Source organism: Eulemur rufifrons, chromosome 21 (genome assembly GCF_041146395.1).
Source record: "Eulemur rufifrons isolate Redbay chromosome 21, OSU_ERuf_1, whole genome shotgun sequence".
Classification (NCBI taxonomy): domain Eukaryota; kingdom Metazoa; phylum Chordata; class Mammalia; order Primates; family Lemuridae; genus Eulemur; species Eulemur rufifrons.
This window is the reverse complement of record NC_091003.1, coordinates 16,993,423-17,055,311: the sequence shown is the minus strand read 5'-3', so window position 1 is coordinate 17,055,311 and position 61,889 is coordinate 16,993,423. Positions and strand designations below refer to the sequence as shown.

Here is a 61,889-nt window from a genome sequence, read left to right as displayed (position 1 = left end):
ACAGGACGAGCTACGTGATTTGCAAAAATACTGGGCCTCTTGTTCAAAAACAATTAAGAATTTCAAGACAGCAACAACGGAGCATTAAACAAGCACAAGGACCTTCTACATGCAGGCCCTGGGCGGCTGCCCAGGTTGCGCACACACGAAGTCAGCCTTGCAGTGGAGAGCTAGGCTGTGGTCCACAAGGAGGAGATGTCCTACTCTGTTGGCAGCAGGGCAGGAACTTCGAAGGCTTTGGAAGGGAGGAGGTGGTTTAATCAGACTGGAAGCCTCGAGGCAGGGCCGTGAGTCCGAAGGCTGTGGCCGCAGCGCAGGAGACAAGTGGCAGGACTGTGGCAGGGGTGCAGAGAGGAGGGGGTGGCCTCGGGCCACGTAGAGGCTGGTCTGGACACATTGGGCACAGGTGGCACAGTAAGCGTTGGAAGCGTATGGTGCGTGTACTAGTGTCCTGGGGCTGCCATAACACGTTACCAGAACCTGGGTGACTTAAAACAATAGACGTTTATTCCCTCATGGTTCTGGGAGCCAGAAGTCCCAAATCAAGGTGTCCTCAGGGCCACAACCCCTCCAGAAGATCTAGGGGGCCCCTTCCTTGCCTCTTCTGGTTTCTGGTGGCCCCAGGTGTTCTTGGCTTGTGGCTGCATCACTCTAGTCTCTGCATCTGCTTTCTCCTCCTCTCTCCTTATGTGTCTCTTATACGGACGCTTGTCATTGGTGTTAAGGCTGACCCAGAAATCCAGTGTGATCTCTGGATTTCTTCGAGATCCATAACTGGATTACATCTGCAAAGATTCTTGTTCCAAATCAGGTCACACACAGGTTCTAGGGACTAGAACTTGGCCATATCTTTTTTTTTTTTGGTGGGGGGGATGCCACTGTTCAGCCCACTGCAGCAGGCGATGCAGGTGACAGCCCCCGTCTGAGGGGGCACCAGGACAGCAGGCAGAGGAGGGTGCCGAGTTCTGCAGCCACGGGCTGCCGTACAGGCCCTTGCCTGTGGCACGCTTCTCATCTGCAAAGAACGGACCTTCTGGGGAGCTGGGAGGGTTCCAGCTGGCCTGCCGGGCCCCCCAAGGGGTGGGAGGACAGCGCCCGCTGACAGGTAGAGCCATTCCCGGCTTTGATTCATTGACTGTCTAGGCAGGAGCTGGACTGAGCCATTAGGAATTACAAAAATGCCTCGCACATACTTTCCTCTGGCTGGTGGTTTTGTGCTTGGCTAACCCCTGTTGGCCACCCCGAATCCCACTGCTGTCTGTGGCTCTCCCCCTGCATCCCCTGGCTCCCCACCCCAGACACCCTCTCTTCACACACCCTCCCCTCGCCCCCAGCCACTGGCGTGCAGCTGGAGTAGGCAGGGCTTGACCACGTCCTCATAATTGAAATTTTTGTCCCCTGAAGTGAGTCCAAAGCAGGGAAGTGCTTCCCCCAAGTCAAAGGGATGGATCTGAGCTGGGGCCTCTGCCGGGGCAGGAGGAAGCTCCGGAAGTGTCCTGGATGCCGGAGCCAGTGACCAATAAAAGGCTTTCTGTCTGGGTCCCAGAGGACCCATGTGGCCTTGGAACAAGGCAGAGACTCAAGGCCACCGATCTCCAAATCCCTGCCCTGGTCATGGTGCCTTCCGTCCCGCCCCCTCCTCACAGCATTGCTCATGGACCAGCGGGTGTCCCTCCGGCATTCACCGGCTCTTCCAGGAGGGAGGAAGCCCCTCACCAATAAAAAGGTTTCTAAAATCCCAGGGACAGGGTGGAAGCTTCTGAGGCATATTCAGCCCCTGCCCCACCTTCAAAAGTCCACCCTTAGGTTGGGTGGACAGAGCCCCAGTTTGTGCCTGTGTCATCCTGGCCCCTTGTAGAATCCCCTTGATTGGACTGTATTTTAGTCTGTTTTCTGTTATTCTAGCAGAATATTACAGACTGGGTAACTTACAAAGAAAAGAAGTTGATTCAGCTCCTGGTTCTAGAGGCTGGGAAGTCCAAGAGCATGGCGCCAGGATCTGGTGAGGACCTTCCTGCTGCATGGTGACACAGGGGAAGGCATCACATGGTGAGAGACAGGGAGTAAGTGTGTCAGCTCAAGTCTCCCTTCCTCTTCTTATAAAGCCACCAGTCCCATCATGGGGGCCCCACCCTGATGACCTTATCGAATCCTACTTACCTCCCAAGGGCCCAACTGCCCAGCAACATGAACTTGGGGGTTAAGTTTCCAAAACATGGAATTTGAGGGACACATTCAAACTACAACAGGCTGCCTTGGGCGTTAGGCAGCAGCTTTTGCAAAGGCGGCTGCAGAAACAGCACCCCAGGAATCCACACACCTGCACAGAGGTGGGGCCCCTCATGGCACCCACTGCCACCCACCGTGGGTCTCCAGGGAGAAATTCCCTTTGCAACCCACTCCCAGGACAGACTCTGCTTTCCCTGAGACTCCTCTTTTCTGATCGTGAGAATCACGTAACAAGATCACATTTCCCTCTTTCCTTGAGCTGCCAGGAAGTTTCAGACCCAACTTTGAAGCTCAGCTATGGTGATTACAGCCGCGGCCCCTTGGGATCTGAAACGTTTATTTTCTTTCTTTCTGTATTAGTTTCTTTCTCTGTTAGTTTTCTCTCTCTGTTTATATTTTCTCTGATCCTGTTTATCAGTATTTTTATTACTAATCTGTGCCTTGTGTTGTGAGCTGTTTTATAGGCTGTTTACAAAAAGAGGACTATTAATAGGGAAATAAATACATCGTGGTTCTATTATGACGTTACTATTTATTGCTGAAAATGTGCTTGTTTAGCATAATAAATGGATCCCCCTTCTGCCCCGTATTTGGATTTAGAGCAGAGGTTACCTGGGAGACTCCTCCTTCTACCGGTAACTAACCCTTGAGCTCCTGGCGCACAGAGGCCCTTACCAGGTCAGCAGACGTGTGATGTCCACGGAGCTGTGCAAACACCAAGAGCATCTCTCACAAGCTGGAGGATGCCGGGGTGGTCCCTTGGCCTCCCTGGGCCTCAGTTTCCACATCTGTGAAATGGAGAGAGTAACCCAGCCCCAGCTCACAGAACAGCTGGAAGGTTCTCACGATGGGCGGGAAAACGCTTTGTGAACTGTGAAGTGTGGGGGCGTCACAGAGCCCGTGGGCTTGGGTATCCTGCGGGATGGGTGCTGGTGATTGTCCCCTTGGGGTTTGGAGGGGTCCCCTGTCCTGTTGAGCTCCTCGGAGCCAGGAAGGGAGAAGTTTCCACGGGGGGGGGGGTATCTGGAATTTCCAATTGACTCTCCATATGCCTGAGGTCAGGGGCCCTCTCTGTCCTCAGTTCCTCCGGGCCTGGGACTCAAGGTACCATCAGGATGAATCAGCCGGGACATTTGTCCACCCTGCTCGCACCCTCCCCATCAACCTGGCAGTGGCCTTGGACTCAGGGCTGTCAGAATCCTCCCTTCTGCGTTCACGGGGGTTGGGGAGCGCGACCCCCTTTCCCCTGCAACGAGGGAGCCACGTGTCTGAGATTCCTTCTGCTTTGCCCGTCTGCACCGGTGCGTGGCAGGGCCGGCCCCGAGTCACAGGACATTTCTGTCTCCCTACTTGTTGGCTCCTTCGAGCAACCCTGTGAAGCGGACAGGATGGCGTTCATCACTGACTATTGCAATTTCGCAGATAAGAGTGCTGAGCTCAGAGAGGGTCACAGGACCGCACGTGGTACGGCCCGGCCACAGCCAGGCGAGGACCCCGGCGTCAGGGGCAGGGCCTTCCCGGCAGAGCAAGTGCCTCCCTTCCTCCCACCAAGGGATTGTTTTTGCCTCTTATTTGGAGAGTGACCCAATAACCAATTAACAGCCCTTTGTCCTCTGTGGCCGGGGCAGGGCCCTCTCCCAGACTGGAGAATTCCCCAGAGGGAGGCAGGGAGAGCCCCCTAGGCCCTGCCCAGCCCCAACGCCACTGGGCCCCAGTTAGGATCTGACACCCCCGTAATTCCCTCCCTTTCTGCACTTTGCCATTTGTTTTGTTTCACTCTAGTTTCCCAGTAAAGGTCTCTTTCTGAAAGGCTTCGACTCCGTCTCCCCTGAGTGCAAGGGAGGGATGTTTCCAGCCCTGGGCAGCTGGGACGGGAGGAGATGGCGGGGTGTGGCCGATGGCCCCAGCCAGCCTGGAGGGGCGGGAGACGCTGGAAGCTGCGCTTCAGGGGGGCCGACTCAGAAACAGCTGTGGGCCTGACCGCCTTGGCGATCTGTACTTGGCGATCTGCACTTGGCCGTGGCCTCATGAGGAATGAGAGATGAAAGCGCAGGGTGGCTGTTCTCCAACTTTAGTGAGCGCACAGATCGCCTGGGATCTTGTTAATGGGAAGAGTCTGGGGACGGGGGTGAGGCCAAGATTCTACATGTCTAATCTGCTCCCAGGCGAGGCCAATGTCGTGGGTCCAGGCCCTTCATTGCACAGAGCAGAGGGGACCACAGTCCAACCCCCCCGTGACTCCCAGAGCTGTGCTCCCCCCACCCGACCTCGATCTCACCACCTTCTGTGCACCTGGTCCGTCACACACATCCTCCCCGCTCGGAGTTATTGATTGTCCCTACCAGCCTGTGAGCTTCTGGAAGGTTTGGGCCATGTCCCATTCATCTTTGGAATCTGGCGCAGAACCTGACATTTATAAACACCCATGAATGAACAAGTGGGTGACTCTCAGAAACACTGCCCAGATCCCCAAAAGGAATCTCGGCTGGGGGAGCCCCAGCCCCAGACCCCAGAGCAAAGCACAGGCGACACTTGGGGCCACTCCGGAGCCTGTGGCTTCCCAGTTCTGACCTCGAGTTCCCCAAGGAAGAGGTCCCAGCAGGCTGGGAAGAAGGTTACAGTGGAAGGAGGTCCCCAAGGGTGAAGCAGGAGGAGGGACGGCAGTGTCCTCTCTGGGAGAACTACTCGGGGCCAGAAAAGCCCCACAGAAAAGCCATCAGGGTGAGCAGAGTGAGCTTCAGTTCTGGCCCCAGCGTCCTGTGTGGTTCTGGGCAGGACCCTTGTCCTTCCTGCTCTGGAGTCATTCAGGCCTGTCCTGTTATGTCCCTCTGGACAGGGACACTATCAGTGGACCACTCCTGGGTGACAGAGACCTAGGCAGCTTGTATCTTCCAGGTCCCTGAAGTTCCAGGTAGGGAAAGAGCATGAGACTTGGAGGTTAAAGGGGTGGCCCTAAACATTTCAGGTGACCGTGGGCGTGTGGTTTCCTCTCTCAGAGCCTCAGTTTCCTCCTCTGGGAAGTGGGGATGGTTCTGTGGGAGGCAGGGGAGGGGCTGGGATGAGTGAGCTAAGACATCAGGCAACACCCTCCCCACCCTCCCCACTTCCGAGCAATCCACCCCTTTCTTTGTTGCACCCCCTGATCTGGGCACACCACCCACTTTGTTCCGCCTGGGCCAAAATTCTGCCCACCCACCCCCGCCCTGCCTCGCCCCCTCCTCCTCCCTCCAGCCCTGTGCTGAGCCGAGCTCCACGCGGCCAGTGCCCAGGACGGGGACAGTCCCACACGCTCCAGCCCATCTCCCCACATCAGCGCACTCTGCAGAGCCAGCCAAGAGCAGATTCTTTATTCATTTCTCTTTTTCTTAAAAAAAAAAAAAAAAAAAAGTATTCCTTCGGTATAAAAAATAAATATTTTAAATATGACATTGAATAAATAAAAATAATCTGTCGGTATGAAACATCCCCACAGGGTACATTCATCAAAGAGGAAATTGTTACCCAAGGCCAAGTCCTTTTCAGCAGAAAGGCCGGAGGGAAACGTCTAAGGCCACACGGTGGGGCCACTGGGCCAGCACGTGGTACCGGGGTCGGGTGGGGACTGGAGACAGGTGTAAGGTAGGAGCATCTGTACCGTCCGAAGGGAAATTGCTACCTCGATGGATTCGGGGCTCCAGCCCGCCTTGCTACGTCGTCTCTGCAGAGCCGGCAAAGCGGAGCTGGACTGCTTGGGCCAGGGTGGACGTCCCCCGGCCGGGGACAAAGGAGGACGAGGAGGACAGAGAGGAGAGATGAGTAAACTAGCAGTGCTTTTTCATTTCAATTTTTAAATAATAAATAAGGGCCCCCGTACTTCTCTCTTGATAAATTACAAAGTGATTGTCCTGCCCTGTCCTCTGCCAATGGGCCTCCCTCCTCCTCTGGCCCAGGGACAGGTGTGGCCAGCAAGAGCAGATGAAAAGGAACAGAAGTGCAGCTCCCAGCCCGCGAGGCTGTGTCGCGCGAAGGCTCCGCGATTCAGAGGCGCTGTGCGGCCCGGCTGGGTCTAGACAGAGCCGAGGTTGCGCCGAACGGCTGAGTCCAGGCTGGGCAGGAGGGCGTCACGGAGCCAGCGGCTGTGTGGACAGTGAGGAGACGCTCTGCTTCCTGAGCCCTTGGAGGCCACCAGGCGGGCCCCGCACAGCATCCGCGTCCGCAGGGAGGCACGGGGACAGGAGGACAGGCAGGCCCTGATTTCAGACACGTGTGTCTTTCTGGAAGCCCAGCTTGGGGAAGCACAGCTCGCTCCATGCCAAGCCTCTGCGACCCTGGACAAGGGTCAGGTGACCACGTTTAAACAGCCACATCTTAGTGTTGCTGTTGGAATGGACAACCCCTACCCTGCCACGCCCACCCCGGGCCTCAGGACCTGCCCACCCGCCGTCCAGGTAAAGTGCTTAGAGAACAACAGAGAAAGGTGCAAAGTGAGCGTGAAGTACCCTAACTAGTACCACAATCTTGTCGCTGAACTTGAAGGACCGCCCTGCTCTGGGATCAGACGCTTGCTCTGAGCAGCGATGTCCCTCCCCTGCTCTCAGACTAGAGGGCGTTTCTCTGCTTGCCTGGCCCCAGCGAAAGGAAGGGATCGGGTTCCCTGCCTGGGAGCCCAGACATGGGTGGGAGTGGGAGGGAGGTGGGGCAGGAGGGACCACAGCTTCCTGGTCCGAGTCCCAGCCGTCTCAGGCCTCGCTCGCCTCCTCCCCGCAGGAGGGAGCAGCTGCTCCCCCACCACTGCCCCGACTTCCCGGGGTGCAGCCAGGCCCCCACGCCCTCCGTGGGTGTTCGGGCCACCGGAGGAGCTTCCCCGCCGCGTGGGAGCATGCTGGGTGCTGCGGATTGCTCCAGGGCCCCTGACTGCTAGTTCAGAGGCAGCCTGGGGGACAAGGGGACAGCGACAGCGACAGGGCAGGCCACCAGGGCCGCCTTGCCCACTGCTGGGGGTGTCCTTTCAATCAGGAATGGTGCTCCTTGTGGCACAAAGCCAGGGGGAGCCAGAGAACAGGGTGAACCAGCCCCCTGCAGCCAAGAAAATCCAGCATCTGGCCCAGCCCCTGCAGCCTGGACCCTGACACCACCAAAGGGAGTCACAGTGGGGCTGGGGGGACGCAGTCGGGTCCCCCACCCCCACCCGGGCCTCGAGTTCTCTCAAATCCTGACACTTCTCTGAGCTTCACCGTGTTCCACTTGTAACATCACCGACTGCCAGACCAGGCCCTGCCAAGCCCCGGCCCTGGGTCCCGTGTAAGGAGCCGACACAATATTTTTGTTGAGTAAGGAGCAGGGAAGGGGAATTAACTTTGCCACTGAAAGCACCAATAAGTTAATATAAATAGGACATCATAATAAATAGAAATCACGCTGGGTCAGACACAGCACTCTTGGACCTCAGGCTTCCCTGAGACCCTGACCTCAAGTTCTACTGTCCCCTTGCACTAGGGACCAGAGACAGCCTCTGGTCCCCCTCCAGTACCTTTGTGTGACCTCACAGGGCCTCCCTGGGCCTTGGGTGGGAGCTGCTGCTCTGAGCCACCCCAGCCCTTCCCCTATAGACCCTGCCCAGAAGGAAGATGCTGGGTCTCCCCAGAAGCTTCACAACCTGCCCTGCCCTGCCCACCTGCACAAACCCCACCCCCGGCTGACCGCCAGATCCTGGCCGGCCCAGGCTGCAGGAAAGACCGCAGGGAAGAGAAGATGAGCCCGCCAAGCCTTCCGGGGTCTCTCCTCTTTCCCAGGCCTGAAGGTGGTTTTTCTGCCTCCCTGAAAGCCTGCACACCAGTGACCTTCCAGAACCTTCCACCTGACAGTCCCTAGGCCTGAGCTCACGAGAAGACAGCATCCCACCCCAGGGACGCTTCTCTGTCTTCCACTCACCAAACTTCTAGAGGACAAGGAATCCTCTGGGATCCCAGCCCCTCTGGCCCACCCGAGGGCCCCCTGAGCCTTCTGAAGTCTACCCAAGGGGCAGCAAAGGCACAGTGGTGGTCGTTAGCTGGGGCCGGCAACCCCCTGAGCCCTGCTGTCTCGCCCTGTGGCCAGGGCTGCTGGAGACAACTTGTGCGGTTTGCTCACTACACAGAGTGAGCAACAGGCCGAGGGGACAAGAAGGGGCAGAAGTCCAGCCCACACCCCCCTTGCCAGTCCGACACCGCGGTTGTATCTCCCAGAGGAAGGGGCACCTTCTTTGAGTCGGTGCTGGCGATAGGCCCTGCCCATGGAAGTGACGACCCTGCTCGGTTCCAGCACAGCCCACCCGGTGCGCAGCGGACCAGCCAGGACCCCCGTGGGGTCTGCCAGCAGCCCCCATTTGGGTTTAGCGTGTCCCCCGGCCACCCTTTGAGAGCCCCCCACATCTGGATCCCGCTCCCGAAATCCCTTGGTTCACGGCGCACTTCGAGGCCTCCTGCCTAGAAGGCCTGGGCCACCACTGCGATGACCTGCTTGTACTTCCCCAGGAGCTGACAGCCCAGCTTCTTCTTCTGGAAGACGTCCTTGCCCGAGGTGTCGGGGCCGTAGGTCACGTCCACGTGGGCCACGTGGTACTTGCTGCACAGGCGGCACAGCACGTTGCTGAGGAGGCCCCGCATGACGTCTGCGGTGGCGTTGAGCTTGCTGTGGAGGCTGAGGGCGTTGGGGTTAAGGAGCTTCTGGTCCCGGGTGATGTTGCCCAGGGAGGCGCCCAGGTACGCGATGACGCGGTACAGCTCCACCAGCTTGGCCTTCTCCGTGCCGTTGGCGTGGAAGGGCGGGAAGTCCGTCACGTTGGGGCCACACAGCTTGTCCAGGTTGTTGGGGAACGGCTCCCCCTGGGCTGTGTACTGAGGAGCAGAGGGGCAGAGGAGAAGTGTCAGGGGTCAGCGTCCCAGCCCTGCCACCAACCCTCTGGGCAAGCTCTTGGGCCTCCGTTTCCCCACCTGTGACATGGGGACCCAGCCCCTTGCTCTATAGGCATCTAGAATAGTCATGAGAGCCAGGAGTCATCCTAGTGTGAACGCCCTTGCTGGAAAGTAAGACCTAGACCATGCAAGCGGTCATCATTGTCACCATCGTGACCATACGGGAACAGAAGGGAAAACGCAGCGTCTCGCCCCAGCTGGTGCACCACGTGCACGCTTGCTTTACCGGCCACGCTCACACTCTTCCTGGGGACTCCTCCACATCCAGCGCCCCCAGCGCACTGTCTCCCAGCACACGGTGCCTGAGATCCCTGCTTCCCCTCTCACTCCACACAGCGGAGCGGTCACAAGACTAGAAGTGCTGGGGCCCCCTTTGCACCCCAGCTCTGCCCTCACTGACTGGGCACCCCAGGAAAGCACAAGGAGGAACCCCCCTCCCCACTCTCTCCTTCTAGCTCCAAAAGGGTCCCCTCGGCCCGGGTCAGGGCAGCCCCTGCTGACATGTGCAAGCCCCCTCCGTGCACCCCACTCGGTGTCCCAGGGCAACTCACATAGAGAATGAAGAGGGCGTTGGCGCTGCCGTTGAGCTGCGCCAGTTGGTTCCTGATCTGGCTCATGAGGTTGCTGTGACATGGGTGGCGTGTGGCACAGGTGGCGTTGACAGGGGTGATGGGGAGGGGGCTCCCTGCCCCGTGTTTCCAGTGCAGAACCAGCAGCAGGGGCACAACTCCTGGGAACAGGCAGGAAGGAGCCATGAGCAGAAAGGCGGGAAAGAGTGGCCTGGGGACAGGCAGGGCGCTCGTGGGAGAGGACGCCTGTCCCCTCTCGCCACCTGCAGCTGTCTTCCCCAGGCCTAGCTTTCCCTCCATGGCAGCATCTGTTGCTCTGTCTCCCTCTCCACCTTCCTGTCCCTCCCTGCTCTCTTCTGGGGTGAAGGGACAAGGGGCAGGACATCAGCTGTTCCGACCAGGGGAAGTGGGGTCCGGGGGGATCCCAACCACCCAGTCTTTCCCTCAGGAAGGCAAAAGCCCCGCGGCCTCATGGCCTCCGGCTGGAAGGCCCCACTTGCCCTGCCCAGTGGGTGCAGGAGAAAGGAGGCCCCTCTCCCCACCTCCCACGACGGACCAGATTCCTAAGCACGGCGTCCTGCTCACTGGCCCACTGCAGCCCAAGTCTCCCAAACCGAGTGTCCATGGGGGCCACAGTGGGGTGAGGGTCTTCCACGGACCCACTTTTCCCTCCCAGCCTGCCACTGGATTCTGGCTTCCTGGGCCAGCTTCCTCCTCACTCTTCCACCCTCCCCCCTCTCTGCCCTTCCCTGGTGTGGCCACGCCCCCCGTGTAAGACCCTCAGCTTCACCCCATTTCTGCAGGTCTGTCCCCACTCTCCATCCCAAACCGTCATTCGAAACTTCCTGCCCCACCAGCTCTGGGCAGCCCCCGACCACGAGCTCACCCCTCTTGCCTAGGGTTCCTTGCCCGGGGACTGGGTCCTACATGCCGCCCTCCTCCACCCAGCCTTGGGAGGAAGAGGAAATGGTGCACGAGGAAAGACAAAGGGGAAAAGGTCACACTGGCAGCCAGGTGGGCGGGTAGGAAGGAAAGTGAAGGTGACAGGGAGCTGGGAGCTGCACGGGCCTGTCCCAGATCACCCCTCCCCCCACCCAGGGCAACTGGGGTGGGGGCGGGGGTGCTTCCCCGGACCCGGGCTCCCCGAGACCAGCCCTTCCAGGGCTCAGCTGGAGGCACCTGAGGGTAGCAGGGACTGGGGGCAGTGACCCGCTGGGCTGGAGACCTCTAGCCAGGATCCCCCTGCTGGGACAGGAGGGATGGTGGCAGCCTCAAGCCACTTCTTCTGGATCCCCTGTTCAAGTCAGCATCCCCAGGCAGTGCTCAGGCCCCGGGATGGCTGGGGGGCCCCCACACCCCCATCTCACCTAGCGCTGACCGCAGCTATCCAGGCACGAGCAGACGCAGGCGGCACCTGCTCCCGTCCCAGGCCGGAGTTTGCAAGCTGCTCAGCCGCCCGCGCCCCTCCCAGGGAGCAGCCCGGGACGCGGTTGCAAAAGAGAAAGCGGAAAGAAAGAAAGAAAAAGAAAGAGACAGGGTGAATCCAGGAGGAAGCAGAGAGGGAAGAGCAGCACGGGACAGTGGCGGGAGTGAGGAGGAGGACGAGGAAAAGGAGGAAGGCTGAGGCGGCCCCCCTCGCGGGCTGCCAACCTGCTGGCCACGGGCTGGGCGCGCGGTGCCCGGGACCATGTGCCTGCGCTCGCTCCGGCCGCCACCCAGCGCCTCCGGCGGCCCGGGCGCTGCGCGGGCGCCCCAAGCGTCCGTGTCTGCAGCGGGTGGGTGTCCCGATCGCGCTCGCCAAGTGCCCCAAGTTGCCGCCGCCCGCAGCGGGGACGCGGACGCCGGCGCGGGGCGGGTGGATTTACCTGCCGCCAAGACCTTCATTATGGGCTGGACTCCAGAGGGCCTTGGAGGAAACCTCAGATGCCGGCAGTTTTCAGAGGTTCATGCTCAAATGGGGAATTTGCCTGATTTATATACTGGAGCCTGTGTTGTAAGACAGAGAAACAGCTATATTTAGCAGGGATCCCCACTCCAGGAAGTCGCTTGAGGTGCATCATAGGAAATTATGAATGGAAGCAAGTGAGAGTGAAAGAGGGGGGAGGGGACGAGTGAGGTGGGAGGGTGAGGAGAGTAGACTTTTTCCCTCTTCTAAGAATCTGATTGATAAAATTATACTGAAGCCTGCGACAAAACGCCCTGCGGTTTTCCTGAGCGGCTTGCCCTGGGACTGTTTGAAGATGGGGATGTCGGGGAGGAGGCCCCAGGCCGATTCAGCGGGGTTCCCAGCAGTGGGCGCCCTGACTCACCTGGGTCTGGGGAGGTGGCGAGACACTGGACAAGAGATGGATGCTGGCACCTGTGGCCCCCTGGTTGGGTGGCTTGGGGGGCAGTGGGAGCCGGCGGGCTGGGGCTTGGCTGAGAAGGAGGCTCCAGGAAGAGGGGCTGAGGCCCGGCTTGGACTTTAGACAGTCATAAAGTGGAACTGAACGTGGGCGCTGGAAGCCACCCCAGAGGTAGCCTCTTCCAACCTGCCCATTGCCACTGGGCCAAGAGGGGCTCCAGGGGGAGCTTGTCACCCAGGGCCCCAGAGGGCCAGGCCTTCTGAGCGCCATCAGTGTACCTGCTCTACTGACCACTGGTCCCCAGGCTAGGAAGACATGGGGGTGGGCTGGCTGTGACCCAGTTCTGTTCTTTGGGGACGGTCTGCAAGATAGCTTCCGAAAAGGTGGTCCAGCATCCCCATTCTGAAAGGGACACCCACAGCAAAGACCAAGGGAGGCTTGGCAAAGTCGGACCCCAGCTTCCTCCCCAGGATGCTGAGGGGGGCGGAGAGAGCCCCCCTGCCTGGGAAGCCCCTTGGAGCTCAGCCTGGGAGAAGGATGGCGGCCCCAGCAGGTGCTTCTGGAGTCACAAGCTCTGGTGTCCGCCAGCGCCAGGCAGGTTCCAGAATGAGGAGGGTGGGCAGCAAGGAACGGTGGTGAGCAGGGCAAAGTAAGCACAGCGACTCCTCCTCCGTGAAAGGCAGTAAACAGTAAAACCAAAACACTCCATGAGGTGTGGGGCACTGGCCGGATAACATGTCATACATGCGGGGCCATGCTGTCCCCGAAGCTGCTAGCCCCCACCCCCACCCGGTACCAGGTGATGTCTCATCCCCTGGGGACCCCACACTCCAGCCCTCCCGCCTGACCCTGACCTGAGATCAAGGTGGAAGAGTCAGGTTTTCAAGGCCAGGGAGCTCCTGCAGCCTTGCCCTGACGCTACCCCTGCGACCCTGTTGGCCACCTTCCATGACCCCAGCTCCTGCCTCTTGCCACATCCCGGACCTGCCCAGCCATGCGATCCTCCCTCATCGTGCCAGGACGAGCCCTTGTGCCTGCTGCCACGCCCCCCCCACGCCCTGTCCTATCCAGGCTCTTGCACCCCATGCTCTCTCGGCAGGGCCCCACATGTGGGGTGATAAAACTGTCCCAGCTGGCATTTCCCAGCAGGAAGAAGGCCAGTAGAGCCCAGACTGGCCCTCCTTCCTCCTTCCTGCCTCCCCCATATCTTGTCTTTTCCCTGGGGGGCCATGGAGGGCCCGCCTGGCACTTACTGCTCCCACATCTGTTCTCGGGTCAGTGTGCACCCCCAGGAGGCCCACCGGCCCCGGCCTGGCTCGGGACACCCCAGCTCACCCCGCCCTTTCTCCCCTCCCTGCAGTGGCTCCTGCACGTGAGCTCTGCATCAGCCTCCGGTTCCACTTCCACACCGCCCAGAGCCCTGTCACCTGACCTGGCCTGACCTGGACCCTAAATCCATGTGACCAGGGCCCTGTCGTGGCCCCATCTATCAATCCCCTGTCCCCCCGCCTGAGTCTCTCACTAGGTGCTCCAGTTCTCCTGGAGGCCACTGCCCTGTCCACTGTCCCGCCCCGTCTGTCCCCTGTGCCACCCTTCCGAGTGGACTTCCAGGGCCTCGCACCGCCTCTGGCTCCCCAGACCCCACACTGGCCATATAATCCACCCCCAGTGGCCATTTAATCTCGGCCCCACCCCACAGGAAATAGGAAGTGAGGACAGGATCCAGAAGGCACTGACACTAGGGCCACTTAACCCCAGCCCTGACCAGCCCCTCCCGTGCCTCAGTTTCCCCTCTCTCGGTACCTGGCTTGGTTCGTGCTCCCCAACTGCTCTGGGCCCAGCCTCCCCCTCCTGTCCATGTCCAGGCACCACCTGCGCTGGGCCTCTGGGAGGAAGGCCGGGCAGGGGCTCGGAGCGCGAGTCTGGGAGCCGCCTGCAACGTGGCCGCGGCCCCCCAGGAATCGGCCGCCCAGGCTGCGCTCCAGGCCAGCTTTGGTCTCTGGGAGTTTGTTTTCTTCCCTCCCTCTCTATGCTGCTGTGTGTGTGTGTCCCCCCCTCCCCGGCTCCCTCACGGAAGGCATCCTCCCTTCTTGGCTGCCTGCTCCCAGGGTCGTGACCCCAGGCCCCACCCTGGAGTGGCAGCCCCAGCCCAGCCCCTTCCAGCTGTGACTTCATCCTCAGCCCGTCCCAGGCTCCTGCAGATGGGCCTGCGGGGGATTTGACCGGCCTCAGGGAGAGGGGAACAGTGGAGGCCCACATGGGCACCCCCACCAGGGCTCGGCAGGGGCTGCCAGGCGAGGGCCAGCAGTGCTGCCTCCACGGTCGCTCATCTTCCCTGCCCAGGAAGTGAGCGCGTGGGCTGGCCCGGGCCTCTGCAGGGCCCCTAGGTGCTCTCTCTCTCGCACACTTTGGCACAGACAGCCGCCCAGCCCCTCTATTCCTGCCGACTTTTACCTGCCATCCACAAGCCTCTTCTAGAATGTCACAGCAGCTTATTTTTCAGATGGGGAAACTGAGGCTGGGAGCAATAAAGACACTTGCCCAGGGCCACATACAGAGTTGACAGTGGAACCGAGTGTGGAGCCCAGGCCTCTGGCTTGCAGGGCACAGCGGTCCCCACACCTGGTGCGGTTCCCTGCTCGGAGGGGAGCCAGGGACACGGCAGGGACACGGCAGGGGCACATAGGCCGGCTTCTTCCAGGAAGCATCCCTGCCCCCCACCCGCTCTGGTCTGCCTTGTCCTCCCTGCTGTTGTTTCAAGCGGGGACAAGTCTCGTTCCCTGATCTTTGAGGGCTCGGAAGGGGTCTGACACTCATTTGTACTCTGGTTACACCCACAGTCGATGCTAAGTAGTTTTTGAAAGCATTTTACAATTTCCAAACCTATCTGTGCCAGATCTCTCATGGAGAGGAGACGGGGAGGTCTGGTGGCTTGAAGGATGCCCTCTGGCCTCGTTCAGAGCCAGGCTGGAGCTTGGGCTCTGTCAGGTAGGAGCTGGCTGCCTTTGGGGAAGTGACCGCTTCCTGGCCTCAGTCTCTTCATCCGAGCAACGGGAATAATGGCACCTACGTAGTGGGTTTGCCGGGAGGGCCCAGGGCTCAGCGTGGTTCTGGGCACCCCACAAGCCCTCTCTCTCCATGTCAGCACTGATTGTGTTGACGTCCCTGTGAAGTAGGGGTTCGTGTCCCCATTTGACAGATGACACTCTGGCACACTCCAGGGCTGAGGGCAGAGGAGCAGGGCAAGGGAGGGACCTCTCAACCTCCTGCTGACGGGAAATGGAGGCAGGACCCCCTCAGGGCCTCCAGCGTCAGGGGTGCCCCGGAAAGATCAGGCGGGTTGGGGGGCTGGCATGGCAGTGTGCTCACTGTCCCCACGGCCCAGCCTGGCCCCTCACCACCCCCACCCCAGGCCTGAGCTGAGGACAGCAGCTGACCCGGCCTCACCGCCCCCAGAGGCTGATTCACCCCCAGGCCCCATCTGAGAAGGAAGGAGACACAGCTCTGCTCAGAGGGGCTTGAATCACCAGACACCCCCTGCGGAGCCCCCGTGGGGGACGAGGGGGCGGGGGCCAGCCCCCTGCCTGTCTGTCTGTTTCTTTCCTGGGCCCCGGGGCTCTCGGGAGAGAGGGCAGCATGGCAGTGGCCATCGGCAGGGGTGGGGGGAGGTCCCCTCTCAGCCAGGCGTCCTGTGTGGGCAGCCGGCAGCCGTTACTCACCAGGTAAGCAGCTCTCCGGGCATCGGGAATTCCCCAAGACCAGTGACCCAGAAACTGAGCGCTCCGGGCACCCCCGCCCCCACTGCCCAGGCCAGCCCCCCTCCTTCCTTCACCACCCCCTCCCTGTCCCCAGCTAGGAACTCGCTTCTCTGAAAACCCCACCGGCAGCAGCTCTCAGCCCCCCGCCTTGTGGCTCCCACCGGGGAAATGGGCACAGAGCCATCCGGTGGGCCCGGGGAGGGGGCTGGAGGATGACTCCCAAGGGTGGCCAGAGGAGACAGGCATAGCCCAGGCACTCGAATGTCCTGTCCCAAAAGGCAAAGGCCCCTCCATCCTTGAGCAGTGAGGGTGCAGCTACGCCAGCGGCCTCCTCTGCGGTGGGTTTACAAGTCAGCTTTGGGCCGCCTGGAGCCAGATTGCTGGTGGCACCAGGTGGGTAAGGGTGTGGGCCTTAGAGCCAGCAGACCTGGATTCGAATCTGCCCACACCGAGTACTGGCTCCGTGGCCTGGGACAACTCAACTTCCTCCCTCTGAGCCTCGATTTCCCCTCTGAAAATGGGGGTGCTGTAGCAGCAGCCCCGTGAGGCTGTCTTGGGGATGGGGAGTGGAAAATGCAGATAAAATGCAGATGAAGTGCTCGACATGTGATAGCCCTTCTAACTAGAGCTCCACGTGGCCCCAGAAAGGGCTCGAACCCCAGCCCTGGGCCTACAGCCTGCCCCACCTCACCTGCACCGCAGCCCATCCCTGCAGGGACCGGCAATCCCCCCTAGGGCCAAGGAGAAGCCAGAAGCCACCCTGGCTTCCTGCCAACTGCCCCCATTGTCACCCTGGCATGTCCCCAATTATTCTGCATCAGGAATCGAAATCAAATCCCCCTGGATGTGAATCAGAGTGACTATATTTTTTTTTCTTCATTTCTGATAAAAATTGCCAGGGAAGCGGCGATTCACCATGCCCTGATCACCGTCAGGGCCAGAGGCCTGGCTGTGTCCTTGCTCAAGGCTCGTCCCCCTCGGGGTTCTGCCTTCGGCCTCGCCACCTGTAGAATGGGTTGCTGCCACCCTGCTCATCCACATCCGGTGGGTGTGACGTTTTAGACTCTGCAGGCACTTTGACCCCCTCCAGGCTCTCTGAATCTCTAGCCCGAGACTGTCACAGGCAGATGCGAGAGCAATGTTTTCACAGTGCGGGGTCCCAGCCTCTTCGTGGGTCGTGGATTGGGTTTAGACGGCTGCCGCCAGCACTTCCAGAAAGGAAATGGAACAGCAGCGTCACCTGGCCGTGCCCAGGTCGAGGGCGAGTGTCGCTCCCCGGAACATTTCTCCCGTGGTCTGTACGTGTTGGTGACCGCATCGCCTCCTGCTTGCAAGGTGCAGTGTGTTTCTTACTGCGGGTTGCGGTCAAAAACGTTTGTGAGCCACTGGTATCGATGACGCAGGCCAGGCCCAGAGGGGCAGAGGAGTGGACTTGCCCAGGGTCACTCGGCTGCGGGCAGATGGGGCTGCACACTTCCACTCGGGCTCCGGAGTGGGCCAGAGGTGCCGCGGGGCTGGGCGGGGTGGAGCAGGTGCTCACCGTGGGGGGGCGGGCGGGGCTGGTGCCACCCTGTGCCATGACAAAGGCCCTCCCAGAGCCCAGCCTCTCACTGTCCACTCCCTTCCGCAGCCTCAGACCCCTGGGCTCTGTGCCCTGCCCTGTCCCACCTGGGCGGGGCCCGGGATAGTCACAGGCCTTTCCTCCCTCTTGCCACCGCAGCCCTTCATCCTCGCCGCGCGTGCGGGCGGAGGAAGTGGCCACAGCCCCCCTTCCCAGGGCAGCCCGAGGCCGGGAGGCCCAGCCCGTGGTGGGACACACACCCTGTGGGGCTGGGGACATGGCTGGGTCTGTCTGTCTGAGACTGAGTGGGCATTGGCCTGTGCGTGCGTGTGCGTGTGCGTGTGTGTGTGTGTAATGAGCGCCTTTGTGAGTCTGTGCACGCCTGAGTGCCGCTGTGTCTGGCCCTGTGTGTGTGCACGTGTGTGTGCGTGGACCTGCTTGCACTGTTTGCTTTGTGTGGCTGGGAGAGAGCTAGACCGCGGCTGACGCTGGGAGTCCTCTGCATGGCCGTGTGTGTGTGTGTGTGTGTGTGTGTGTGTGACACCACGGGCGTGAATCCTGTGCGAGCGTGTGTCTGACTTCGTGTCCCTGTGAATCTGTGTGGGACAGAGGGTCTCTGGGCATGACGGCCCGGTGAGTGGGAGGCGTGACCCTGTCCATGCATGTGCCCCAGTGTGTGTCGCCAACAATCCCTGCTCCTCACCCTCCAGCCCCCGCCCCTGGGAACCATGTGGCAGCCTCACGTCACAGGGGCCACCAGCAGCTGGTTTCCTCCTCCCCCTGCCCCGTCTCCCCCCGCCGCCCCCCGCCCTGGCCACCCTGGCTCTTGGCACAGGGACAAAGCTGATGTCAGAGCCAAGCTGACAGCTTCCTTCTCCCACTGGATTTTCCAAAAGAGAGAGACCACAGCGCGGCTCCTATTAAATAATCGCGGGGCGGGTTGGGGGGGTGATGTGTCACTCAATGATTTCCTGAACTCAGAGGCAATAAACAGAACAGGAAGCGGGCGCCGACCCATTCAGCCTGAAACTGGCTGTGCAGAGGTGGGGCCTGGTCTCCTGTCCCTCCCTTCCCCCAACCCCGAGCCAAGCTTCCTGGGGCCACCCTGACCTGCGCGCAGGGGGACCTGAGGAATGTTCTGAAGACGGTGGGCGGGAGGGTGATGGGAGCCTCAGGCCCAGCGATGGTGCTCCAATGGTGACACCACGGACCAAGTAAAGTGGTCCCATCCATCCCAGGGGTGGGGAGGGTGGAGGGGCCGAGACCCCTTTGGGGCTGGGCCAGAAGGCACATGAGCTGCCTGAGGCCAGGGGAGGGACAGGAGCAGGTGGGGGAGCAGCTGGGATTAGAGGGGCCTCCTCCTGTATCTGCCCGGCGACCGGGCACCATGCCCATCTCCCACCGGCCCTGCACCCTCGGGCCCCCCGCAGGCCTCGAGGAACATCCCAGCCCAGCGTTATGCCCTTCCTGGAACACGTGGCTGGCACAGCACAGGCCCCAAAGGCCTTCAAGAGCCACTCTCCCACTCCTCCCCCAAAACAAAGCATCCCAGTGTGCTAACCAGGCCCCGGTGATCTCCAGCCCTAACCCTCATTCTCATTTTAATCCTCACTTTACAGACTTGGAAACTGAGGCTCAGAGAGTTGGGTGATGTGTCTGAGGTCACACAGTGTGTAACAGAGCCAGTTCTGCACCGCACGCCTCTGTACCCCCACCCCTCAGCCCCCCTAAAACAGGCCTGGGGGGGCCCAGGTGTGTCAGAGCAGCCAGGCGCTGCTCCCCGGCAGCAGGCAGCCCGTGGGGGTCCTGCCACCGAGTCACCCTCCGGAGCCCCTCCTTCTGCCTGGGCTGGCCGCTCACTCGGTGGCTTATCGGCCACAGGACTCCATGACACAATCCCGCTCTGATCTCCTGCCCGGCCAAGCCTCCGCCCCCACCACACCCCTGGACCCTGTTTCTGTTTCCTCCCTTTCTGGGTGGGACCCACGCCTGGCCCTGGCGTCACAGTGGGCTGTAGGGACAGCGGTGTCTCTGCCGGACTCTCAGCTGTTGAGGTCTCCCCTGCGTCCACTCTGGCCAGCGGGCTGGCGGCAGGGAACCCTCTGAGAGAGGACAGTGACCTGTGGCTCCCCACCCTCAGAGAGCCCACCTGCCTTCCCAAGGGACGCAGCTCGGGAGGAAACTTAGAGCCCATCAAAAGGAAAGGCTGGAGCAGATGAGGCTGTGCGGTGGAGGGGAGGAGGCGAGGGACACTCTGGGACCAGCCAGACCCAGGTCCAGTCCCGGCTCTGCCACTGACCGGCTGTGCAACCTCAGTCAGGTGACCTCATCGCTCCGGCCTCAGTACCAGCATCTACAAAATGGGGGTACAGTGTGGTCACCTGTGAGATGAGCATCGTCCTTGGGAAAGTCCAGCAGGCGCTGAAGACATGCCTTTGTTATATTATCTTAGCCGCTACTACTTCACTGGTGGGGCCCAGAGAGGGGAAGTCACTTTTCCAAGGCCACACAGCAAACTAGTGGCACATCCCCAACAGCCTGTGCGCTAGTCGCCTCTCTTGGAACCCCCCAGACAGGGAGTCAGGAACTGGGTTTCAGGCCTGATTTGGTTGTGAGAATTCCAGAAAGAGGCTTCTTGGAGTCTCAGTTTCCCTTCCTTGATTAGATCATCAGTCTCAAAAGGGCTAGAAAAGGCTTCCTGAGGAGTGGATTGGGGTGGGGGTGGGGGACAGAGCTACCCAGGTCTCCTGGGAACCTGGGCCCCGCGCCAGGGGAGGGCCAGGTGCCGGGCTCCCTGCCCTGCGCTCTCCAGCGCCCGGCCACCTAGCCCTGCTCCAAGCCACGGGCAGCAGCGCCCCCCACCGCCCAGTGGGCGGCAGGCACCGCGGCCACGGCCCTGCCAGCCCCAGGCCCGCCTGCAGCCAGTGCCTCCCCCAGGGCTGGGCAGGGCGAGATTTGGGGATTGCAGGAAGCGCGTGGGGATGCCTGAGGCTCAGAATGGAAGTGGGCAGAGAGCAGCCAAGGCAGGGGAAGGGGGCACGGCCAAGGGGGTCCTGGAGAGGCCTCTGCTGGGTCCAGCGCCTCCTGGGCGGAGCCCTGGGGACCGGCCACAAGGGGGCGCCAGGACCACATGCCTCTGCCCCGCTAAGGCTCTGGGAGGAGGAGGAGGGGGAGGAGGGAGAGGAGGGGGAGGAGGGGGAGGAGGAGGGGAAGCTTCTCCCCCAGCCTGGGCCTTGCTGCCCCTTCCTACCCAGAGACGACCCCCAAGGCATCCCCAGCTCCCAGGCACCAATTACGGGTCCTCACAACAGTTGTGCGTGATGGGAATCACCATCCCCACTTTACAGAGGCACAAACCTAGACCCAGAGAGGTGAAACAAGTCCCCAGGTCACACGGCAGGAAGCAGACAGGGCACAGACTCAAGCAAAGCCAGGGCCGCCCGGGCTGCGGAGCCCGGAGGCCCCCACCTGCCTCCGGAAGCCAAGTGACCCCAGTGTCCATACCCAGGACGGCCTCGGGAGACAGTTTCCCTGCCCACCTGGAAGCCTCTCCTCGGCTCTCGGGAACTGCCCACGGCAGGGCTGGGCTGCAGCCCCCTCCCTGTGCCAAGCCCCTTGCCCAGGCGCCGAGCGAGGACTCTACCTGTGCTTTTCCTCTCTGCACCAGCTGCCATCATTAGGCCCATTTTATAGAGCAAGTGAGGCACAGACAGATCAAGTCCTGCACTGGCCCAAGGTCACAAGCGTAGGGGCCATGAACTTGACCTACCACACACCCCAGAGCCAAGTATGAAGGACTCCATGACACCCCCCCAGAGGGACAGAGACCCTCTGCCCACCGCCTGCCCCTCCATCTACAAGCCCTCCGTGGGCTCAGCACCTTCTGCTGCTCTGGGGAAAGGGGAATCTGAGGGTCCCTTGGGATCCAGGAATCAAGACCCTCAGAGGGGCGACTGCTCGGGGGTTGCACAGCCGGGTTCCAGTCCAGGCCTCCCTCCAGCCCCCTGTCCAGCGTCCCTCCTCTGCCCTGTAACCCCTCCAAGATCTCTAACCCCTTGCGTATCCACCTGACACTGTCACGTCCAGTCTCTCCGGCTTTGCCTCAACATCCTCAGAGAGATGTCCAGGGAGTTCAACCCTGCCCGTTACAACAGATGGGGAAACTGAGGCCTGGAGAGGGTGCGGGCCCCCAGGTGCCCCCGGCACATGAGGAGGTGCGTAATGTTTGCCCTAGTGGAGGATAAATTGGGGGGCTGGCATTACCCCCAGCCCTGCCCCGTTGGGAAGCCTACCGTGGTCTGTGCCCGCGCGTGACCCTCCGGAGTGTCGAAGGCGGTTTGCCAGGTCTTCAGTGGGACACCATCGTCTTCAGGGCCAGGCCCCCTCTGCTTCCCTCTCCTGCTGAGTCTCCTCTGGAGCTGGCTCCTCACCCCGCCCCCCACTTGACTTCCCGTCCAGAGCTCCCCCACTTCCACCCCACCCCCCAGCTGGAGGGCTGGGGGCAGCAGGAGCAGAGAGCCCCGGCTCCCGCCCGTCTGCACCTGACACAGGTGGGGGCAGGGTCTTCAGGGTGGCCGAGGGGAGAAGCAAGGCCGGGGCTTGGGGAGGGGGCGTCCCTGTGCCCGATGCCCCTGCCCGGTGCTGCGTGGCGAGGACGCTGGGGCCTGAGTCACGGCTGACTGGGCCGCACCCAGCCTGCCTGGGTGACCCAGGCCGGCATAAGGCGATGACTGGGCAGCCCTCCGCATGACCGGCCGGGGTCGGCCTTAGGTGTTTTGACTCAGACCTGCCACGGGCCGTGTGCACCACAGCCATCCTCCCCTAGTCTCTGTCCCCAGAGGAGGCACAGGGCTGCAGCTGCCCCCCTGGACACGGTGCCCCCAAGCCGCCACTCCTGGCCCCGGCACCCACCTCACAAGCCCGGAGCCACCTGTCCATCTGATCCACCCTGCGCCACAGGCTCCAGGGCCCCACCCGTCTCACCCAGTCCCTGAGACCTTCGCCCCTCCCGGAGCCCAGCCCTGGGGCGGCCCCAGGAAGCAGGGAGCCGGCCTGCGGCTGCGCGAGGGCCACCCTACATGGCTTGTGGACTGTGACCCTTCCTTTATCACTGGGCAGGGGGTTCTGTGGGCTCCCCGCGTCCGGCCCTGGCACGGAGGGTGAGAGAGGCAGTTGGGGAGGGGGGCAGAGACAAAGAGAGAAGAGCTAAGAAGAAACCAGTTAGTAGGGACAGGGAAAGTGAGAGGGAGAGACGGCCACCGCATCGTGTTCGCGCAGTCTCCCGGGTCACCTCTGTTCCAGCCGGAGGTGGGCCGGGGCAGCCCACTGTCCAGAGGGGGAAACTGAGGCCCCGGCGGAGAGGGTCCCAGCTGTACGGGCTGGGGCTGGGCTCTGACTATTTTGGCTTAATTCTAAAGTACCTTCTCATCCCCCCATAAAGAGAAAAAACATTCGCGTCACAACTGCAGGACGCAGCGCATCCAGGCGGCGGAGACTCGAGGGTCTTTACCCAGGTTCGAATCCCGGCTCTGCCGTCCCCAGGCTGGGCGTTTGCTCTGTGGATGAACGACACGTGCCGCGCCCCAAGCCCTGCCTTTCCCCCCAGTTTCCCTGCCCTGGGGAACTTGTAACCCACGTGTGTGACGAGCAGCGTTGGCTGAAAGTCCATGCATGTCACTCTGGAAAACTTGAAAATGAAAAAGAAAACCCAGCTAGGACCCCTTGTCTTTCCGAGCCTGGTGTCCGCTCCCTGCTGTCCGCGACGGCTTTGTCCCCTCACGCGAGGCAGTGGAGGGAGAGCGCAGGGACGTGTGCAGCCCTCAGGGCGGTGCCCCTCTGGGGAAGACGTGCCTCGTGGGTGTCATGTCGCGCCGTGGCAGCAAAGCAGTGGTTACGAGGGCCGTCCTGTCCCGCTGCGTCTCACTGCGGTGGTCATGGGGCCCCAGCCCACCGCAGCACGTGCTGTGGGGGCAGCAGGGTGATCACAGGGGCTTGTCCTGCTGGTGGCTGATGGAGACTCCACAGATGTCCCCCTGTGAGCCACCCACAGCATGAGGGCAGCCCTGCAGGCCCCCCTGGAGGGGGAATCACGGAGGTGGGGGTGCTTGAGCCGGCTCTTGTGGACGGGGGTGGGTGGGGTGTACGCAGTGGGGACAGGAAGGGGGAGGGCAAGCTTGGTGGGACACACTGGGGGGGTGGTGCCAGCTGAGCGTGGAGGGAACGCAGGGAGGAGCTGGCCAAGTTGCCGGGGCCCGGGAGCTGGGGGCGGATGCTCCGGGCAGTCGGGCAGGGGGAGTCAGGGAGGGGCTGCGAGCAGGAGAAGATGGGAGGACAGAGAGGTTTTTAGACCACGTCCGGGTCCAGGGAGCGGGACCCTGGCTGGCGGCGGGAGAGAAGGAGGCAGGAGGGACGGGTGTGGGAGGAGCGCAGGACTGAGTGACCGTCGGCAGAGGGGCCGAGGGCGAAGCGAGGGAAGGGCTGGGACCCTGGAACTCAAGGAGGCACGCAGGAAGCAAGTGCAGGGTTTGGGGGGAGGATGGGGAGTTCGGCTTTGAGGCACCCACAGGGCTCCCAGGGGACAATCCTGGTAGCTGAGTCTGTCGGATCTGGGCTGGGAGAGGATCAGGCTGGAGACAGTGGTTTGGAGTTACCTGCAACTGTGACTTATTGGGAGACACTACAGAGGTGACAATCGTCATAGATGGGGCACCTGAGACCCCCTCCCCAGAGCCAAGCTCCATCATCTGCTTCCTGTGGGGTGGGGGTGCCCCAATTCAAAGGCAGCCTCACACACCCCTCCTGGGTAGGGGCCAGCCAGGGGCTGGGGGGAGCCCTCTCTAGGGTGGGCTCCCTGGCGGACGCACTCCTGAGGGCCTCAATGTCCCCCCGTGCCACACTCCCCTCCGTCTTCTCCTGTGGGCTGGGAGGCTGGGCCCACCTGCCCTGCTTCTCCTTGAGCTCCTACTGTATACCAGGCACCATGCTTGGCGCCGGGACAGAGGGGAGCAAAGCAGATGCCATCTCTGTCCTGGGCAGCTCCAGGGTAACGGCGGAGGCCGCCAGTAACAGAGACACCTCGCAGGGTCCGGGGCAGTTTGAGAGAATGTGTGACCCAGTTGCTGGACGCAGACCACAGACAGGTGGGGAAGAATTGCCGAGGATGGACCCTGGGGCTGAGATCTAACGAGGAGGGGAGTTAACTTGACAACAAGGACAGGGAACAGCATTCTAGACACAGGGAACAGCATAGGCAGGGACCTTGTGGTAGGAGGGAGGCCCAGGCGTTTCATGAACCGAATGGTGCCGTTGTGGTAGGAACCCTGAGGACGAGGGGCAGCAGGGGGGCCTTATGGGTGCTTGGCAAATAGCCTGGACTATACGGCAGCCCGTGAAGACAGCTAGCCGGGAGTCGGGGGCCCCGCACTACCTTGCTCAAGCGATCCTCCTGCCTCAACTTCCCAAGCAGCTGGGACTATAGACATGTGCCACCACGCCCAGCTAATTTTTCAATTTTTTTTTGTAGAGGCGGGAGTCCCGCTATGTTGCCCAGGCTGGTCTTGAACTACTGGCCTTAAGCAAACCTCCTGCCTTGGCCTCCCAAAGCGCCGCGATTACAGGCCTGAGCCACCTCGCCCAGCCGAGCTCTGTGGCCTTGAGCAAGATGCTTCCTCTCTCTCGACCTTTCGGTAAGTCATGACACGCTCGCTCACTGTACTCTGATCCTTGAATGTCGGAGCCTTTGCTCCAGCTGTCCCATCTGCCCTTCTGCGTGTCACTCAGACCACAGCGTGGACGTCACCTCTCCAGACACCGCCCTGACCACTCACATCGCCTGGCTCACTCCCTCTCTGTTGCATCACCCTGCCATAGCTTTGCTGAGCGCTTGCCGCACTCTCAGATGCTCCGACTGGTCCTGTTGCCTGTCTCCTGTCTGTCTGCCCCTTGCCCTGGACTTCTGTGCCTTCAGGAACTCGTGAAATTGTCAGCCAAGTGACAGAGGCAGAGGAAGATGCTCCTGCCCTGGAGTCCCACGGGCCTGAATTCAAACTGTGCCCCCCACCACCAGTTAATTTGCTCTGAGGACGCAGGCAGGCCCACTCAAACTCTCTGAGCCTCAGTCTTCTGGTCTGCAAAATGGATCGTACCCATTGCAGGGGGTTCCACACTGGGCCCTCCTCCACAGCGATATCAAGCCCCGTTCTCATCCTGTCCCCAGCTCTGTCTGCCATTTCAGACAGGAAGTGGGGGTGGCCAGGCACCGATCCAGGTGAAGTTCATCTGCTTCCGTGAGCCCTTGCCTTGTAGCTCTTAGCTCAGCATGTCACCGGCCCACAGGTGCCGACCCTGGGCATTGTGAAGGAAGGCCAGTTTTTGGGGGTGAGATGGACACCCTAACTCCTTGGGGCTCCCCAGGAAGCAGTTTTAAACATGTGTCAGGTCACAGGCCCCGTCTGAGACAGGATCTGTTATTCTTTTGTCCCTTTCACGGACGAGGAACCAAAGGCCCCAGAGACAGTGAGCAATTTTCCCGAGGCCACACAGAGAGATGAGACGGGGCTGAGAGAGGGTCTTGAACCCAGCCGCGTCTGTGTGACTCAAATCCTGTGCTTCCACCTACCCTAGGCATCCTGTTGCTCTGTGCACACCGTGTACACGCGGCCGGTGCTCCGAGCTCACGCACATCAGGCAGGGTGTGGCTGTGAGCTCACGTGTTGATTCAGTCCACAAACGCTTAGGGCACCTGCCGTGTTCTAGGCACTGGATGTGCTCATGTCCCCCCGCGGTGACCCATGAACATATATGACAGGATGCATCGGCACACACCTACACGTGCACATGTATGGATGTGTGTGCAGAGACACACCCAGATATCCATGCACACACACACACACACACACAAACACAGATACAGACACGAGCACCCATTAGGACACCAACATCTAGGCTTCAAGACTAGGCGAGAGAAATACACTTGGAACATGCCCACAGGAGCCCAGGGACACCCCCCGCACTCCACCCCTCCTCCCACCCCCCTTGCTACCACCTCCCAACACCCCATCGAATCAAGGGAGCCCCACTCAGCCGTAACAAACGCCTTGTCTGTGTTTGAGACGCCCCCGCGTTCAGAGCCCCTGGCTGGCAGGAGCATGTGGCTTCCCCTCCTGGACAGAGCAAGGATGTCCAGTGCACCCCCAGGCGTGAACGCTTTTGGCCTTGGCACCTGGGGACCCCCTTTCTCCAAGAGGCTGGGCCCCCTGCCCCCAAAATTCCCCTCCCATAAGGCAACAGAGAGACAGACACAGGGGCTTTAGAAATCAGGCAAGTTTTAAATACATGTCGGCACAATATTAACGTTAAATACACATCATAAATAAGCCTTATAAATACGACACTGATAAAAATTGATAAATTAATCATGTTCCTCCAGGGAATTGGCCCAGCAACTTCCGGAACCCGCTTCGGGAGGGCAGTGGTTTCAGCGTGAGAAAATTCCAGGCTACGCCACCAGGGGGAGCAGCCGCAGCGAGGCCCCAAGGCCGGGCTGCCAGGGGCTGGGAGGTCTGCAGAGAGCTCGGCCTGAGCCACCCAATCGCCATTGGCACCGCGTGTCCTGATTTACAGAGAATCCGATAGCCACCCTGTGCCACAGGGTCCCAGCAACAGACAGAGGGGGGCTTACACGGTCCCCAACTCCCTGGCTTCGCAAAGAGACAACAGAGGTCCAGAGAGGTAAAGTGACCTGCCCGAGGTCACACAGCGAGTTGGGGGCTTGGCTGGGACCCGAGTCCTGTTCCCTGGACCCTCAGATCAGTTCTCCTTCTGGGACACCCTGCCCCTGCTACAGCTGCCTAAAGTGAGGTCACCCAGACATCCAGGTGTCTGGCCTGAGATGCAGTGAGGCATAGGAGGCCCGCTCAGGCTGTGACCTCCCCTCAGAACCACGGAAAGGAGGAAGTCTGGGGGCAATAGCCCGGCAAGTCATGAGAGAGAAGGGCCGGCAGGCCTCCGGGGAGCCGAGCAGGGGGGCAGTCAGCCCAGCCATGAGTCACCCTGTGTCATCAGACCCCTGAATCAATGGAAAGTCGGCCCTGCGTGGCCTGACCTGGCCGCCCCCCCCCCCCCCACCCCGGGACTTGGGAACTCGGAGCTGGGGAGGACGACAGCCCAGGGGAGGTAGAAGGGGCCTGCCCAGCTCCCGCCTCCTAAAGTGCACTTCTGAGCAGGGGTGGGGGTGGGAGCAGGTTTGGAGACCCCGGAGGCATCCTCCTGCCACGCCCCTTCCACCCACAGACACCTGCCGCATCCTTCACCTGCGAGGGCTGCTCCTAAGACTACCGGGGCAGCTGCCCCCTAGGCACGAGTCTCTTGCCCCTCCTGGAAGGTCTGGCTCTGCGGGCCTCCTCCTGCAGGGCCCGGGGGGGCCTGTGTCTGTGGCTCTGGCTCAGGCTCTTCCCCCACTCACCGAAGACCTGCCCCACAGAGCTCATGAAGCGGTGGTAGCCGTGCAGGAACCTGCAGCCCTCCAGCTTGCGCTGAAAGGCACCTGGGTCGGGGGTGGGCGGCGGCGAGGTCCCCGGGGCTGCCTGAGTGGGCTCAGCCGCATCCCGGGAGCTGCCCAGCAGCTGGGACATGCAGAAGATGTTGTTCCTGAGCCCGTGGATGTTCAGCCTGGCCATCTGCAGCATCTCCAAGTCCTGGGCACTCAGCCTCGCCTCGGGCGGCTTCTGCAAGCCCTGGGCCTCGGGGAGCTGCTGCTGTACGGCGGCCAGTCTGTGCAGCACGAGGCCCAGCGTGGCATTGAGGGTCCGCAGGAAGCTCCGCCTGCCCAGCGCCCGCAGGGCACTCTCGCTGGGGAAGGCCCCGGGGCGCTCCTTGCAGCGCTCTCTCAGCTTGGGGAAGTCCAGGCCCTGGATGCGCATCTGGGGGGAACAGGAGAATCAGGGGGTGAGCGCTGGGGACCCCAACCACACACACACAGACCAGTCTGCTCTGGTCGGCCTTGAAAGGTTAAACCACACGCACCCCTATTCAATCCTCCCATTGTACAGGTCCAGAAACTGAAGCCGGAGAAGGCAGGGGACCCAAAGATCACTGCAGGCAGGGTTGGAGGGATGTTGGGGGGCCAGCAGGGGTGACTGCACTGGTGCCATGGGGATGTCAGTGGGGAGTGGGGGCTTTCAAGAGGGCTGGACTCTGTTTTGCTCGCTGCTATGTCCCCGTGCACAGAACAAAGCATGTGGCAGGTGTGCGATAAATGCTGGACACGAAAGGGACAAGGCAGTGGTGTTGGATTCACGCTCCGGGCCCACAGGACTGGGGAAGCTGTGTCGTGCCCTTAGCTTCTCAGGGTTAGGGCTGGAATAACAGGGGACTCAGTCTCCCCAGCCCCCCATATGGAGTGGGGGTCCTCCCAGCAGCTCTCTCCCTCCCTGACTCCCCCAGACGCCACAGGGGCCAGGTGCTCACATAGGGGTCCAGGAGCGTGCTGGGGTCCTGCATGGAGCGCGCCTGCTTCTGCAGCTGGCCGAGCAGCACTTGGAAATCTCCCGGGCAGCTGCCCATGGCTGCCATGCTGGCAAACAGGAGTCCGAGGACCAGACCTGGGGCAGAGAAGGGAGGTGTCACCTGACCTGGCCAGGAAGCCGCAGGTGGGAGCCTGGGGGAGGTGCTTCCCCTCATCCCAGGCTTTGTGCAGCCAAGGGCAGGGGCCGGGCACCGTGGGGCGCTGTGTGCACGAGAATACCCGCTGGGGCCACCACCACGTCCCCAGTGAGTCACTGCCCAGGACTTGAAGCAGGAGTGGGAGGGCCCGGGACAGTGGCTGCGATTTAGCAAACAGGTCTTTTTGTGGAGGGAGCCGTGTCCTGCCGGAGCTCAATCCTGCAGACACCACGGTCCCAACCTCAGGAGCTGACACCGGGCAGCCGGGTGGGACTGGCTCTCTGCAAGACCTCGGGGACAAGGTCCGGCCGCTGCCCCCGGGCCCTGCCTCGTCAGCTACCCTGGGCCCCCAGTAACAGACCCCCGCCCTCCATGCAGACGGGCAGGAGAGGGCTTTGGGGCAGGCAGCCGGGGAGCAGCCGGTGCCCCGAGCTCCGTCTGCAGACCCAGGAGAGGCTCAGCCTGGAGCAGACGTGGCGATCGCCCTGTCCATGCCCCGGTGTTACCGACAGGTAATCCAAGTGGCAGGAGAAGGGCTGCGCAGGTCACACAGGGCAGTGCTCTGCCCCGACCTCTCGTGCCCCCCTCCTCTCTCCATAAGTGGCCGCTCTGTCAGGCCCACCAGGGATGCTGTGAGCCCATCAGAAGGTTCCAGGGGGCGGCGCAGTTGCTACTCGCCAGCCCCCCTCCCCACTGGGCACCGGCAGCCACGTGGTCGGAAGGGGCCTGTGGCGCAATGGCCCGGAAGGCAGTGACACCACCGTTCCTGTCCTAGGAACCATCCGGCCCCCTGGGGGAAGACTGGCTTCTGGGGAGGGCAGAGGGGCCGGGCGCCCAGGCGCAGCCACCCCAGGTCACCCTTGCCGCCTCCCCAGGTATCCACTGCTGGGCTCTGGCTGGGGGGGCCCGTGTGTGTGCAGCAGCGAGCAAATGGGACCAGGGTGTCTGCGTGGCTGTGCGTCCGGGTCTGTGTGACGTGCTCAAGGGAGCACCTGCCCCGTTCACCCCAGGGCCCTGATCTGCATGTGGGGGCTCCCAGGTTGGTGAGATTGAGGGCTCCGGTGACGTCAGGTGGCTGTGTGTGCGCGTCGCCATGTGGGTGTGGCTGTGTGTGCTGTGTGATGGTGAGAGCTCCAGCACTTTCTATCCATTCCGGACCCCCACGGCTCCTGCACACGTCCCCTGTCCCCTGCCTGGCTCCTGTGGCTCCCTGCAACCTCCCTCCTGCTTCCCCTGTCTGTCCCAGCCCATCCTCTTCCCTCACACCCTGGCTCCTGGAGTTGCCTCTATGTTGCCTCCTCCTGGAAGCCTTCCAGGGATACCCCTTCTCCACCTGTGGGGATGCTGTGCTCTCAGCGGACCCCTGTCTCGGCCTGACCTCCTGGCTCTGTCCCCTTCTCAGCATCCTGCCTGGTGCCCGGACTCCCCAGCTCCCAGAGGGCAGAGGGTGGCCCTGCTGCCCGCGGCGCCCGTGGGCACAGCGAGCGGGTGCTGGCGGGGAGGAAGGAAGTACTCACTGAGCAGCGTCCTCCGTGTGATCTGTGTCCGCATGCTGGGTGCCCGCGCCGCGGCCCGTGCCTGCTGGGGGTGACACCTCAAGGCTGGGAGCCCTGCGGGCTGGCAGCCACTTTATGCCCGCCGGGGCGATTGGCCAACACCTCGTGAGGTGGGTGGGGAGGGGGTGGGGGGAGGGCAGGCCTTCTGGGAACATGACCCCAAAAACCAAAATTTCCACGGCGGCCAATGGGCGCTGGGCGCGGTGGTGTGCCCGCTCCTCCTGTTTTCTTCGAATTCGTCCTTCGAGGTTAGCCCCACGCCCCAAAGATGATACAAACTGCAGCCTCAGCCTTCCTGGGGCAAGTGGGGAGGAAGGGGGTCCGTGCCATCTTTGGGGGCCTGAGCCGGGATGGGCAGGAGGGACTGGGCCTCTGGGGACCCCAGGCCAGGCTCCAGTGCCCAGGAGCCACTGGCCTCGCAGGGCTTGGGGCTGAGGGGAGCGAGACATCTTCCTTCTTGAGTGCCCTTCCCGCCCTCTCGCCGGAGCTGTTGGGACATCTGTGAGCGGAAACCACCGGGCTCTGGGCACAGAGCCAGACCCAGGCTGGCAGCCCCGAGATTGTGGTTCTGGCCCTGGGACCAGCATCCCCCAGCCCAGCTCCTAGCTGTCTCCTTTCCTTCATTGCACACTCCCTACCAGCCTGACCCATCCCAGGGCCACAGCCCAAAGCTGGCCCCTTCTCTGCAGACAGTGTCGTCTGGGGAGAACTGGACACTTGGAGCAAGAAAAACAGGAGACCAGGGTTCAAGCCCGCTGATGTGCTGTGTGATCTGAGGCAAGTCACTCAACCTCTCTGGGCCTCAGAGGCCCCACTTGTAAAATGAGGGGGAGAAAAGCATTTCCCAGTTCACCTCACAGGGCTGTCGCCATCATGGACATAAAAGGCAAAAAGCCTTTGAAGGGAAAAGAAAAGATGAAAATCTAATTCCAAGTACTAGCTGTCGGGGGTGGGAGTGGTGAGGTTCAGGGTATCATTGGGTTTGGGGAAGATGGGGAAGCTGTGAGCTCAGAGGGGAAGCCAGGAGGGGGAGTTGCCTCTGTGACGGTTGGGGACCAGGTTTCACTTTCTCTGAAAGATAGCGATCGTGGGTTTGTCCTCTGCTTCTTGAAGATTTGTCTGAACTCAGAATGAAGGCCCTGCAGACGGCCCCTCCCTGGCCAACTCGCAACTTTACTGTGGGGTAAACTGAGGCCCAGGTGAGGGCAGACAAGGTGAGGTAGAGGGGCCGGGCCAGGCCTGCAAGCCACACCTGGAGACCCCGGGACATCCACCAGGCCCAGAAGAGGGTCCTTGGCCTGCACCCTGAGGAGCCCTGCTGGGAGGAGGCCGCAGAAGTCTGGGAAGCCAGGGCGGGGTCCCTGGGGGCTGCCAGGGTGGCACAGGGGGGCACGAGCTGCTCTGGCTGGAGAGAGCACTGGGCCTGCGGAGCCCAGACAAGGAGAGCCAAGGAGGCCAGAAAGGAGCAGGGCAGCAGGCGCCCTGCATGCCCACCAAGGCTGTTCCCACTGCTGTAGACACGCCCACCATCACGTATTCATTCAACAAACCTTTATTTGGCCCCACTCTGGGCCAGCCACGCCCGGGTGCTGAGGATCCAGCAGTTGGCAAAACCAGAGAAGCCCACGCCCAGGAGGCTGCTCCTCCCCGTTTCTCCCCCACCGCCCACACAGGGAAGACCTAATACTTCACCGTCGCCACCCCCATGGTGGCCATTTCTGGATCCTCATCCTGAGAATGTCCCTTCCGCTAAATCCCTCGTCTCTGTGCCCACCCCCGCAACGCTGGGTCCTGGGGCTCGTGCCAGGCCGGGATCCTTCTCCATTTCACATCCCTGATCTCATCTTGCAACGGGCAGGTCTGGGACGCCCCACGCTTGGCCCACTTCGAGGAAGAGATTGAGGCTCTGGGAAGGTCAGGGGCTGGCTGAGGGCAGGTGAGCTCCTGGCCCCTCTCAGCTGCAGCCGACCACCCTCGGGACTCAGGGACAGCCAGCCCGGGCCTGCACCCTGTTCTACCCACCCCACGGGCCAGGGAGGCCGCCCTGTCTCCTCCCTTTAAAGGCACCTCCGAGACACTGCAGTTGCCTGCCAACAGATAGGAGAAGAGGGACATTCAAACCAGGCCAAACGACCATGCTGTTAGCACACGGCTAATTAGGGTGCCAGGCACAGGTACAGGGACCACGGTCACCAAAGGCAGGAGAGCTCGAGTATCAGTTTGCTGGGGCTGCCATAACCGAGTCGCACAGGCTGGGTGGCTTGAGTAACAGAAATGTATTTTCTCGCAGTTCTGGAGGCTGCAAGTCTGAGCTCAAGGGCTGGCCACTTCTGGAGCCTCTCTCCTGGCTTGTCGATGACACTGTCTCTCCCTGTGTCTTCTTCACACCGTCTTCCTTCTGCCTGTCTGTGTCCTAATCTCTTCTTCTTCTTCTTCTTCTTTTTTTTTTTTTTTTGAGACAGAGTCTCGCTCTGTTGCCCGGGCTAGAGTGCCGTGGCATCAGCCTAGCTCACAGCAACCTCAAACTCCTGGGCTCAAGCGATCCTCCTGCCTCAGCCTCCCGAGTAGCTGGGACTACAGGCATGCGCCACCATGCCCGGCTAATTTTTTCTATACATATTTTTAGTTTTCCATATAATTTCTTTCTATTTTTAGTAGAGATGGGGTCTTGCTCTTGCTCAGGCTGGTCTCGAACTCCTGACCTCAAGCGATCCTTCCGCCTCGGCCTCCCAGAGTGCTAGGATTACAGGCGTGAGCCACCGCGCCCAGCCCTAATCTCTTCTTATAGGGCACCAGTCAGATTGGATCAGGACCCACCCCATGACTTCATGTCACCTTAAGGGCTGCTTTCGAGGCCCTATGTCCAAACACAGTCGCATCCTGAGGTAGTGCGGGTTAGGACTTCAACATAGGAATCTGGGGGTGGGGTGGGGGGACATGATTTGGCCCGTGCAGCCTGCAAGAGGAAGGCGTGGATGGGGGGCCGCAGGGAGTAGGGCCCCGGCGGAGGGTCCAGGGCGAGGGATGTGCAGGAGGCCAGGGCGTGGCCCGGGGGCAAGGAGGCCCGACCATTGGAGCAAGCGTGAGGGAAGATGCGTCAGCGTTTCTGGTGAGGTCAGTGCCCAGTGACGTCCCTCTCGCCAGCAGGAAAAGCTTGCAACATGGCCTAGCCAGTATAAATAGGCTCCCCGACCACAGGGCCCGGGCTGTCCCCTCTTCCCGGGCCACGTCAGCCTGGTCCTCGTGACTTGGAGGGGAAGAGAGGACAGGCTTGGTTCCTCAGAAGTGCTGTTTCATGGTCTTTCCCTGTCCCTTTAAATGCAAGGACAGGCCCTGGGATGGCCTCTCGGGGGCCAGACCAAGCTGGAGCCAAGGGGCCGCTCCACGCCCCCAACCTAAGCTCCAGGCTCACTCAGCAGTGAGCCCCTGTGTTCTTGGCCCGGTCACACCCCTTATCTGAGCTGGTTTTCCCTCTGTGAACTGCAGTGACACAAGTTAACAACAACAAGAAGACAAATAATCTAATTTCAAAACGGGCAAAGTATTTGAATAGACATTTCTCCAAAAAAAAAAAAAAAAAAGATGTACAAGTAGCCAATAAGCACATGAAAAGATGCACATCATAGGAAAATGCAAATCCAAGCCACTTCACGCCCACTTAGGTGGCTGTGATCAAAGACAGACGATGACAAGTGTTGGCGAGGGTGTGGAGGAATTGGAACCCTGGTACGTTGCTGGTGGGAATGTACAATGGGTGCAGCCAAATTGGAAAATAGTTTGGTGGAGCCGGGGGTGGTGGCTCACGCCTGTAATCCCAGCTCTTTGGGAGGCCAAGGTAGGAGGATCACTTGATTCCAGGAGTTCGAGATCAGCCTGGGCAACACAGCGAGACTCCATCTTTACAAAAAAATTTAAAAATTAGCTGGGCATGGTGGCTCACACCTGTAGTCCCAGCTACTTGGGAGGCTGAGGCGGGAGGATCTCTTGAGCCCAGGAGTTTGAGGTTGCTGCGAGCTATGGTCACACCACTGCACTCCAGCCTGGGCAACAGAGCGAGACCCTGTCTCTAAAAAAAGAAAATAGTTTGGCAGTTCCTCAAACGGCAAAACAGAGATATCATATGACCAACAATTCCACTCCTAGATATATACCCAAGAGAGTTGAAAACACAGACTTATACAAAAACTTGCAAACATTTATAGGAGCAATTATTTATAATAGCCTAAAAGTGGAAATAACCCAAATGTCTGTCAATAGAAAATGGATAAACAAAATGTGGCTTATCCACACAACGGAATATTAAGTCACAAAAGTGAGAGTGACCAGACACAAAAGGCCACATATCGTATGAAATGTCCAGAGTAGGCACTTCTGGAGAGACAGAGAGTAGGTTGGTGGTCACCGGGGGCTGGGGGACCCGGGGATGGGAGAGACAGCTAAGCGGTGAGGGGCTTCCTCTGGGCCAATAAAAACATTCTGAAATTAGACAGTAGTGATGGTTGCACGCCCTTGTGAATATACAAACTCGCTGAAATGTATACACTTTAAAATGATAAATTTGATGGTCCATGAATTGCATCTGAATTTTTAAAAATGCAGCGGCTAGTGCACCCCACAGGACGGTCACCGTGCTTCAGGGCGCACGTGAGCATCTGACACAGCACAGCGGAGCGCGACAGACACTGACCCGCCAGCCGCTGAGGCAGACGAAGGAGGACATGTATGTCACAGGGTGATTTTGAGGGCAGTTGGGAAAGGCCGTGTTACATAAACCCCGGGGTGAGCAAAGATCCACCAAGGCGCCCTCCCCAGGTCACCAAGGTCACCTCGGGCTGGAGGGGGGATTCCTTGGTTCACAGACTGCCACAGAGTTCAGGGACCTTGTGCGTCCACAGGTGTAGGAAACCACGTCTCCCCTGTGCCCTGTGGTTCCCCACAATTGGGTAATGACCCCCTTCCAGGGGCCTGAACACCTCTTCAGGGAAATACAACCTAGAGAGAGACAGAGAGAAAGGGAGAGAGAGGAGGGACTCCCTTCTGTTCAGTGGTCTCTGACCATCGGCCTCGCACCAGCCACATCACAGGTCCTCAGACCAGGCCCTGCCGCAGGGAGCCCCCAGCCGGAGGCGAAGGCGGACGGCACGCCCCAAACCGCGCTGAGGGGGGTGGCAAGCGCGCCACCCTGCCGTCCACTCTCTGGCTGGCATGGAACACTGCCCCGCTGCCCTCTCTGTACCCAGGGTCCTGTCTGCGAGATGAGGGGACAGGCAAGATGATTACAGAGAGCTCAGACTTTACAGAGTCAGACAGAGGCCCTTGGCGGATCTAAACACTGAACTGTCACTCTAAATAAAAAAACTCTAACGTTAAACAAGGATATGGAAGTCTAACTGAATCCTGACTTTTCTCAGGATGATAGCGTGCAATGCCTATTTTATTTTTTTGTTTTGCTTTGTTTTCTTTCTTTTTTCTTTTCTTTTCTTTTCTTTTTTTGAGAAGGGGTCTTGCTATGTTGCCCAGGTTGGTCTCCAACTCCTGGGCTCAAGCGATCCTCCCACCTCAGCCTTTCAAGTAGCTGGGACTACAGGCGCGCACCACTGTGCCCAGCATACGATGCCTATTTTGAAACATCAGATTCTGGCCAAAAATGTTTGAGTGCCTGGGGTGCCAGCGGTAACAACCAGGCACATTTCTGGAGCCTAGTTCCAGGCATTTCACGTGGGCCACTTTGTTGAATCCTTGCAACCACTTAGGAGGCAGGTATCACTGTTTTTGTCCTGTGGATGGGGAAACTGAGGCCTGAGAGGCAGAGTGCTCGGAGGGAGCAAAGACAGGTCTGAGCCCAGGCAGCCCTCCTAGAGCCGTGAGGTCGCCCGGTGGGTCGTCCAGTCCTGAGGTTGCCAAGTGGCTGAAGGAAAGCAAAACCCAGAGTTTTCACTGGGGGAAACGGGAGATCTCCTCCCACCTCCCACCTCCCAGCTCGGACAGGAAGCAGGAGGGCACAGGACCAGTTTGGAGAACAGCAGGTGTGTGCTGAAGTCTGACTGGAGGGGAAGAAAATGAGGAGGGAGGGGTCACCACATCCTGCTGGGCTCTGCTGCCCTCGCAGCCCCTGGGGAGGGGCTCATACAACGCAGCCTGGTCACACGCCTCTGCTTAAAACACTTCCTGGGCTTCCCGTTGCTATTCCAAAAAGGCCAAAGCCCTTATCATGGCCACCAGGTCCTGTCCAGCTCCCCAGCCCCACTCATAACTCTTTCCCACCTGCCTCCTTCTCTGACCTTCCTCAATCCCTCGGGGGAGCCGAGCGCTCACCTCAGGGCCTTTGCACATGCTGTTCCCACTTCCTGAGCACTCTACCTGCTGAACTGCCATCGAGACAAAGTCCAGTCCAAGTCTCACCCTTTCAGGGAAGCCCTCCCTGACCTTCCTCCACCCCAGGCTGGTCCCTGTGACCCTCCCAGAGTATCACATATCCCTCTGTGTCACACTCTTCATAGGTGTGAATTTTTACAACTATAGCTTGTCTCCCCCAGCAAGACTAAATTTTCAGAGGATGTGCACCGTGGTTGCGTCTCCCCGTAGACTCTCCAGAGCACAGCAGAGGCCCCGGGATGTAGTAGGTGCTCAGTAAATCCTTGGTGAGTGGCTGAATGTGTGGCCATGTGAAGCCCCAGGAAAAGTGAGCTGTGGCTCCCTGCCGCAGGACCCAGATGTGTCCCTGTCTGTCCCACATCTGGCACACCTGCAGCTAGGCCTCTGGAAGGGCAGGAGCAGGCCTCTCCGAGCCTTTTCCGTGCCCTCTCCACCCTCACTCACAGCGCACCAAAGCATGTGACCTGTTTCTGGGCAGCCTCAATTTCAAAGATGCTGACATTTTCCTTTATGATAATTTTTTTTTAAGCAAATTCAAAATCTGCTCTTTCCCGCACTGCAGATTTCAACACTTTCCTGGAAAACAAACCAAAAAGGAAAAAGCCACCGACCGATGCTTCTTCCAAAGACTTCATCTCAGAATGGATTCTACATGAGCGGTACTTGATGATCTCACACAAAGGGGCCAGCTCTTCACAGGAGGGGACAATCCTACATTTTGCAAAAAAAGAAAAAGAAAAAAGGCAGACAAATCACAGTAGCTTATGCCGGCACCAGGCTGGGTGCAGGGGAGAAATCAGAGAGAAAGAGGAGGCTGAAGGTCGAGAGAATTTGCTATGAATGCCTTTTTACATCCGGCTTTTGAAGGGTGAATAAACACAGTCGCACAGGAACACACGCGTGCCAACACCACCAGCACATGGAAGGGCCCGGAGGACCCACTTGCTGGACTGCCCATTTCTCACATGGGGCCACAGGACGGGGCGCCTGACCCAGCCTGGCCTTCGTGGTACCCCGTGGTCCAGCAAAGCACCTGCATCCTGGGCGGGACCAATCAGAATCCTTCCCTGGGACTGACGTCAGACACAGGAAGCACGCCTCTGTCACAGGGCTGGGAGTTCTGGCCGGGATGTCCCCAAGTTTGCCACTATGGGAAGCCACCTTCCCCAACCCCGCAGGCAAGGTTGGGGTCCCGCTGAGCGGGCAGGAGCGTGTCCAGTACAGCCAGGGAGGCTGGAGAATCTCCCTGAGCCCTGGTCCCTGTTGAAGCCAGGGCCACCCACGCAGTGTGTCCCATCCACACGGGACAAGTCTCCTCCTCTGCTAGCTGAGCTGGTTTTCCGGCACTTGGTGCGAGAGTCCTTAACCCTGCAGGGCGTGGGGCTGCGGGCGGTGGGGCGCGCGGAGGAGGAAGCAGGCTGGGCTCGGGCACCGCAAGTGCAGCAGCAAAGGCAACCCGGAGAGAACAGCGGGAAGAGTCCAGGGTCCCAGTGGACCTGTCTACAAACGAGCCTCGACCCCAGGGAGAAGCCTGGGCCACAGAGGGGGGACTCGCCGCCCAGAGATGACCTGGAACAGGTGCCGTGGAAGAGCTGCCTTCTGCCGACGCCCTCACTGAGGAAACTCTGGGCGTTTATCTTGATGCAAAAAAAGAGAAACAAATCCTGCAGTTCCGGGGGGAGAGAAGGCCATCAAGCCTTGCTCTGTCCAAGGACCTACTGGTGGCCATTCACGGGGTGACGGGGTGTGACCGGCTGGGGCCAGGTCACCCTGTCCACAGAACGAGTGTGTAAGGAAGGCGGAACGATATGGCATTAAACGCAAGTGCCGGGCACCTCTGCAGTCAAGAAGGCAGAGCTTAACAGCCGAAAGGTGGACGCCACCCAGATGTCCTTCAACAGGTAATGAATGAACATGTGGTCCAGCCGCACAACGGAGCAGTACTCAGCCATAAAAAGGGACGAGGCACCGACACCTGCTACAACGTGGATGAACCCCAAAACAGTCTGCCAAGCGAAAGAAGCCAGATGCAGAAAGTCACAGATATGACCCTGCGGATATGACATCTCCCGAGCGGCAAATGCGCAGGGGCGGGACGCAGGCCGGCGCTGGCCGGGGGCTGCGGGGAGGGAGGGCTGGGGACTGACCGCTAGTGAGTACGAGATTTCCTTTTGCGGTGATGACGTCTTGGAGCCAGATCGAGGTGGTGGTTGCACAACATTATGAATGTACTCAAAGCCACCGAACTATTCACTTCAAAATGGCTGATGCTGGGTTACAGGAATTTCACCTTTACAACATTTTTTAAAAGGCAGAGCTTAAAAACACAGCAACCCCGGGAAAGCCAGGGGGGCTGGAGAGCGGCGAGTCAGGCTGCAAGGGGACAAGGGAAAGGCCGAGCCCTTTCTGCTGCCTGTTGAGCACTTTGTCCAGCGGGAGAGGCAGGGAAGGGACGTGGGTCCAGGGAAGGGGAGTGGACGGGAGGCCACACATGGGGACACGTGCAAACACAAAAACACAAAAGTTGCCAACATATGCACGCACACTCTCAGGACAAGACCAGCCCGGACACCTACGAGCACAGACATAAATACAGGACCCGCCGCCACGCTCACATGTGTACAGACAGACATGCACAGGTGCACGGACACTTGCAGGCACACGCGAAGAGAGGGAGCCAGGCACGCAGCTGACGTTCACACATCAGCAGATGCACGAGCCTACAGCCACAGACTTTTCTAGACCTCCAACTGAGGTCCAAGTACGCAGTCACACGGGACACACTGTCACTTCTACACACATGTAGACCGTCTGTCTCTCTCTCTCTCTCTCTCTCACACACACACACACACACACACACTTTCCTGCCAAAATGACTCATCTGCAGACACATACACACAAAGGTCTGCAAGTGCAGTCCTGTCCACGCACACCACGCGGCACACACGTCCACATGGTGCTGTGACCGACCCCCTGGGAAGGAAGCTCTGGGCACCGCCCTTGGGAGGCAGCCTTGGCTCTGGAGCCCCAGCACGAGGGCCCGCCTGGAAAAACGAGACACAAACTGTGGTCGTTGCCCAACACACTCACCCGGCCCCGCCCCGGGTCAGGGAGGAGCCAGGGCCAGGCCTCGCGTGCCTGCCCACGCATCCATCCGTTGCCACCGGCAGCAGACAGCTGGGATTGCCAGGCATCTTGCAAAATCTACCCTGTCCTTAGGGTTCAGCTAAAGTGTCTCTTCCCCCGTGGAAGCTCCCCAGGCTCCCGTGGGCATGCTTAGCCTCCTTTCGGAATTCTAGGTCTGTCATACCCAGCTGTGGCACTTTGGGAACATCACTTCGCCTCTCTGTGTTTCACTTCCACCTGTGTAAAATGGAGGTAACACAAGCATGTGTTGAATATACAGTTTTGTGCCACATGGCGACATCTCAGTCAGCCACGAACCACACAGATGGGGGTGGTCCCATCAGATTATAATGGAGTCGAAAAATTCCTGTCGCCTGGTGACATCTTGATGATCCTAACTCTGTAGGCCTAGGCTAATATGTGTGCTTGTGGCCTAGTTTTTAATAAAAAAAAAAGTTAAAAATTTTTAAATTGTAAAAATGGAAAAAAGCTTAGAGAATAAGGATAGAAAGAAAATATTTTTGTAGAGCTGGACAATGTGTGTTTTAAGCTGTTATTACAAAGGAGTCAAAAAGAATAAAAGCTGGCGGGGCGTGGTGGCTCAGACCTGTAATCCTAGCACTCTGGGAGGCCGAGGTGGGAAGATCCCTTGAGGTCAGGAGTTCGAGACCAGCCTGAGCAAGAGCGAGACCCCCCCCATCTCTACTAAAAATAGAAAAATTAGCCGTGCATGGTGGCGCACACCTGTAGTCCCAGCTACTCAGGAGGCTGAGGCAGAAGGATCATTTGAGTCCAGGAGTTTGAGGCTGCTGTGAGCTGTGATGATGCCACTGCACTCCACCCAGGGCCTCAGAGCCAGACTCTGTCTGAAAAGAAAAAAAAAAGTTTACAAAGTAAAAAATTTACAGTAAGCTAGGGTTATCCTTTTTTTTTTTCAAAATATTAATTAAGGTGGTACAGGGATTTTTATTACATGGATACTTTGTATGATGCTTAAGTCAGGGATTTTGGTGTGACCGTCACCAGAACAGTGTACATTGTACCCAACAGGTAAGTTTTTACCCCACACCCGCCCTCTCGCCCTCCCTGCTTCTTGGTTTCTCATGCCCTTCACATCACTTTGTGCCCGTGTGTACCCACCTATCAGCTCCCGCTAAGGTTATTCTCGAAGAAAAATATATATATATATATTTTTTTTTTTGAGACACAGTCTCACTCTGTCACCCTGGCTAGAGTGCCGTGGCATCAGCCTCGCTCACAGCAACCTCAAACTCCTGCACTTAAGCCATCCTCCTGCCTCAGCCTCCTGACTAGCTGGGACTACAGGCATGTGCCACCATGCTTGGCTAATTTTTTCTATATATTTTTAGTTGTCCAGCTAATTTCTTTCTATTTTTAGTAGAGATGGGGGTCTTGGTCTTGCTCAGGCTGGTCTCGAACTCCCGACCTCGAGCAATCCTCCCGCCTCAGCCTCCCAGAGTGCTAGGATTACAGGCGTGAGCCACCGAGCCTGGACTCGAAGAAAAATATTTTTTATGAATGTAGGGCGGTAGGGCACAGTGATGTCCTGGGCTGCACACCCACCCGCCACCCCGTCACTGACTCACCGGGAGCAGCTGCCCGTCCTGCAAGCTCCATCATGGTAAGTGCCCTACACAGGTGGACCATGTTTTACCTGGCCACTGTGCTTTTTCTGGGTTTAGATGCACAAGTACTTACCGTTGTGTTACCACTGCCTACAGTACTCAGTACAGGAACGTGCTGTCCTGGTCAGTCGTAGCCTAGAGTACGCCCTATGACATTTCAATAATGACGACATTGCCTGGTGACGTAGTTGTCAGAACGTGTCCCTGTTAAGTGCCACGTGACTGTATCTATCAACGGAGCAGACCCCTGCCCTCCTGTACAGAGCATGCGCAGTTTCTTCTCTCACCTCTGCAGAGAGAGGACCAAGAAGCCAGCCGTGGGGCAACGTGGCAAGCGTGGGGACCAGGCGGCCCCACCTGGCGGGGATGGAGATGAGGACTTTAAACCTGGAATTTCTGCTCCGGTATCTCAGAGGGGGACTTAGGAGGTGAATTCCTCTGCATCGGCACGAGGATCCGAAAGGGTGGAAATGAGCCGGTGACTCTGCCTGGCTGAGGTGGCCTCATGCCCTGTGCCCACCCACCCAGGCCCACATCCTCCCTGCAGACGCTGGGCACTGGACTGGCGGTCGGAGGGCTGAGAGCCCCTTCCCACTCCCGGAGGGGCCGTGGGCAGGGCCCCTCCCCAGCAGCAGGCTGCCATCTTCCGGGGACAAGCACTCGGCCTCCCCCGTCTGTGCTGCTGTGGGCAGGCGAACGAGGCCCCCAGGGGTGAAAGTCAGGGACCTGGGCCATGTGCCAGTGAGCGTCCCCAACCCCAGGCCAAGGCTGACCAGACCAACTTCCTTTGCCTTGGGACTCTCTGGGGGCCAGGGTGGGACAAGAAGGTAGTTCTGTGAGCCCCCGCCATCTGCCTGAGTGGACCCGGAATATCAGCTGTGTGCGAGGTCCACAGTCACAACCCTGGAAACCACTCCGCTTCCCAGCTGTGTCCCCAAGGCATCTCCCAAGCCCTGTGTCCCTGACCCCAGGTGGCTCTCAGGATCTCCCCAGTATTCCCGAACGGATCTTCCTGTCTGTAACCTACTGAAGCCGAGAGCTGGCCCAGTGACTCCCAAGAACCTTAACATCTAGGAGCTAAAAACCCTCCACACGACACACTTGGATTCGTGGCAGAGACTCATGTTAACACACTGACCTCCGGCTCTGGGTCTGAGTCCTGTGGCCTGGGTAAGGGGACAGGGGATCGCCACGGACTGTGTGAGAGGCCTTAGGGCTGCCCGAGTAGTAGCTGAGGCCAGGGTGGCACCTGGTATGAAGGACCCGGGAGAGGCCTGAGGCCCTTGGAGAGCCAGAGAGACAAAACACCAGGGCAGGCGGTGACTCACAGGTCAGCCCTGAGGCTGGACGTGGGCCAGGAGCTCTCTAGCTGCAGTCTACGCAGCCCCAAGAATCCTGATTCGAAAGCCCCACCTCAAGCCCAGGATACCAACAAGCCGGGGCCTATACCAGGCCTTCCAAGGAGAGGAAGTGGGGCTCCCCCCAACCCCAAACAAAACTCCAAGGAAAAGCCCCCCTCCCAGTGTTCCTGGAGGAGCTGTCTTCTGGGTCTCCACACAAATGGGGAAACTGAGGCTGAAGGGAAGGGGCTGTCCCAGGTCCCCTACTGCTCACTCACCGGGCTGGGGTTGTGCTCTCAGCTCCTCTGATCTGCAGCCCAAGGCCCCAGACTCTGGTCCCCAGGGGCAAGATGGGCACATTGCCAGAGGTCTGGTCCCTGTTCTGGCTTTTCTGGGGAGGTACACTGACCTCTGAGTACACAGAAGTCACACCCTTCTTCTTGAGAGTGGGCGGGTCTGGGCTGAGGGCGGCCGATAACCTCCCTGGCGCATCTGCGGGGCCCCATCAGGCCACAGCAGAACCTTCGCCTCGCCGAGCAGGGAGGCAGCCCCTGAGGACAAAGACGGCTCCAGAGGGGCCTCCAGGGCCCTGTCCTTTCCTCCTGGCCCTGCACCTAAGCAAGGTGAGGCCAAGTATGCAGGGTCCCCCCCACAACTCCAGGAGAGCCCTGGTGGCAAGATCTGACTGATCTCTTAGCCAACAAGAGGGACAGCCAGAACTTAGGTGAGACCCAAAAGACAGCATGCGACAGCCTGGAAGGAAAGCTATTTCGGGCCCGCCTTGGTGGGTTTCCCAGCAGGCCAGCCATACCTACAGTGGCAGGGAAGGCCAGGGGACCCCCAGCAAGGAGGGTCTGGGAGTCTCTGCCCATGTCTAGAACCTTCTGGGCTATTCTGGAAGCAGCAAGGAATGAAGATCAAAGAGCCCAGACATCAAAGGCAGGCAGCCCGGGATGGGAGTCACGTGACCGTGGCTAAGTCACATCACTTCTCAAAGCCTCGGTTCCTCATGTGGAAGATGGTGACGGTTCACGTACCGCTCACGGAGCCGTGATGAGAAGTGAGCGAGTGAAGGGAGCCCGGCCCCGAGACAGAGGGGCCGTGAGGTGCAGCCATGGCCGAGACTCAGACCCAAGGACCACAGCCCAGCCCAGCCACTACAAAGTCCTTTATTAACAAGTCAATAAAAAAAGGAGAGAGAGATGTAAAAATACATTTCTTAGAGGCCCCGCAGGGCAAGGCACTGTCAGGACTCACGTGCCCAGGGAAGGCAGCCCAGCCAGAGGCAGAACGGAAGTCAGGGCCTGGTCCAGGTGAAAGCTGGCCCGGGGAGGCTGGGGGGTGGGCTGGGGGACGGCTCAGGCCTCAGGTAAGGGACTGTGCAAATGCCAAGGCCGTGCAGGGAGTGATGGGTTAGGCCCCGAGCACCGTGTTCCCCGGTCAGGGCTGATACTCGGTGGGGCTAGCACCTGCCCACTCCACCTGTAGGGGCACACACGTGTCCACGTGGGAGCCGGTGCCTGCACGCAGCTTACATACAGAAAGTGGGATGAGGGGTCCCAGGCAGGAACGGGGGGCTCATCCCAGAGCTTAGGGAAATAGCTTAGAGAAATCTCCGCCAGCCTACACAATACAGCGAGGCCCCATCTCTACAAAAAAAAAAAAAAAAAATTAGCCGGGCATGGTGGTGCGCACCTGTAGTCCCAGCTACTCGGGAGGCTGAGGCAGGAGGATCGCTTGAGCCCAGGAGTTTGAGGCTGCAGTGAGCTATGATGACGCCACTGCACTCTTGAAGCCTGGGCAACATTGTGAGACCGTGTCTCAAAAAAAAAAAAAAGTGTCTAGAAACATGGAGACAAGGAGACAGCAGAGAGGCTGCCCTGCTGCCCACAGGCCTCAGGAGTCCAGGCCCTCCTGCCGTCGCTGCAGGACCTCGATGACACTGCCAATACCGTCCTCAGGTACCTGTGGGCGTGTAAGTGGGAGGGAACGGTCAGGGCTGAAGTAGGCCAGGGCTACCCCAACTTCCTGGCCTAGCTGAGACCCCCTCTCGCCCACCCACACTTTTGGGCCTCACTGCCCCTGCACGAGCCCCCCACCCGGCCTTCGCTGCTCACCAGGGCATGGTCGAAGTTGAAGGTGCTGATGTAGTAGGCAGAGATGTCGGCAGCTGCCAGGGGGCCTGCGATCTGGGCCACGATCCCACATTCGTCTGAGTGTGGAGGAGGGATGCATGTGGCTCACCCCCGTCGCCCAGAGGCCCTCCCGAACCCCCAGCCCCGGGAGCGGTCCTCACCGAAGCCCAGGGGCTGTCCGCCGATGCGCACCATCCTCCACAACTCCCCCGACGAGCTGGTCAGCAGGAGGTCGCTGGGGAACCTAGGGAGGCAGGTGGCTGGTGGGCAGGGCACCCCCATCTGCCCCTGCCATACCGTGAGCCCCTGGGCAGGTCTGCTGACTGACCTCAGGTCTAACCACGCCCCCCCAGGGCTGCTTAGGGTCTGTGGCCCGGGGGTCAGGGGTCACATACTTTTTCTGCGTCTCAGCATCCATGACAATGGAGATATAGCCCTCGATGAGAGAGAAGGCAAAGAACGGAATGGAGCTGGGTTCAGGACTGACAGAGGCTGCCTCCTTGGGGGTGCTGGGGAGGCATGGGAGGTTCAAGGGCTCTGCCAGCCACCCAGCCCGCTCCACCTCCTCCCACTCAGCCTCCAGACCCCTGGGAAGGGGCTGGCACGGGAGGCCCAGGCAGACCCTCTTGTCTCTGCTGCCCTGTGCAAGGGCCCAGCCCTCTGGAAGGGGTGGGCAGGAAGGAGGGAGGACGATGAACCCTGCCTGTGCCAAAGACAAAGGACCCCGGAGCAGAGGGCGGGACCAGGACACAGCTCTGGGGTGGCTCTGCCGGTACCGCAGGAGAGAGCTCCAGCTTTGGGGCCGGGACCTGCCCCGAAGGTCAGTGAAGGGCAAATGGGCATGTTGGGCTGTCAGGAACCCTGAGACACAGGACAAGGCACGGACGGGAAGGCAGTGGGACACAGCATAGCAAACAGTGGTGTGAGGACAGAGACAAAATGCAAACAAAGCCCACCTGTGCGAGTAGAAAAGGACATCGATGAGGGTGGTGGCAATGGCTGGCAGTGTCTCAGGGTCCAGAGTGAGGACACAGAAGCGGTTCTGTGGGCTCTGGATGGGATGCACGGTGGGGCTGGACCCTGCTCAGGAGGGACCAGGGCATTCGTGGGCTGGGGCGCCCCCTGGTGGCCACTCAAGGAGGGGCCTGGGCCAGGGGTGGGCCATGGTCTCCAGGAGCAGGCCCGTGGGGCCCATCTCGTGGGATAGTCAGTGTTAGCTGGTCTCCCCACATCCACAGACCCACCCGCACAAGGGACGGGCCCCCGTGGGAAGAGGAGGCCCTGCCCAAGTTTGGGTGTCAGGGGGCGGCCCTCACCATGCTGGGCTCGGGGAAAGCCGTTGCTGGAATCATCCCCGGCCACAGGCACAGGCTCCCCGCCCACCTCACGGTAAATGTCGAATTCCTGGGCCAGTGTGTGGATCACCACGGACAGGTCCTGCTCCCGCACCTGGGCCATAGGCAGGTGAAACATCACGTGGGTCCCCAGGCACCCACACCTATCCTGCCCTGCGCCAGCGGGAAACTTACCAGGATGAAGTCCGTCTGGTAAGTGGACAGCATCAGCACAGACACGTGGTGCTCAGCCAGAGGCGCGATGACTGAGCGGGCGATCTTGGTGACGCCAGCAGCCTGTACCGCTGCACCACTGTGAGATGACACGTTCAGCACCAGCCATGTGGCCTCAGCCACTTGCAGGAACTCGGATGGAGGTAGTTCTGTGGGCAGGGTGCACATGCCTAGTCAGGGCCTGCAGGGCTGGCCCCTGCCCCTCTCTGAGTCTCAGTTTCCCTGTCTGTGCCTCGGAGGGCTCTATCAAGGTAAGGGCAGGTCTGGAGACTGGGGCCATCTCCCCCCATTTCTGCTCCTGAAGTCTGTACATATGCAAAGACTGAGAAGTGCTCCGGGTGCTGGCCTGCTGCGGATTGAAACTTCCCGTTTAAGATCAGAGCTCCCAATTCAGACAGACCTGGGTTCAAATCCCAGCTTTGCTATTTACTTGCCATGTGACCTGGGGCAAGTGATTTGAGTCTCAGTTTCCTCATCTATAAAATGGGATGACAATATCTACCTCATGATGGTGTATCCTGTGGGTTGGCAGAGGCTCTACACCACATGACGCCACCAGGGGGCACCAGCAGATGGGGTTGGCTGGGTATTCCCCCTCCCCTTGTGCAGACTCAGACTTCCCTGCAGTACAAACAGGGAAACTAAGGCCTGAAGTGGAGCAGGGGGGGAGAGACCAAGCTCAGTTGGCTGGCCCGAGACTCCAGGCCTGTGAGGACGGGCCAGGCCAGCAGGGGTAGGAGCCAGACGTCTGCTCCAGGGCCCAGGGAGGGACCAGGCTGGTGTCCAGCCTGAGCAGGGGCCAGGTCGGGGGTGGCTGCTGTTCACCCAGGCACAGCTAGGAGGCCTCCAGGACCCTGCCCTGGGATGGCTGCCTGTCCTGCATTCCTTCCTCAACCCTCAGCTCCAAGAGTTCCCAGACAGCAGGGAGGAGGGGACCCAAACCAAGAAGATAAGTCCAGGAGGAAATAATGTCCAGGAGGTTGCAACAGCTACAGGGAACCATACCTGCAGCCCCGCCGCTAGCCTGAGACTGCTAAGAGCCCCTCATACACAGTCCCCCATGGGTTTTAAGTTTATAAAGCCCTCATGGGACCCTATTATATCAGAACCATAACTATACCCATTTTACATAAGAAGAAACAGCTCAGCGTGGGGAAGGGCACACAGCCAGTGAGCGGTGGAGTAGCATTTGAACCCTGATCCATATGCTTTTAAGGCCCGAGCTCTTGGGGCGGATCCAACACATGGTGAGAATCCTGCAGAGGGGAGCAAGACAAGCCCCTCCCGTGCTCCCCCTTCCCAGACCGGCCCCCACCTTTAAAGCCCTCCTCGTCCACCATGAGCGTGTAATCTTCAGGGGTCTCCGTCAGGCTGAAGAACTTGCACCTGGTTGGGGGGGGGGAGCATCTTCAGCTTGGGGCGGAGAACTAGGGGGTGGTGGCAGTGGACATCGCTGAGAGATGTCCCTGAGAGACCCCCGCCAGGCGCCTTCTCGCCCCCTCAAGCCTCAACTTCCTTCCCAGGGCAATGGGACGTGGGCCCTATCCCCCGGAGCTATTTTCCGCCTTCCGACCTCCCCAAGAGCCCTCCGCCATCCATTCCAGGAGGGAGGAGAGGCTCACACCGCGGCAACAGCCCCAGGGGCGTTGGACCTTGGGCCCCCTAGTCCGGCCTCTCTGACCTGAAGGGAGGAGTCTTGGACGGAGGTCTCCGCAGTGGCCAGGTAGCAATGCCCCCATTTGACACCACTCAGAGTTAAGCATTGCTCACCCCAAGCTGTTTGTGCTTTGGCCCTGGGAGGGGGCCGGATAGGCGGCGGTCCCAGGGAGGGTAGGCCCAGGCCGGATGGCGGCCGGAGGGGCAGAGCCCTCCCCACCCGCTCCCGTCCGCCTGCCTCGCGGCGGTCCTAATCCTCCGACCCTAGCCCAGAGCGACAGCAGAGTCCCCAACCCCCGTCTGCGCCCTCGAACCCGGGCGCGCACCGGCTGCGGTGGGGCAGGAAGAGCAGCTTGATGAGCGGGTGGGTGTAGAGCCAGAGACCGGGGCGGGCGAGGCTCAGCACCCGCACCCGGTGCTCCAGGATGTGCAGCTCCATCGCAGCTCGCGCGGACCCGACCCCGCCGCAAACTAGACGCAGGCCGCGCGGGAGGCGGGGCGGCGGGGATGGTGCCGAGGACTTAAAGGAGCCGCTGGGCGGCCGCGTCCACGCCGCCTGCTACATGGCAGACCCGCCCAGCCCAGCGCGGCCACCCGCTCATTAACAGCCACGCCTCGCGTGAGGCGAGGCCTATGGGTGGCCACGCCCCCTCCCAACACCACGCCCTCACCTCGCTTTCCAGCTCGCAGAGCCGGCCCCGGATGGCTCCGCCCCTATAGCATTGGCTGCCGAATCACCGCCTGACCACACCCCTCCGGACCCCGCCCCTGCCGCGCCCCCTCCCTGGGCTCCGCCCTTTCCGCAGGACGCATGCAGCGCTGGGGTGGGAGCATCCCGGAAGCTGGGGGTCACTTCTGTCCTTCAGGCCCACACGTGAGTCTTATGACTGAGGTCATTGAAACTCAGATGAAACGAACCGGAGCTCAGCTGGGACCCGAACGCTGCCCCCAAGCTCCCAGAGTTTGGAGGGGCAGAGGTCCGCTGTACAGCTCAGTCGAACCTGTGATTCGCTTCCAACAGTGGCACCTTTCTCCTTCCTCTCAGCTCTGCAGGTGGCAGGGCCGACAACCCAGAATGGGCATTGATGCATCCCCCTCCCCCGCTTCGTGAGTGGGCTGACAAGATGAAACCTGGCCTGGTGCCCCACTCGTTCCTCTCACTCAACTCTCAGAGTAGAAGGCCCCCCACCAGGGACACAGAGATAGGACAGTCCTAGTCACCTCTGCAAGAGCAACATACTTTGGGGTAGGGGACTGAAGGTGGCCCAGGCCTAAAGGCTTGAGGTCCCACAATACAAACCAAGCCCATCAGTGCATGAGCCAGGAATGCCCAGGGCACAGACTTTGGGGGTCAGGCCATACAGGTGAAGCTCACTGGATACTCAGACCTTAGCCCTGGGACTGGAGCCCTGCCAAGGTCTCCCCAAAGCCTGCAGCCATTAACAGAACCCAAGAGGCCTGAGCACATCTAAACTTGCTTCAGGCCCAGGGAGGCCCCCAGCACCGGCAGACACTCCAGATCCTATCGGGCCTCTGCAGGTCTAAGAAGACCCCAAGGCTGAGCAGGCATCAGCACGCCCAAGTTGGCTCCACAGTAGGGCCGGCCATGCTCCAGGGGTCCCTTGTCTGGCCGGAGCACCCTGAGGCCTCAGAGCTGAGGCTTTGCACCAAGTAGGTTAAAGCAGGCCTCAGGCCCAACTGGGACCCAGCAGGCCTGAGCAGGCCATCTGCCTGCTCTGGATCCTCCACCACAGGCAGATTAAAAACCAGCTAAGCCTCCTCCCTGGACTCTCAGTCTCAGCACATTCCTGTGGAACACTGTACAGCTGCCACATCCTGGCCTGTCCCCTGGAGGACTAAGGGAAGGAGGGAGTTTCTCAAAGGCTAAGGCCATCTTGTCAATGGCAGGTACCCATGGAGTGGAGCATCACAGGGGTGAGGGGCAGGGGGCAGGAGTGGGGTGGCCTGCCCTGATGGTCTCTTTTGACCCTTCACCTCCCTAGGCCTCGGTATCCCCAGCTGTACCAGGACAGGATGTTCCAGGCCAAGGCAATGCCTGAAAGCTCCCAGGGAGGCTGCCTGCTCCTCCCTCCCCCGCCCCTTCCCCTATGGCCTGGCCCAGCTTGGTGTCTGCCAAGAACAGCCGCTATTGTTTGACTGGAAAAGCTGCTTCCTCAGCAGAAGGGGGGCCTTTCCCAGAGACACCCTGTCCTCGCCCTCGCCAGTCATCAGGTTGTGACCGCAGGCCTGCCAGGGCCCTCAATGGCAGTCAGGTCACCTGGAACCCTGGCCAGGAGAGGGAGCTGAGTGAGGGCTCTGGGTGCAAATCTGGCTCGGCTTTCCTCTCTGGGGGGAGGTTCCTTTCCCACTCAGCTCCCGTTTCCTTGTCTGTAAAATGAGGATAACAGAACCTACCTGATCAGCCATGTGACACAACCAGTCCAGCCTGGCGCATGTAAGTGCTCAGTAAACGGAAGGCAGCATTTTATCAAGGACCAGACTCTCCCCTCACTGCTCTGCCTCTGACGGAGGCCTGGGCTGAGGATGTGAAGGCAGGCGTGGTGCTCCACCCCTGCTGCCAGCCCCAGGCCCAGAACCGGTGCTCAGAAGCTTACTGGGGCCTGGAGTGGCATCCAACCCAGGCCTTGGAGGAGCAAGACCCTAAAACCTCTTCCTTAAGGAGCCCCCTCCCTCTCAGTGATGGGTGGGGACCAAGACCTGGGGAGCATGCCCTGCCCTGCCCCAGCACTGGGCTCCAGCCCTGGTGTTCCTCCCCATGGGGCACCAGAGATGGGGTGGGTAAAACTGGGGGCTAAGAACAAGGGCTGGCCCTGGACGTGGCATGTCCTCTGGCACAGGTACTTCCCGGAGAGGCTGTGGTGCTGGGCTGGGGCCCAGGAAGGGGCCTCTGTAGGGCATGGAGAAGAGATGCTGAGCAACAGAGTGGCGCCCCCTGCCCAGTCCCTAGCTGCACACCAGGTCTACACAAGCCTGTTTATTTCTGTACAAAACCAAAACCATGTTTCTATTTTACACAAGAACACCCCACCCTCTCACCTCATTCCAGCGCCCTAGCCCTGGGGACCATCCCCCTAGGAGGAGGGGGCTGAGTGAGGCCCCACCCTCTCAGCCCTAGCTTCTGCCTGCTGGCTGGGCCAGCCCGAGCTCCACTCTAGAGAAAATAAATAAGGAGGCTCAGGCAGAATCTGTGCTGGGCCAGCCAGACTCTTCCCCAGCTCAGCAGCCAGGCGGTTGGGCCCTCAGAGGGTGGGCCTGGAGTGTCAGTCCATGAATCATGTAGGTGTGTGGAGACCCCATCCTGGAGGCCTGAGCTGCCAGGGTTACAAGTAGGTGTCCTCACTCTCTTGGGACGTCAGGCTCTCCTGGGAGTGGTGGTGGGCTGAGTCCTGGGGAGCTGAGTCTTGAGGGGCTGGGTCCTGGGGTGCTGGGTCCTTTGGGGACACATCCTGTGGGGGACATGCATCTCCTGCAGCGGCCACCACCGTGGCTTGATTTGAGGCTTGGGTCTTATCCAGCTGCCCACTCGCCTTCGTCCGCTTCCGCTGCTCCTTCTGCACCTGCTTGGGTGGCTTGGGCTTGGCTTTGGAGCTGGGGAGGGGGGCATCTGGGGGCAGGCGGATGGACGGTGAAGGCTGCAGGGCAGGCCGGGGGCCGGGTTCTGCATCCAGGATGGCCTTGGCGCCATGCAGCCTGGGCGGGGAGCGGCACTGCAGCTCACCTCGGGTCTCCTGCCAGCGCCGCAGCTGGATGAGGTGCTCACGCTCAATCTGGCGCTCTGTCACAGGCAACTCTACCACCTGCAGGGGAAGTGACAGGCAAGTGGGCACCAGAAAGAAAGACCTTTCCCTTCTGCTTCCCAGCTGGGGCCTCCCCTCTCCCTGAGCATACCCCAGCCCTGACCACTAAAGGCTGACTCCAGGAAGGTCCCAAGCTGTGGTCACAAGTCCCAGAGCTGAATGCCAGGTGGGCCGGACACTTGAGACCCTCTGCCTCTGAGGAGAAGTCTGCCTACCACTCCTGAGTCTACCTGCCCCACTGTGAGGCAGGAGGGGTAAGGCTCAGGCAGGGAAAAACCTGCTCTCTGCCAACCTGTGTCCGCCACTGTCCAGGGCAGCCTGGCTGCCTGGGCTCAAATTCCAGCCCCACCACCTTCTGGCTGGGTGACTCTGGGGGAGGCTGCTTTGTGATCCTGCCTCTGTGAGCCTCCCTTTCCTCACGTGTGAAATGCGGGTGCTGCCACAGCCCCCAGCAGCTGTTGGGAGAAGCAGGTGTAAAACGGGCCGTTGCTCTTCTGCTTCTGTCCCACATACTGGCAGCAGCCCTGCCCCCAGCCTGGCCCTCGCCTCAACCCAGAGAAGCCCACCATGCCTGTGTCACCTCATTACAGCCCCTAAGAGACAAGTAGCCATGAAGAAAGAAAAAAGGGAATAATAGAGCCAAAGCTGGGAATGTGGTACCAGTGAGGGAGAAGGTGACAGGCCACCACTCCTCTTCATTCCCAACTGGCTCAGACAAGTCAAGCCCTGCAAAGCTAGGCCTCCCTGTGCCCCACACTCCTCACCTGGACAGGAGGATGAGGTCCACCCACGCCCTCCTGGGCTGCTGAGCAGCGGGCCTGGCACAGGTGAGCCAGGGGCAGAGGATTACCAGGCTGGTCCCCAAAGGACTCCCACGTCTCCCCCTCCCTTCTGGCGAGGGCCAGGTGTGGGCCGTACCTCCTGGACCAGGAAGGCCTCCTGCATGATCTTGGGGCTGAGGCTCCGCAGTCGCTCGATCGTCTCGTACTGGCCCTGGCAGGCTTTGACCTTCTCGGGGGAGCCCAGCGCGTGCTTCAGCAGCACCAGTCCCACCCGGAAGATGATCTTGACTCCTGCAGTGGGGGTGAGGGGGCAGGTGGGGAATGCAAGGGACCCTTAGGGGCTTTCCCTGGAAAGAGAGGCTGCCTGGGGGCTGCCTGGGGGCAGGGCCACTCCCTCCAGTCCTGGCCTGTACCTTCACAGAAGAACATGTCCCAGACGCGCAGCACGGAGCTCCAGGGCAAGGTACGTGCGAAGGCGCACATGAACCACTCTGTCATGTAGAGCAGCGGGTCGATCTTCTGCCGGCTAAGGTGCTTGTGGGCCACCGGTGACACCTTCTGCAGCAGTGAGAACAGGATCTCCCCATCCAGCTGGATCGCCTCCTAAGGGGACATGGAGGCCACGGGGCCATGACAGTGGCCTGAAGGAGGCAGGGCAGGGACGACACCCCAGCGCCCAGCATCAGGCAGGCATTCGTTCATTCCTGGGGCGGCTATTGCCTGCAGGGTGCCAGATACGGGGCGCTGGGATGCAACAATGAACAAAGCAGAGACAGCTGTCCCCTTCGTGGAGCTCACAGTGAGAAGGGGCTCATGAGCACAAAGAGAACGGGGGAAAGAGGAGGGGGCTGAGTGCCCGGGACAAGGCAGGAACAGGAACGTTCTTGTGTTGGAGCATGTGCCTGTCAGGGTCAAGGAAGCTCCCTGAGGGCTGAAAGCTGAGGCAAAGGGTTTTCAAGGGACAGCGCAGGGAACGGAGCTTCCAGGCAGAGGTTTGGGCCTAGGCCAATGCCGAGGCAGGGAGGACCTTGGTGCCCTGGAGGAACTTCAGTCCCACCAAGTGTCCAGAGTGGCAAGAGGCAGGGATGGAGATGAGTGTGGAACTGATGATGGCAGAGCCCAAGAGACCTGACCTGGCAGGCCTTGGGACTTAGCCTGCGGGCAATGGAAGGCCCTGGGCAGGACTTGCTGTGGAGAGAAAGGCCTGGAGGGGCCACAGAGGGTGTGGACCTAGCGGGGGCAGGTCCCAGGCCAGGCGAGCACTCACCAGTTTCTCACTGTAGTAGCCGGGAAGGTACTTCTCACAGATCTGTACCAGGCACCAGAAGGCTTGCTGTGGGCAAGAGAGACGTGAGGCCTTGCCACTGGGGGTTCCTACTAGCCCCCCCGCCAGGGCCTGGTGGTACCTCAGCAGGCATGTGCATGAGCAGGACGGCGGCAATGGGCGCCTGGGCCTGGCAGTAGCCCTCCTCAGGTCGGTACAGCGTGTAGGCCTTCAGCACACGGAAAAGGTCCTGCTGGCTGTGGAGAGGCCAGGCAGGGCAGCAATGACAGGTGTGACTCTGCCACCCACTGCTCTCACCTCTGTCCCACTGGACCAGACCTGCCTCAGAATCTGCACTTCCCTGGAGAGGGGAGGTGACCTGTTGTGGTCACCAAGGAGTCACTCTTCCACTGCAGCATATGGATGTCCATGTGACTGGAGGGAGGTGGGGCAGGGCTCCCCATGACAGGTGAGGGCCAGGGCAGGATGCAGCACAGGGTGAGGATGTGTCAGGGGCTGAAAGTCGGGGCCCCTCACACGGCAGCTGTGGCTCCTTGGCCAGGCCAGCTTTGTCCCAGGTGTCTGTCTTAGTCCCCTTGGCTGCCCCATCTCACCCCTGCTGCATACCCTCCACCCAACCAACTCCTCCCAACCCTCTTTCTCCCCAGCAAAACCTGTTTCCAGAAGAGGGCCAGGCTGAGCAAGCTCTAGTACTCTGGGGAGTCGATGAAAGCTGCCCCAGAGGTAAGAGGAGATGCTAAAAGCACCTCTCAGACTCAAACCAAAAAGGGGGGATGCTGACAGTGGAGTTTTGGGCACTCGGCTTCTGGGCCTCTGAGATATCCCCAAACTTGTGCCTCCTCTGCCCCCTGAGAAACTGGGCCTAGAGCCACTTCCCAGCCCACAAGGCCCAGCCTGCTCACCCGTGACCCCCCCGGGACACAAACATCTCGTGGAAAGGGAACTGCCGGTGCAGGTCACGCTCAATCACATCCAGCCACTTGGGGTCCCCAGGGGACATGTCCAGCTCCTGGAAGCAAGGGCAAAGGCACACATTAGGGGCTGTGGAGGATGCAGGGAGCCACTCCTGATAGAACACGGCCATCCCAGGTATTGGAAGAGCCCTGCACCAGGGGCCATGCCCACCCAGTCCTATCATGGACTGGGCCTTCCTGAAGGCAGGTAGGGAAGCCCAGGTAAGGATGCCTGGGCAGGGACAAAAGGGCAAGGAGAGAAGGGCCCTGGATATCCTGAGGGGGGGATCCTAGCTCTAGGAAGATCGATGTGGGCAAGAGTGTCCACCCGAGCTGTGGCTGAAAGAACCTCTGGGCACTTCATTCAGGACTCACGTTACGTCACATCCTTAGGATGGAAGGCTCCTTGTCAAAGCAATACCTACCATCTGTCAACACCTCTCTGAGCCACATGCCGAACTGAGTATGGAGCACCTGTGGGCCTCACTGACTCCTCTCCTGAACCCCCTAAGGCGGGTCCCATCACAACACCCGATTCACAGATGAGAAAACTGAGCATTCAGACCATAATGCAACAACAACAACAAAAACTGAGTGTCAACTAAAGTCACTTGTCCAAGGCCTCGTGGCTGGAAAAACGGTGGAGCTGGGACTGAAGCCAGGTCTGACTCAGAGCTGTCAATCCCAGCTCCTCTGCTACTCACCTCCCTCTGCAGTGGCATCACCTATTCAGGGAGGGGTGTGTGTGAGTGACTGGCACAGGGTGCTGTCTAGAAGGACATGACATCTGTCAAACCATTAACCTCAGATGCTTGTCTGCGTGCTGGGTTTCAACAAAGTTTTACTCGTTTCTTTGAACTTCTGTGAACATGTTAGCACGTGTACCTTTATAAAAACAACGAAACTATTACAAAAAGAAAAATCGTTTCTCAGTCATTTGAAACGTTCTCTACCTTGATTTGCATGCTGGTTCCACGGAAGTGTATTATTTGTCAAACCTCCTTGAACTGCACACTCAAGATCTGTGCATTTTATGCTATATAAGTTCATATCTTGATTTTAAAAAAGGAAAGAAAAAATAACTAGGAAGGAAACCCTGAGGGCGGAGCAGGGAGGCAGAGCAGGTACAAGTTGCCTGCAGGGCCGGGGCAGCAACAGGGAAGGCCTGTGGGAGGGAGGCCAGGTCCTCAGCAAACACACCAAGTGGACTGGCCAGCAGGTGACTTCGCACAAGCCCCTTTCTCTCTCATGCCCCTCAGTGGGGGTGTCCCAGCATTAAGCCAAGGAACCCAGCGTGCCAGGAGCTTGACCAGAGAGCGTACCGAGGGGAAAGGCTGCCGGTGTTCAAGGCTGGAGTTCCCATGAAGTAGGGATCTGAGAACTCCAAAAGTCAGTTCCTAGGATGTGTTCATCTGGTACCTCGGCAGCTCCAGGTGCTCGGCTACACATGGGTTGGTAAGAAAGGAAAAGGCGTAGCTGTCAGGAGAAAGGGCGCTGGCAGATGAGCAGGTACAGCAGTCAGTGGGCCTGCGGCCTCCGCCAGCCTGAGAGTGCTGGTGCCATCATGAGGTGAAGCCAGAGAAGAAAACTGGGTGAAAAAGGACAGGAAGGTCCTGCCTGCCCAAGGAGGAGGAAGAAATAGCAAGTCCAGGAGAATACGGAGCTGGCAGCGCCTACAGAACCCACCCAACTGCTGCAGTGGGGGTTGGCCACCTGGACCGCATGTTGAATGGAGGACCCCGGCAGGGGGAGGGAGCACAGGAACAGGTATGTGCTGCCACCACAGCTGTCTCACTGTACCCCGCCTAGGCACATGCGCCCACAGCAGCTTCTCATGTGTCTCCTGGGTCACCTGCAGGCAAAGTCCTTCCAGGGGTGCTCACAAACCACTCTTCCAGCCCCCAGGACTGCTGCAGGACCCTGTCACTCGGCTTCAGTGCATTGGGAAGACCTTTCTCAGCAAATCTACCTCCTCACACAAGCAACCTTCCAGACCCCGCAGAGGTGGCGTATTCCTCGCTGGACACGGCACTCTGCCCACACAGGCACACAGCTCTGCACGCTGCTGTGCTCGCTGTGGACGTGTTCACACCTGTGGAACTAAACGACCAGGAGGCTGCCAGGCTGCCCACGCTCTCGGCTCTCATGCCTGGCTCTGGCAGCCTGGCACAGGCTATGGACTTGGGAATGCGGCTCCTACCCTGAGCCTCCCAGTCTGCCCAGGATGCAGCCCCTTAAAATGGAGGAGATGTAGCCACTGGGAGGAAGACTCTGGAGTCAAGAGGTGCTCTAGGGGGGCCTGGTATTGGTGCCCTGGGGGATAATCCAATCCCCCTGATTCAGAGCTACCTCAGCCAACACTCCACCAGCTCCCCCTGACTCCCACCCCCAGAGCCAAGTGATACCGGCAAACAGCCCTCACCCTTTCTAGGTCACCAGCAGAAACTCCAGGCTGCTTGGCCCTGCCCTGCCCACCCTTCTCAGAGAACGTGTTGAGCAGAACAGGAGTGTTTCAAGCTTGAGGCAGGTCAACAAAGAGCTGGTGGCTGGCAGCTGTCTCACTGTCTGTCTGCCACCAGTCCCAAGGTCCTGGGAGAAACCCTGAGGCCTGGGGCCAGATCTGGCAGATAAGCTAGGGCAACCCTGGGGAAGCCAAGCGCCTCCCTGTAGTTCCCCAGGGGAGCAGGCTGGAGGAGCTGGCCAGCTCCGTGAATGGAGCGGTATCTTACTCTGGTCAGCCAAGGAGCGGGGACAGCAGGAGGGAGGTGGGGGCAGAGAGAGGCATGACTACAGAGGGCACCCTCTCTGGCCGCTGACTGGCTTAGACCCCTGGGGCTACTGGTGTGGCTCTGTCACCAGCCACACAGGTGGACTGTGTCTGGCCAGGCTTGGATGAGGCAGGAGAAAGAGCAGGGGATGGGAGGCCAGGAAGTGTTGAGGGGCCTGTGGTCCTGCTAGGCAAGCTCCCAAAGGGGCTTCCCTGACTTCAGTCAGGGAAGTGGTCTGAGTGTCCTCTCCTGATGACCAAAAGCCCGCTGAGCATAAGAAAGCAAAACCTGAGTGGTTCCCAAGAGAAAGAGCTGGAATAGGAGCAGCATGTCTGTCCATCCCACTGAGGGCTGCTCAGGACTGCAGCCTCAGATGAGCAGAGCCTCCAGGAGTCACAGGTACCCAGGACTGGGCCAGTCTGGCCTGCTAGGGCCCAGACAGTCAGGCATGTGACTGGAGGAGCCATTGACAGCTCATCCTGCTGAGGTCCAGGTGAGCACATGGGGGATTGCGGCTATGGGGAGAACGCCAAGAGATGCGGAAGGAAGGGCAGGGTGAAGGAAGGGAAACTCACGTCAAACTTTCCAGGGTTCTGCTGTAACTTGACCTTGCCTCCTGACAGGTACTGCCAAGCACGGCCCCGCAGAGAAGGTGGGATGCCCTTCTGGCACCGGAGACGGATCTGAAAGTCAAAAGGACGGCTGTGCCCGTGCACCCGCCCAGGCAGCTCCCCAGCCCAGCCCTTCTGCCAGTGCCTGGCAGGCCCTCAGCGCACGTATCAGCAAGAGCAGAATCAGGGAGAAGAGAGGACTTTCCTACTGTTGCTATAATGCAGATCCTTTGGTGGGGGGAGGAGGTGACTGCAATGAGACATGCTGCCACCAGGTGATGGCAGAGTTGCGCAGCCCCTGGTCCAGTGACAATACAGGCATTCCTGAGGTCTGTCACAGAATTCTGGACTTCCCCCGCCCTCCCCACCCCAAACTATCTTCTGAATCAAAATGAAGGCACACAACTTGGGCAAGCCCCATGATTTGTCACCAGGGAAGGAACTGCACTCTGTGGGGCATGGCTCGGCCACTTTCATGGGGGTGTTGCTTTAAGCAGCCACGTGGCAGGACACAACCAGCGCAGGGGGCAGAAATTGCAGCACAACTCAAAAGGAAGATGGGAGCTGCTCGAATAGCTCCCTCTTTATTTTGGTCAAAAATCCCTTCTCTTCTCTTCTCCTTGACCCTGAGCTCCCAGGATCATGAGCCTGGGGCAGAGGCAGCTGGCCTGGGTGTGAATCTTAATCCCAGCCCTTGCTAAAACGGCCCAGGTCTTCCCTGCCACTCACAGAATGGGAGAAGTGGGAAAGGAAGTATTTGAGGTAGCTCATGACCCAGAGCTAGTGCTTAATTCAGACTAGCTGTTTTTATCATATGTTTTCTACTGCCAAAACCCAGTCTGAAAAACCATTATGGTTTTGGTTTTTTTTTTTTTTTTTTTTTTTTTTGAGACAGAGTCTCACTCTGTTGCCCAGGCTAGAGTGAGTGCCGTGGCGTCAGCCTAGCTCACAGCAACCTCAAACTCCTGAGCTCAAGGGATCCTCCTGTCTCAGCCTCCCGAGTAGCTGGGACTACAGGCATGCGCCACCATGCCCGGCTAATTTTTTCTATATATATTTTTAGCTGTCCATATAATTTCTTTCTATTTTTAGTAGAGGTGGGGTCTCGCTCTTGCTCAGGCTGGGTGAAAAACCATTATGGTTTTTACAAATGGGGAAACCAAGGCACAGAGTGGGAAAAATTAAAGTCACACAATCAGAGACCCGAATACCTCCTAGCTGCACCACACAGGCTTGGGGGATCCAGACCCACCCACTCTCCACTCCACTGGCCTCTCAGAGATGGACGGGGGAGGGGGCTCCCCCTGGGCTTGGGACCAGAATGAGGCTCTGAAGGCAGCTGTCCTGACCCATCAAGGAGGGTGGGGGCAAGTGCACAGGCACTACTCCTATGGAATGGTGGAGCGTGGGGCAGTGGACAGGGATACTTCCTTAGCCCCTGCACTGGGATAAAGGAGATAGGCACCCAGGGCATGAGAAGAGCATGAGGACGTGGGTTTAAATCCAGCGCTGACCTTGAGCCAATCACTTCTCGACTATAAGATCAGAATGATAATACCTCCTCCTTGGCAGAGTGGTTGAAAGGATTCCACTAGAAGGGGAAAAACGTGCTTAGCGTGGGGCCTGACACATAGTCTGTGTTCACTAAGTAACGGCTTCCTCTCTGCCCCTCCATCCCAGCAGGATGCCTGACACACAAGCCCCAGGGCCTCCGCTTACACCTAACTTCCCCTCACCTGGAAAATCCCTCAAACAGTCCCGCTAGCAGCTCTCGGAGGAGGGAGCACAGAAGCCCTGGCCTTCCTGATGACCAGTGCAAACAAGAGAAAACTTTCCAAGGGTCAGAGAGAGTCAAGAACCAGGAAGGAGCCAGGCAGACAGGGGAAGAGCAGAACTGGCTGGTCACAGGCACCAAGTGAGAGCTTCTAGGACTGCCTGGAAAGGGGGCAGAGGAAGGGAGTGGAAGGGAACTGCCCCAGGCGCTGGGAACAGTTTCCTGCTGCTGTGGGACAAGGGTCTCCTTAAGGAAGCCCCTTTGGTCAGGCCTTGGCAAAGGGACATAGTACAGCCCAGAGTCACAGGCCCTTTAAGCTCCCCAGGGCCACGCTCAGCATGAGGCAGCCCCCTGTCACAGCACCCCATCATCCTTGGCCTCCTCCAGGAGAGCACTGGAGCACTTTCAGTCCACTAAGGTTCCCAGAGAGGCCTCACCCTAACTGCGGGCCCAGGGCTGGAGAGCCCAGAACATGGCCAGCCTTTCCCACTCTGGCTGCCGGTATCCCCCTCGGCATACAGGTCCTAGGGACCGTCATCTCTACCCTACCTGCCTTAGGCAATCAGTAAGGATAAAGCATGACTAGGTGCTTCCAGAAACCACAAAGGATTACCATTCTCTGAGGCAAGGCCTGAGGAGAGGAGGTCTCTGATGAAAGTTGAGTGAGGCCACACCCGTGCCTGCTGAACTCTGGGAGGGCAGGGCTCTACCGGGGAAGACAGCATTCCAGCCACAGCCCTGCCTCCCTGCCGGCCCAGAATTCCGTCCTGGACATGGCTGGGGAAGGAAGACACTCTCCCAGCAGGATTATGTATAGGCCTGAGCCCACTTCCTGAAACAGGTATTATCCTTCCTGTACCACGACTTCCAGACCAGAGGGAGAGCCCGAGCCTCCACAGGCAGCAGGAAGAGCTCCCAGGGCAGAGCCCGGTGGGGCCACAGCTGAGGTGGGAGGAGGGGCACCCTGTGGTTGTCTTGGTCTGGAGAGGAGCAGTGGGTTAGGGCTTCTGGGCAGGGTGGACTGAAATACTCCTGTGGAAACCTCTGCTAGGCAGGGCAGCCACCGGGCTCTAACCACAGTGCCAGGGAAGCAAAGGGAAGAGGAAGTGCTGCTCGCTGCTCTGCTGACAGGAGCTTCCCAAGGCTCCCCTCTGGAATCCCCATTTGCAAGAAGGCCAGAGCCACAGTCCCTGCCAACCACTAGTCACCCCAACAGACGGCTGGAGAGCGAGCTACAGCTCGGGGTTCGAGCTGAGGGGTGATGAGGCAGGAAAACAGACCCCAGAGTCAGGCAGGAAGCAGTTGAGGAATAACTGCCTTAAAAATTTTTGAGACAGACAGAGATTGATTTTCTCATAAGCAAAAGATAGGCCGGGTGCAGTGGCTCATGCTTGTAATCCTAGCACTCTGGAAGGCCAAGGTGGAAGGATCGCTTGAGGTC

The 61,889-nt window shown here is 59.7% G+C and overlaps 4 protein-coding genes across 6 annotated transcripts in view; all 4 read right to left on the bottom strand.

Moving 5' to 3' along the window:
- Positions 1-8,609: 8,609 nt before the first annotated feature.
- LIF (LIF interleukin 6 family cytokine) lies at positions 8,610-11,614 on the bottom strand. The gene is made up of 3 exons (XM_069497366.1): positions 11,596-11,614; positions 9,713-9,891; positions 8,610-9,083 (listed from the first exon to the last, which is right to left on the bottom strand). Exons 1-3 carry the CDS (start codon positions 11,612-11,614, stop codon positions 8,673-8,675), a joined length of 609 nt encoding a protein of 202 aa, XP_069353467.1. The 3' UTR covers positions 8,610-8,672.
- Positions 11,615-27,685: 16,071 nt separating this feature from the next.
- OSM (oncostatin M) lies at positions 27,686-30,630 on the bottom strand. Its single transcript, XM_069497351.1, has 3 exons — positions 30,573-30,630; positions 28,861-28,994; positions 27,686-28,313 (listed from the first exon to the last, which is right to left on the bottom strand). The coding sequence occupies exons 1-3, from the start codon at positions 30,604-30,606 to the stop codon at positions 27,726-27,728; spliced, it is 756 nt and encodes a 251-aa protein (XP_069353452.1). The 5' UTR covers positions 30,607-30,630; the 3' UTR covers positions 27,686-27,725.
- Positions 30,631-44,451: 13,821 nt separating this feature from the next.
- CASTOR1 (cytosolic arginine sensor for mTORC1 subunit 1) lies at positions 44,452-48,995 on the bottom strand. 2 transcript variants are annotated; one of them, XM_069497167.1, is made up of 10 exons: positions 48,784-48,995; positions 48,117-48,187; positions 46,763-46,950; positions 46,550-46,682; positions 46,190-46,313; positions 45,629-45,742; positions 45,395-45,477; positions 45,216-45,310; positions 44,948-45,063; positions 44,452-44,747 (listed from the first exon to the last, which is right to left on the bottom strand). In XM_069497167.1, the coding sequence occupies exons 1-9, from the start codon at positions 48,894-48,896 to the stop codon at positions 44,995-44,997; spliced, it is 990 nt and encodes a 329-aa protein (XP_069353268.1). In that variant the 5' UTR covers positions 48,897-48,995; the 3' UTR covers positions 44,452-44,747; positions 44,948-44,994. The 2 variants fall into 2 exon arrangements, with proteins under 2 accessions (XP_069353268.1, XP_069353269.1); XM_069497168.1 differs by lacking the exon at positions 44,452-44,747 and having other exon boundaries at positions 45,015-45,063; positions 45,216-45,287.
- A 2,442-nt stretch (positions 48,996-51,437) lies between these two features.
- TBC1D10A (TBC1 domain family member 10A) overlaps positions 51,438-61,889 on the bottom strand; it is a 30,277-nt gene continuing 19,825 nt past the window's right edge. Inside the window, exons 3-9 of one of the 2 annotated variants that reach the window (XM_069497171.1) lie at positions 58,639-58,746; positions 55,245-55,351; positions 54,464-54,578; positions 54,325-54,390; positions 53,471-53,660; positions 53,194-53,348; positions 51,438-52,275 (exon numbers count right to left, since the gene is read on the bottom strand). In XM_069497171.1, coding sequence (XP_069353272.1) covers positions 51,799-52,275; positions 53,194-53,348; positions 53,471-53,660; positions 54,325-54,390; positions 54,464-54,578; positions 55,245-55,351; positions 58,639-58,746 — 1,218 coding nt within the window. In that variant the 3' untranslated portion in view covers positions 51,438-51,798. The remainder of the gene's footprint in view (positions 52,276-53,193; positions 53,349-53,470; positions 53,661-54,324; positions 54,391-54,463; positions 54,579-55,244; positions 55,352-58,638; positions 58,747-61,889) is intronic. The other variant, XM_069497170.1, reaches the window with a different exon arrangement.

What these genes read in the sequence shown, in the direction of transcription:
- LIF (XM_069497366.1), bottom strand. An exon ending in ACGCCCTCTTCATTCTCTAT is followed by an intron (nt 9,084 to 9,712) that starts GTGAGTTGCCCT and finishes TCTGCTCCTCAG; the next exon opens with TACACAGCCCAGGGGGAGCC.
- CASTOR1 (XM_069497167.1), bottom strand. Translation starts at nt 48,896, where the DNA reads ATGGAGCTGCACATCCTGGAGCACCGGGTGCGGGTGCTGAGCCTCGCC. An exon ending in GGACGAGGAGGGCTTTAAAG is followed by an intron (nt 46,951 to 48,116) that starts GTGGGGGCCGGT and finishes CCCTGCCCACAG; the next exon opens with AACTACCTCCATCCGAGTTC. An exon ending in CGGACAGCCCCTGGGCTTCG is followed by an intron (nt 45,311 to 45,394) that starts GTGAGGACCGCT and finishes CTCCACACTCAG; the next exon opens with ACGAATGTGGGATCGTGGCC.
- OSM (XM_069497351.1), bottom strand. Translation starts at nt 30,606, where the DNA reads ATGCGGACACAGATCACACGGAGGACGCTGCTCA. An exon ending in CACACGGAGGACGCTGCTCA is followed by an intron (nt 28,995 to 30,572) that starts GTGAGTACTTCC and finishes TCTCTGCCCCAG; the next exon opens with GTCTGGTCCTCGGACTCCTG. An exon ending in GCACGCTCCTGGACCCCTAT is followed by an intron (nt 28,314 to 28,860) that starts GTGAGCACCTGG and finishes TGTTCCCCCCAG; the next exon opens with ATGCGCATCCAGGGCCTGGA.